Raw genomic sequence first — 72,089 nt, forward strand, 5'->3', positions numbered from 1 at the left:
TTAAAGGACGGAGGATTTCATAGTTCTCCATAAGTCATCCTTTTATATCCGTTGATTTTATGTTAACCATAAAGATTGACGGCTGAGATTTAAAAGAATTTCTCACAAATTTTGGTACAATTTTGTCCGTCCGGCACTGCGGCAAACAATTTGGTTTTCATACACAGTCCTACTCAGCTATGTCCCACGCCGCTCCTCTCCTATATATTCACGTTAAAAAATCAAGAGAAAAACAGTCCTCAAAACAAGGATATCTAACAAAGCCACACGGCATAACAGACAACTTACCCGCAAAAAGCTCCGAGCAGCTTACATGGAATCCATGAGCGGCATGAGACCTACTCGGCATCGATCAGATCATCCATGGCACCTATGAATACACACAACCGGAAAAATAAGGCCATCACGAGATGTGCGACATATTATCGAGCAATACGCATACATGCATACATGGAGACGGCATCGTTGCTGTCGTACCTTGCTGTTGACAATGGCTACGCCGACTGTACCATGAAGTTTTATAGCGTCTTGGACATTGCACACCACCCCTGCGAGAAGATGGGGGAGAAGTTGCGCGTAAGCAGGAACCCGGCAACGCTTGCTGCCATGTGGAAACCACGGACCACCGCCTCCAATGGCAATAAGGTCGAGCTATCGGCGGTGCCATGATCGAGTTTTGTTGACGCCGCCAGCGAGCTTGAGGAGGGTGACGTTTCTTCTGAAGACCAATGAGAGATGCAAGGAGCACCAATGGATGCCACCTAAGCCTGGTGGTGGCTCCTCATGCTGTCTGTGGCGCTGTTCATCCGCATTAGGTATATGCACGACGTACAACCATGACGGGAAGAAGAATTAGAACCCATTCATCCATATTTGTTTACTTTAACTACCAAAGATGAGCCAGACGAGCGCATCCTCGAAGTGTCTGTGCCCGTTACCAGTAACGGCATCCTCAATCTTGTGCATGAACTGCTCCTGCTAAGCCACCCTGATGTTGTTCATGTCCACATCGATCGGACCGCGTCACCACCACCCGACCTGCAGTTGTCGGATATGTGCTGAAGAACCCGAGAGACGCGATCGTGAAGGGGGTAAGGTTCTAGTCACATGAGCTCTAGGTGTCCAGGTTTGATGCGCGGGGTGAGGTGGTGGGGCAGGCAATGGGGTATGATTTCGGGATAGAGTCATGGCAGTCGGGAGGAAGGTTGTGCGGGTGTGACATTCGATTGAGGATGGAAATCCCTGGGATTTTGTGGCCCTACCCATCCTTCAATCCTAACCACGTGGATAATGCCACATAGCTTGAATGACCCATGAAGCTCTGGATCACGAGAGCGATCACGACGGGCTAGCTTTAAGATGGTGTCACACCGTGTGGCTGCGGCGATATCGGACGTGAGGAAGGAAAGGGTAACGCCGCTTGTGGAGAGCGGCCATCGGAGAAATCAGGAATTTCGGAGAAAAGAGCAGCAACAAGATAGAGGAAGAAGAAGATGTACAGTAGGTTCAGGTTTTGTGTTTGTTGGATGCCCTCAATGACTGCTACTACTTCTCAACTTTGTAGATGAGGATCAATGCTACCAACCCATGTGAGACTTGGCCCACGGCCCATGACCCCTCTTCCCAATATGTTGTTGTGTGCGGGTGTGACAGATGATTTTATTCTTCTAAAAAAAGACAGCTGATTTTATTTCTTATATACGCATTCCAAATTCTTATGGTTGGTCGAGGAGTTTGATTGCTTGCAAGTTTCGCATTACAGTTTGGGAATTGCCATTTTTTGCCAAATATCTGAATGGTTACAGTTTGGGAATTGCATTGACTGGAGAATATCTAAATGCATGGCATCTGTTGAAGCCTTCCTCTTCAAGTAGTGCATCTAAGCATTCTCTGTTCATACGTGGATTCAGATTGATGTGAGGTGTTTGTTGGTTGACATGTTTTGCAACACAGTTTGGTCTAGAGCCTGACATTGGACTTCTCCGATGTATAACCATCTGGTATAATAACTCATGTTGATATATAAAAGCCTGGGTCGGTGTGCACGTCCGTTTTCCTTCTGTTAGATCTTCTAGCAGTTCAAAACGGGGATGTGATCTTCGTATGAATCAGCCAATGAGCTAATAGTTGGGTTGAGAAGAAACGAGATATGCTTCACACGGAGATTGATTTACTTGCTCCAGTCCATCGTTAAAAAATATGACCAAATTGCAAGAAGAATGAAGGCCATCGCCACCCCGCTCCAGGGCCTCCTTGTGGTGGTGGTCTGCAGTCTACACCCTCCCCACACATATGGCCAAATTCCAAGGCAAACGAAGGGGTGGTGTAACGCCCCGAGACCGATGTGCCGGGTGTCTTCCTGTTATTCGCTGTTGTTGCCATGTCATTTGCTTGCGTGTTGCATCTTGCCATGTCATCATCCGCATTGCATCATCATGTTTTCAAAACTTGCATCTGTCCCGATCTCCCAGTTCCTTCTGTTGCCCGTTCTGAGCCCAGACACACTTGCACGCGCCCGTGGCATGTCCGAAATAGTATTTTATAAGTGGCCTGAAAATGTTCTCAGAATGGGATGAAAGTTGGCGTGTGGTCTTATTATAGTGTAGATAGACCGCCTGTCAAGTTTCATCGCATTCGGAGTTCGTTAGACACCCCAACGATTAACTATAGCGATAATATAGTCGGCCAAACGTCGGACGTTTTCGGTCTCCGGAAACCGCTGCCGGGTCTCTCTCTCTTCTCTTCTCTCAGCTCGAGATCATCTTTTCAGTTTACCTACCGCCACGCCTACCTAACCTCTCTCGCCAGTCCGCGGACCTCCTCACGTGCGCGTCCGAAAGCTGTCCCGGACCCGACCCGGGCAGTCATCACCGTTGGATCCGGATCATCCCCTAACGTCTACAAAACATCACCGTTTTCCTGTTTGGCCTCCCTAGCCTATTTTTCCTGACCGTCCGATTTTGATCGGAGGGACGAGATAGCCCCTAACCTTACCTACTCGCTATATATATTAGTCTAACCTAAGACCAAATCCCTAGTTTCTAGGGATCCCCTAGCTGCCGCCGCCACTCATCTTGTCTCTTCCTCCTCGGGTTCATCCCCGATCCAAAAAATCCCCTCCTCGCTTTCACCACCACACCAACCCGAGCCCCCCTGCTCCCTGCCTCCTCCTCGTCGCAATTGAGCCCGAGCGCGCCACCAATGAACTGCAAGCCTCCCCTCTCCACAGTTCTGTGCCATGGCCCATGGTGAGAGCAGATCCAACCCGAGCTCCCCTGCACTGTTGGGATGCCTAAGTTTTGGCCCGTGTGTGTTTTTTTCAGCGTCTGCGAATTTGTTCTTTTATCTAGTTAAACAGTTTTGCAGAAAAATCCTCATACTTCATGCATTTAATAACTTCTCAACCGTGCATCGTATTAAAACAATTTATATATGAAATATGCTTAGTTTTTCATCTAGTTTCGTAATATGTGTTTTCCATCCATGTTTGAAATGCTTAAAATGCTGTTTGTGTAATTTTTGTCCATATTGCCATGCCATGCATATTTAAACCGGACATGCATCATACTTGGTTGTGCATCATGCCATGTGTATGTGGTGGTTGTTTACTATGTTGTTTGCTCCTTTCCAGTGTTGCTTCTTCGGCTTGGTTCCGTTAACGTCGTGTGTGTGAGGATCCATTCGACTACGTCTTTTTGTCTTCTTCATGGACTCGTTCTTCTTCCTTGCGGGATTTCAGGCAAGATGACCATACCCTCGAAATCACTTCTATCTTTGCTTGCTAGTTGCTCGCTCTATTGCTATGCCTATGCTGTGATACCTACCACTTGCTATATCATGCCTCCCATATTGCCATGAGCCTCTAACCCACCTTGTCCTACCAAACCGTTGTTTGGCTATGTTACCGCTTTGCTCAGCCCCTCTTATAGCGTTGTTAGTTGCAGGTGAAGATGAAGTTTGTTCCATGTTTGGAACATGGATTTTGTTGGGATATCTCAATATCTTTTATGTTAATTAATGCATATATATACTTGGTAAAGGGTGGAAGGCTCGGCCTTATGCCTGGTGTTTTGTTCCACTCTTGCCGCCTTAGTTTCCGTCATATCGGTGTTATGTTCCCGGATTTTGCGTTCCTTACACGGTTGGGTTATTATGGGAACCCCTTGACAGTTCGCCTTGAATAAAACTCCTCCAGCAAGGCCCAACATTGGTTTTATCATTTGCCACATATCCTTTTCCCTTGGGAGTCGCACATCCCGAGGGTTATCTTTATTTTAAACCCCCGGGCCAGTGCTTGTCTAAGTGTTGGTCCAATCTAGAGCCCCTTGCAGCGCCACCTCGGGGAAACTCGAGGGCTGGTTTTAGTTGTATGGATTGCTTATCCATTGTTGCCCTGAGAATGAGATATGTGCAGCTCCTATCGGGATGTCGGCGCATCGGGCGGTCTTGCTGGACTTGTTTTACCATCGTCGAGGATGTCTTGTAACCAGGATGCCGAGTCTGATCGGATTGTCTTGGGAGAAGGAATATCCTTCGTTGATCGTGAGAGCTTGTGATGGGCTAAGTTGGGACACCCCTGCAGGGATTTGAACTTTCGAAAGCCGTGCCCGTGGTTATGGGCAGATGCGAATTTGTTAATGTCCGGTTGTAGAAAACCTGAAGTTGATCTTAATTAAAATACATCAACCGCGTGTGTAGCCGTGATGGTCTCTTCTCGGCGGAGTCCGGGAAGTGAACACGGCGTTGGAGTTATGTTTGGCGTAGGTTGTTCTAGGATCACTTCTTGATCATAGTTTCTCGACCGTGCTTTGCCTTCTCTTCTCGCTCTCATTTGCGTATGTTAGCCACCATATATGCTAGTCGCTTGCTGCAGCTCCACCTCATACCTTTTACCCTTCCTATAAGCTTAAATAGTCTTGATCGTGAGGGTGTGAGATTGCTGAGTCCCCGTGACTCACAGATACTTCCAAAACCAGTTTGCAGGTGCCGATGTTACCAAGCAGGTGACACAACCGAGCTCAAGGAGGAGCTCAATGAAGATCTTGTCCTTTGTGTTGTTTCGTTCTAGTTGATCAGTAGTGGAGCCCAGTTGGGGTCGATCGGGGATCTGTGTAGCTTTTGGGGTAGTCTTCTTTTATTTTGGTTCCGTAGTCGGACCTTGATTGTATCTGGATGATGTAATGCTTTATTCATGTAATTGTGTGAAGTGGCGATTGTAAGCCAACTATGTATCTCTTTCCCTTATGTATTACATGGGTTGTGTGAAGATTACCTCACTTGCGACATTGCTTTCAATGCGGTTATGCCTCTAAGTCGTGCCTCGACACGTGGGAGATATAGCCGCATCGAGGGCGTTACAGGTGGTAAGAAACACATGATGATATAATTCATCATGTATGTTTCTACATATCTGGTATGTCTTAGCATGACTAGGAGCTATAGCTAGCATGGGAAGGGATGTCAATGACACCGATCTCTTTAAACACAAACATAATTAGTACATGCATTAATGCAGGATCAGCTAAGTTAAATAATTAACACATGCAAATTGATTAATAAATTTTCAAAACTTTGTATAGTGGACTAAAATTTAGCAACTTGATTCTATATTTTGATAGTAAATAATAATAATATGAGTAACAAAAATATTACCATATAGTGCTTTGATTATTTATTGAGGAAAAACGTTAATGACATATAGATAACTTAGGTATCACAATTTCTTAAGGACTTTCAATCAAACACATATCTGAACACCAAAATTAGGATTTTTTTTATAATGACCTCAAAGTGATTGTGTTAGCTACCTAGAACGAATTCATAAAAAGGTTACAAAATTAGATGGTATATACTACTCATCATTACAAGATTTCTACATCATAAAATGAAAATATTGTACGATGGCATCCTGCGCGATGTGCACAGACTCTTCACTACATATAATTAATGGTAGAAAGTTCTGTGTATAAACAAGAGCTACTCATTTCTGGGAGCGTTTGCTTTGCTCTATAGTGAAACACAAACAATGAGCAGATAATGCGTTTTGCATATGCAATTCCCACTAAATTCGAATGCATGATGTTTTTCTTTCCTGTTGCAACGCACGGGCATGTGTGCTAGTAATGTTTTAATGCATAATAATTCTTTTTGGAGTAATTCTAATGCCTTTTGTCTCATAATATGCAAGGTACACACAAAGAGGGAGAATTCCGGCAGCTGGAAATCTGGACCCGGAAAAGCTACGTCAGGCCACCTATTTTAAACAACTCCAAATGGGTTGAAACTTCACGGGGATTTATTAAGGAATAAATAAGAAATACTAGAGCAAATAACCACCGGAGGGGGGCCACCTGGTGAGCACAAGACACCAGGGCGCGCCTGGCCCCCAGGCGCGCCCTGGTGTGTTGTGCTCAGCCCAGCCCACCTCCGGTGCCCATCTTCTGGTATATAAGTCATTTTGACCTAGAAAAAATAAGAAGAGGACTTTCGGGATGGAGCGCCTCCATCTCGAGGCGGAACTTGGGCGGGAGCACTTTTGCCCTCCAGCGGATCGATTTCGCTAGGGGAACTTCCCTCCCGGAGGGGGAAATCATCGTCATCATCATCACCAACAACTCTCCCATCTTGGGGAGGGCAATCTCCATCAACATCTTCAACAACACCATCTCCTCTCAAACCCTAGTTCATCTCTTGTGTTCAATCTTTGTACCGGAACTATAGATTGGTGCTTGTGGGTGACTAGTAATGTTGATTACATCATGTAGTTGATTACTATATGGTTTATTTAATGGAAGATTATATGTTCAGATCCATTATGCTTTTTAATACCCCTATAATCTTGAGCATGCATGTTTATCACTTGTGAGTAGTTACTTTTGTTCTTGAGGTCACGGGAGAAATCTTGTTGCAAGTAATCATGTGAACTTGATATGTGTTCGATATTTTGATAGTATGTATGTTGTGATTCCCTTAGTGCTGTCGTGAGAACATCGACTACATGACAATTAACCGTATTTGGGCCTAATTGAATGCATTGCGTAGTAGTTATTAGATGATGGGTTGTGAGAGTGATAGAAGCTTAAACCCTAGTTTATGCGCTATTCCGTAAGGGACCGATTGGATCCAAAAGTTTAATGTTATGGTTAGAATTTATTCTTAATACTTTTGTCATAGTTGCGGATGCTTGTGAGGGGGTTAATCATAAGTAGGAGGTTTGTTCAAGTAAGAACAAGACCTAAGCGCTGGTCCACCCACATATCAAATTATCAAAGTAGCGAACATGAATCGAATCAACATGATGAAAGTGACCAGATGAAATTCCCATGTACCCTCAAGAACTCTTTGCTTATTATAAGAGACCGTTTTGGCCTGTCCTTTGCCTCAAAAGGATTAGGATACCTTGCTGCACTTTTGTTACTACTATCGTTACTTGCTCGTTACAAATTTTCTTGCTACCAAACTACTCTGTTACTTATAATTTCAGCACTTGCAGACATTACCTTCCTGAAAACCACTTGTCATTTTCTTCTGCTCCTAGTTGGGTTTGACACTCTTATTTATCGAAAAGTCTACAATTGATCCCATATACTTGTGGGTCATTAGATACCCTACCTGGCTTGTATATAAGCCAAAGGGTTTAGCCCGTAGAGGGGACAGCAATGCAATATCATTCGCCTAGCCCTAGAATTAGACCACATCTAACGATCTCGAGGTAGATCAACTCCGTACTTGATATATCCATATCAATATAAACAAGAGCAGGATGTAGGGTTTTACCTCCATCAAGAGGACCCGAACCTAGGTAAACATCGTCTCCTTGTTCCTGTTACCATTGATTATCCACAAGTATAGGGGACCGCAACAGTTTTTGAGGGTAGAGTATTCAACCCAAATTTATAGATTCGACACAAGGGGAGCTAAAGAATATTTGTATGTATTAGCAGCTGAGTTGTCAATTCAACCACACCTGGAGATTAGTTATCTGCAGCAAAGTGATCAATAGCAAAGTAGTATCATAGTTTGATAGTAGTAGCAGTAGCAATAGCAACGGTAACAGTGATAGCAGTAGTTTTATAGCAAGTGCAATAGTAACAATGGCAGTAGTAACTTAGCAAGATCAATATAAAAGAAATTCGTAGGCATTGGATCGGTGATTTGTTGGATGATATTCATCATGTGACAGTCATAACCTAGGGCGATTCAGCACTAGCTCCAGTTCGTAAATATAATGTAGGCATGTATTACGTAAATAGTCATATGTGCTTATGGAAAGAACTTGCATGACATCTTTTGTCCTACCCTCCCATGGCAGCGGGGTCCAATTGGAAACTAAGGGATATTAAGGCCTCCTTTTAATAGAGAACCGGAACAAAGCATTAACACAAGCAGAATACATGAACTCCTCAAACTACGGTCATCACCGGGAGTGGTCCCGACTATTGTCACTCCGGGGTTGCCGGATCATAACACGTAGTAGGTGACTATAACTTACAAGATCGGATCTAGAACATGGATATAATAATGATAACATAAACGGCTCAGATCTGAAATCATGGCACCCGGGCCCAAAGTGACAAGTATTAAGCATGGCAAAGTCATAGCAACATCAATCTCAGAACATAGTGGATACTAGGAGTCAAGCCCTAACAAAACTAACTAGATTACATGATGAATCTCATCCAACTCCTCACGGACTAGCGAGGCTATGAAGGAACTCACTCCCAGTGGGGACCATCATGGAATTGGCGATGAAGAAGGGTTTGTGATGATGAAGATCGAAGATCCCCCTCTCCGTAGCCCCAAACGGACTCTAGATCTGGCCTCCCGATGAAGAACAAGAGGTGACGGCGGCTCCGTCTCGTGGAACACGATAATTCTTTCTCCCTAATTTTTTTTTGGAAAAATAGGATTTTATAGCATCGGTTTCAGGGTCTGCGGGGCCACCAGGTGGGGACAACCCACCTGGGCACGCCTGGAGGGGGGCGCCCTGGTGGGTCGTGCCTGTTGGGGAACATAGTAATTCAAAAAAATTCATAGATCACACAAGATCTAACTAGGAGATGCATAGCAACGAGACGGGGAGAGTGTGTCCATGTACCCTCGTAGACTGAAAGCGGAAGCGTTTAGTAACGCGGTTGATGTAGTCGAACGTCTTCACGATCCAACCGATCGAAGTATCGAACGTACGGCACCTCCGTGTTCTGCACACATTCAACAAGATGACATCCCTCGAGCTCTTGATCTAGTTGAGGACGAGGGAGAGTTCCCTCAGCATGACGGCATGGCAACGGTGATGATGAAGTTACCAACGCAGGGCTTCACCTAAGCATATGGTGATATGATCGAGGTGTTGAGCTGTGGAGGGGGGCACCGCACATGGCTAAGAGATTGTGTGTCGTCCTTTGGAGTGCCCCCCCCCGCCTCCATATATAAAGGGGGAGGAGGAGGTTGCCAGGCGAAGGGGGCACGCCATAGGGGGAGTCCTACTTGGACTCCTAGTCCAAGTAGGATTCGCCCCCCCTCCTTCCTTCCATCGGAGAGGGAAAAGGGGAAGGGAGAGAGAGGGAGAAGGAAAGAGGGGGGCGCCCCCCTTCCCTAGTCCAATTCGGTTTGGTCAAGGGGGGGTGCCCCTCCTCACATGGACTTTCTCCTCTCCTCCAATATGGCCCAATAGGCCCAATACTTCCCCCGTGGGGTTCTGGTAACCCCTCGGTACTCCAGTAAAATATCTGAATCACTCGGAACCATTCCGATGTCCGAATATAACCTTCCAATATATGAATCTTTACCTCTCAACCATTTCAAGACTCCTCGTCGGGTCTGTGATCTCATCCGGGACTCCGAACAAACTTTGGTCACCAAAACACATAACTCATAATACAAATCGTCATCGAACGTTAAGCGTGTGGATCCTACGGGTTCGAGAACTATGTAGACATGACCGAGCCACATCTCCGGTCAATAACTAATAGCGGAACCTGGATGCTGTTGGGGAACGTAGTATTTCAAAAAAATTCTCACGATCATGCAAGATCTATCTAGGAGATGCATAGCAACGAGAAGGGGAGAGTATGTATACGTACCCTCGTAGACCGAAAGCGGAAGCGTTATAAAACGCGGTTGATGTAGTCGAACGTCTTCATGATCCAACCAATCAAGTACCGAACGCACAGCACCTCCACGATCTGCACACGTTCAGCTCGGTGACGTCCCTCGTACTCTTGATCCAGTTGAGGCCGAGGGAAAGTTTCGTCAGCACGATGGTGTGATGACGGTGATGATGAAGTTACTGATGCAGGGCTTCGCCTAAGCACTACAATGATATGACCGAGGTGGAATTCTGTGGAGGGGGGCACCGCACACGGCTAAACAATCAACTTGTGTGTCTATGGGGTGCCCCCCTCCCCCGTATATAAAGGGGTGGGGGAGGGGGGCGGCCGGCCACTTTGGGCGCGCCCCCAAGGGGGGAATCCTACTCCTACTAGGAGTAGGTTCCCGCTTTCCTAGTCCTACTTGGAGGGGAAAGGAAGGGAGAGAGGAGAGGAAGGAAAGGGGGGCCGGCCCCCCTCCCAATTCGGATTAGGCTTGGGGTGGGGCGCGCCCCTCCTCTTGGGCTTCTCCTCTCTCTTCCACTAAAGCCCATGTAGGCCCATTAAGCCCCGGGTGGTTCCGGTAACCCCTCGGTACTCCGGTAAATGCCCGAACTCATCTGGAACCATTCTGGTGTCCAAACATAGCCTCCCAATATATCGATCTTTATGTCTCGATCATTTCGAGACTCCCCGTCATGTCCGTGATCACATCCGGGACTCCAAACGACCTTCGGTACATCAAAACACATAAACTCATAATATCGATCGCCATCGAACGTTAAGCGTGCGGACCCTATGGGTTCGAGAACTATGTAGACATGACCGAGACTCACTTCCGGTCAATAACCAATAGCGGAACCTGGATGCTCATATTGGTTCCTACATATTCTACGAAGATCTTTATCGGTCAAACCGCATAACAACATACGTTGTTCCTTTTGTCATCGGTATGTTACTTGCCCGAGATTCGATCGTCGATATCTCAATACCTAGTTCAATCTCGTTACCAGCAAGTCTCTTCACTCGTTCTGTAATGCATCATCCTGCAAATAACTCATTAGTCACATTTCTTGCAAGGCTTATAGTGATGTGCATTACCGAGAGGGCCCAGAGAACCTCTCCGATACACTGAGTGACAAATCCTAATCTCGATCTATGCCAATTCAACAAACACCATCGGAGACACCTGTAGAGCATCTTTATAGTCACCCAGTTACGTTATGATGTTTGATAGCACGCTAAGAGTTCCTCCGGTATTCAGGAGTTGCATAATCTCATAGTCATAGGAACATGTATAAGTCATGGAGAAGCAATAGCAATAAACTAAACGATTATAGTGCTAAGCTAACGGATGGGTCAAGTCAATCACATCATTCTCTAATGATGTGATCCCTTCCATCAAATGAAAATTCATGTCTATGGTAAGGAAACTTAACCATCTTTGATTAACGAGCTAGTCAAGTAGAGGCATACTAGTGGCACTCTGTTTGTCTATGTATTCACACATGTACTAAGTTTATGGTTAATACAATTCTAGCATGAATAATAAACATTTATCACGATATAAGGAAATATAAATAACAACTTTATTATTGCCTCTAGGGCATATTTCCTTCAGTCTCCCACTTACACTAGAGTCAATAATCTAGATTACATTGTAATGATTCTAACACCCATGGAGTCTTGGTGCTGATCAAGTTTTGCTCGTGAGAGAGGCTTAGTCAACGCGTCTGCAACATTTAGATCCATATGTATCTTGCAAAACTCTATGTCTCCCTCCTTGACTTGATCGCGGATGTAATTGAAGCGTCTCTTGATGTGCTTGGTTCTCTTGTGAAATCTGGATTCCTTTGCCAAGGCAATTGCACCAGCATTGTCACAAAAGATTTTCATTGGACCCGATGCACTAGGTATGACACCTAGATCGGATATGAACTCCTTCATCCAGACTCCTTCATTTGCTGCTTCCGAAGCAACTATGTACTCCACTTCACACATAGATCCCGCCACAACGCTTTGTTTGGAACTGTACCAACTGATAGCTCCACCATTCAATAAAAATACGTATCTGGTTTGTGACTTAGAGTCATCCGGATCAGTGTCAAAGCTGGCATCGACGTAACCGTTTACAACGAGCTCTTTGTCACCTCCATAAATGAGAACCATATCCTTAGTCCTTTTCAGGTATTTCAGGATGTTCTTGACCGCTATCAAGTGGTCCCTACTAAACTAATAGCAAGGCACACATCAGGTCTGGTACACAGCATTGCATACATGATAGAACCTATGGCTGAAGCATAGGGAATGACTTTCATTTTCTCTCTATCTTCTGTAGTGGTCAGGCATTGAGTCTGACTCAACTTCACACCTTGTAACACAGGCAAGATCCCTTTCTTTGCTTGATCCATTTTGAACTTCTTCAAAACTTTATCAAGGTATGTGCTTTGTGAAAGGCCAATTAAGTGTCTTGATCTATCTCTATAGATCTTGATGCCCAATATATAAGCAGCTTCACCGAGGTCTTTCATTGAAAAATTCTTATTCAAGTATCCTTTTATGCTATTCAGAAATTCAGTATCATTTCCGATCAGCAATATGTCATCCACATATAATATCAGAAATGCTACAGAGCTCCCACTCACTTTCTTGTAAATATAGGCTTCTCCAAAAGTCTGTATAAAACCATATGCTTTGATTACACTAACAAAGCGTATATTCCAACTCTGAGAGGCTTGCACCAGTCTATAAATGGATTGCTGGAGCTTGCACACATTTTGGATCGACAAAACCTTCCGGATGCATCATATACAACTCTTCTTTAAGATATCCATTAAGGAATGCAGTTTTGACATCCATTTGCCAAATTTCATAATCATAAAATGCGGCAATTGCTAACATTATTCGGACGGACTCAAGCATCGCTACGGGTGAGAAGATCTCATCATAGTCAACTCCTTGAACTTGTCGAAAACCTTTCGCAACAAGTCTAGCTTTGTAGATAGTAACATTACCGTCAGCGTCAGTCTTCTTCTTGAAGATACATTTATTCTCTATGGCTTGTCGATCAACGGGCAAGTCAACCAAAGTCCACACTTTGTTCTCATACATGGATCCCATCTCATATTTCATGGCCTCAAGCCATTTGGTGAAATCTGGGCTCATCATCGCTTCCTCCTAGTTCGTAGGTTCGTCATAGTCAAGTAACATGACCTCCAGAACAGGATTAACGTACCACTCTGGTGCGGATCTTACTCTGGTTGACCTACGAGGTTTGGTAGTAACTTGATCAGAAGTTTCATGATCATCATCGTTAGCTTCCTCACTAATTGGTGTAGGAATCACTGGAACTGATTTCTGTGATGAACTACTTTCCAATAAGGGAGCAGGTACAATTACCTCATCAAGTTCTACTTTCCTCCCACTCACTTCTTTCGAGAGAAACTCCTTCTCTAGAAAGGATCCATTCTTAGCAACGAATATCTTGCCTTCGGATCTGTGATAGAAGGTATACCCAACAGTCTCCTTTGGGTATCCTATGAAGACACATTTCTCCGATTTGGGTTCGAGCTTATTCGGTTGAAGTTTTTTCACATAAGCATCGCAGCCCCAAACTTTAAGAAACGACACTTGGGTTTCTTGCCAAACCACAGTTCATAAGGTGTCGTCTCAACGGATTTCAATGGTGCCCTATTTAATGTGAATGCAGCCGTCTCTAAAGCATAACCCCAAAACGATAGCGGCAAATCAGTAAGATACATCATAAATCGCACCTTCTATACCTACTAATAAAAGGGCTATCACTTCTTACCACCGTAATTTCATCCATTTTTGGTCCATCCACTTCGCCCATACTTTTACCTGGTTTGGTCCGTCAATTTCGTCCATCTCGCTATGCATAATCCTCGATACAACTTCACGTACAGGCTAAATCGCCTTACTGGGCCTTGGCTCGAAATCGGCCCAACCAAAAAATATAACGTTGAACCGACCCAGACTAAAAATATGATTTCTTATGCTAAAGTAACAATTCATTCACAATTTCAAGTATGAATCAGAAACTTCATTGAAAACTAACAAACTATAATCTCAGTCATTGAAGCAATTGCAATTTATTATAACATCAGAAAGAGTCAATACAAGATCTTTTCAGCAAGTCCACATACTCAACTATCATTTAGTCTTTCACAATTGCTAACACTCACGCAATACTTATGGGTATGAAGTTTTAATTAGACATAGAGAAAGATAGGGGCTTACAGTTTTGCCTTCCAACCTTTTACCTCAAGGGTAATGTCAACAATAATAGTTCGTGAAACTCACATCCAATTAGCTATATATATCAGGATCTTTCCAACACATAGTGCTTGCCAAAGGATAAAATATAAAAAGGAAGGGTGAAGATCACCATGACTCTTGTATGAAGTATAAGACAAGAATAAAGGTAGGCCCTTCGCAGAGGGAAGCAGAGGTTTTCATGTGTTTTTATGGTTGGATGCACGAATTCTTAATGCAAAAGAATGTCACTTTATATTGCCACTTGTGATATGGACCTTTATTATGCATTCCGTTGCTTTTATTTCTTCCACATCACAAGATCGTATAAAGCTTATTTTATCCACTCTAATAAATCATACATATTTAGGGAGCAATTTTTATTGCTTGCAACAATGACAACTTACTTGAAGGATCTTACTCAATCCATAGGTAGATATGGTGGACTCTCATGGCAAAACTGGGTTTAAGGATATTTGTAAGCATAAGTAGTATCTCTACTTGGTGCAAAGAATTTGGCTAGCACGAGGGGGAAAGGCAAGCTCAACATGTTGGATGATCCATGACAATATAATTTATTTCAGATGTAAGAAAACATAACCCATTACGTTGTCTTCCTTGTCCGACGTCGACTTTTTAGCATGTCATATTTTAATGAGTGCTCACAATCATAAAAGATGTCCAAGATAGTATATTTATATGTTAAAACCTCTCTTTCTTTATTACATCCTATTAATTGCAACGATGACCAAAACTATGTTTGTCAACTCTCAACAACTTTTATTCATCATACTCTTCATATGTGAAGTAATTACTCTACATAAGATCCATATGATCTCTTTATTTGTTTTTATTCTTTCTCTCCCCTTCTTTTTTCTCAAGATCATAGCAAGATGGCAAAGCCCTTGACTCAACACTAATCTTTATTATATATAGCTCATGGACTCGATTACATAGAAGGATCATAAAGCAAAACTCAAAACTAAATCATACTAAAACTTTATTCTACTAGATCAAGATATTACCAAAAGGATCGAACTTGAAAAATGGTAAATATAAAAAGGTGTGATGGTGATACGATACCGGGGCACTCCCCCAAGCTTGGCAGTTGCCAAGGGGAGTGCCCATACCTGATACTCAGTTCTCCTTTGGTGGTAGTGATGATGGAGTTGTTGATGATGTAGGCTTGCCGTCCATCTTCCAAGGCATAGGCTCACCATCATAGAAGGATGATCGAGTCTTCGGGATCCTCGAATCTATAGCCAAACTCATCCTCTTGAATCTATATTCATACTCACAGTTTTGGTTTTGCGGGTCATAGATCTGGGCTTGGAGGTGCTTGATTTTCTCGTGAAGCTTGAAGATGGTCTCCCCAATGTCCTTGGCATCCAACTCGTGATTGTTGGTGAACTCCACGGTCATCATGTGGTTGGCGTCGAGTCCATGTTCCACCATCCCCTGGCACTTGAAAACTTGTTGCTCCATTGCTTCGAGTCTTGTCTCCACGCTTCCGGTCCTCCTTGGTCCCTCAACATCGCGGATGTGCAGCACCCCCTCACGCAACTTAATGGTTTGAGGGTGTTGTAGCACCTCCGTGAGGTAGGGGTTGATGACCCTCTCGAAAGACTTGTCCTTGGGGGCGCTTGAAGACGTCATGGTGATCTAGACCTGTTAGAAAAACAGCTTGAAACAAAGACATGAGATATTTGCATGGTATGGTGGTCAAAACCTTCGGGGAGTTATATAATGAATTTTTACCGACCAAAAGAAGTATCGTGCAAGAAAACGGAGTCCGGAGGACACACGAGGTACCCATGAGGCAGGGGGCGCGCCCTCCACCCTCGTGGATGCCTCGTGTCCTTTCCGGACTGCTTCTTATTTTCCTATTTTCTTAAATATTCCAAAACGGAGAAAAATTGCTATTAGAACTGTTTTGGAGTCGGTTTACTTACCGTACCACATACCTCTTCCTTTTTGGAAGCTGAAACATTCTGGAAGGTGTCCCTTATATACTCCTCCGGGGTTACGGTTTCAATAACATTAGTTTCAACATTTATAGGATTACCTGAGATATAATGTTTGATTCTTTGACTGTTCACCACCCTCGGATTTGTGCCTTCGAAGTTGTTGATTTTTATGGCACCGGAGCGATAGACCTCCTCGATAATGTAAGGACCTTCCCATTTAGAGAGGAGTTTTCCTGCAAAAAATCTTAAACGAGAGTTGTATAACAATACATAATCACCTACATTAAACTCACGTTTTTGTATCCTTTTGTCATGCCATCTTTTAACCTTTTCTTTAAATAGCTTGGCATTCTCATAGGCATGGGTTCTCCATTCATCAAGTGAGCTAATGTCAAATAGTCTCTTCTCACCGGCAAGTTTGAAGTCATAGTTGAGCTCTTTAATGGCCCAATATGACTTATGTTCTAGTTCGAGAGGTAAGTGACATGCTTTTCCATAAACCATTTTATACGGAGACATACCCATAGGATTTTTATAAGCAGTTCTATAAGCCCATAATGCATCATCAAGTTTCTTTGACCAATTCTTTCTAGATCTATTAACAGTCTTTTGCAAAATTAATTTAAGCTCTCTATTACTCAATTCTACTTGACCACAAGACTGTGGATGATATGGAGATGCAATTCTATGATTAACATCATACTTAGCAAGCATTTTACGAAGAGCACCATGAATAAAATGTGAACCACCATCAGTCATTAAATATCTAGGGACTCCAAACCTCGGAAATATAACTTCTTTAAGCATCTTAATAGAGGTGTTATGATCAGCACTACTAGTTGGAATAGCTTCTACCCACTTAATAACGTGATCAACAGCAACTAAAATATGTGTATACCCATTAGAGGAAGGAAACGGTCCCATATAATCAAAGCCCCAAACATCAAATGGTTCAATAACAAGTGAATAATTCATATGCATTTCTTGACGTCTACTAATATTACCAATTCTTTGACATTCATCACAAGACAAGACAAACTTATGGGCATATTTGAAGATAGTAGGCCAATAAAAACCGGATTGCAATACCTTATGTGCAGTTCTATCTCTAGCATGGTGTCCTCCATAAGCCTCGGAGTGACACTTGCGTAGGATCTGTTCCTGTTCATGCTCGGGTACACAACGTCTAATAACCCCATCTACTCCTTCTTTATAAAGGTGTGGGTCATCCCAGAAGTAATGTCTTAAATCATAGGAACACTTTTTCTTTTGCTGGTATGTGCAACTAGGTGGTATAAATTTAGCAATAATGTAATTAGCATAATCAGCATACCATGGAGCAGTACAAGAAGCATTTATGACAGCTAATTGTTCATCAGGAAAGCTATCATCAATAGGTAGTGGGTCATCAAGAACATTGTCCAACCTAGACAAGTTGTCTGCAATGGGGTTCTCAGCTCCCTTTCTATCAATAATATGCAAATCAAATTCTTGTAGTAGGAGAACCCAACTAATAAGTCTAGGTTTAGCATCTTTATTTTCCATAAGGTATTTAATAGCAGCATGATCAGTGTGAACAGTTACTTTAGAATCAACAATATAAGGTCTGAACTTATCAGAAGCAAATACAACTGCTAAAAATTCTTTTTTAGTAGTAGCATAATTTCTTTGGCACTGTCTAGAGTTTTACTAGCATATTGGATAACATTTAATTTCTTATCAACTCTTTGTCCTAGAACAACACCTACAGCATAATCACTAGCATCACACATAATTTCAAAGGGTAAATTCCAAATAGGTGGCTGAACAATGGGTGCAGAAATCAAAGCTTTCTTAAGTATTTCAAATGCTTCTACACAATCATCATCAAAGACAAAAGGAACATCTTTTTGTAAGAGATTAGTCAGAAGGCTGGAAATTTTTGAGAAGTCTTTAATGAACCTCCTATAAAACCCGGCATGACCAAGGAAACTTCTTATACCTTTAATGTCCTTTGGACATGGCATCTTTTCAATCGCATCAACTTTAGCTTTATCAACTTCAATACCTCTTTCAGAAATTTTATGCCCCAAGACAATACCTTCATTAACCATAAAGTGGCACTTCTCCCAATGCAAGACAAGATTAGTTTCTTCACATCTCTGCAAAACTCGATCAAGGTTGCTTAATCAATCATCAAAAGAAGTTCCATATACGGAAAAATCATCCATGAAAACCTCAACAATCTTTTCACAAAAGTTAGAGAATATAGCAGTCATACATTTTTGAAAGGTAGCAGGTGCATTACATAAACCAAAAGGCATACGTCTATAAGCAAAGGTACCAAAAGGGCAAGTAAAGGTGGTATTTTCTTGATCCTCTTTTGACACAGGTATTTGAGAGAAACCATAATAACCATCTAGAAAGCAAAAATGTGTATGTTTAGATAATCTTTCTAGCATTTGATCAATAAAAGGTAAAGGGTAATGATCCTTTTTAGTAGCTTTATTTAGTTTGCGGAAATCAATTACCATTCTATAAACTGTAACAATTCTTTGTGGGATCAATTCATCTTTATCATTAGGAACAACAGTAATACATCCCTTCTTAGGGACACAATGGACAGGACTTACCCACTGACTATCAGCAATGGGATAAATTATACCTGCCTCCAGAAGCTTTAGTATTTCTTTTCTTACCACTTCTTTCATCTTGGGATTTAACCATCGTTGGTGATCAACAACCGGTTTAGCGTCTTTCTCCAATTTTATTTTGTGCTAGCATAGAGTGTGACTAATGCCCTTAAGATCATCAAGAGTATATCCAATAGCAGCACGGTGCTTCTTCAGAGTTTTCAATAATTTCTCTTCTTCTTGCTCTGAAAGGTTAGCAGTAATAATCTCTTTTCATCAAGCTAAGCATATTTAAGAGTATCAGGCAATGGTTTAAGCTCAAACACGGGATCACCCTTGGGTGGAGGAGGATCCCCTAGAATTTTGACAGGCAAGTTGTGTTTCAAAATAGGTCCATGTTTAAAGAATACTTCATCTATTTCCCTTCTTTCATTAATAAACATATCATTTTCATGGTCTAGCAAATATTGTTCTAAAGGATCATTAGGAGGCACGGCAATATTTCATCTTTACTAGGCAATTCTTTATCATGGGGTTGTCTACGAAATTTAGCAAAATTAAAATCATGAAACATATCCCCTAAACCAACAGAAACAATATCCTTTTGCAGTCTATCTTAGCATTAACAGTATTCAAGAAGGGTCTACCAAATATAATGGGACAAAAGTCATATTGTGGGGAACCAAGAAGAATAAAATCAGTAAGATATTTAACTTTCCCACACAAGACTTCAACATCTCTAACAATCCCAATCGGTGAAATAGTATCTCTATTGGCAAGCTTAATTGTAACATCAATACCTTCTAACTCAGCAGGTGCAATATCATGCATAATTTCTTCATATAAAGAATGAGGTATTTCACTTGCACTAGCACCCATATCACATAGGCCATGATAGCAATGATATCCTATTTTAACAGAAATAACAGGCATGCCTACAATAGGTCTATGTTTATTTTTAGTATCGGGTCTAGCAATTCTAGCAGCTTCATCACAGAAATAAATAACATGCCCATCAATATTATCAACCAAGAGATCTTTAACCATAGCAATACTAGGTTCAACTTTAATTTTCTCAGAGGGTGTAGGTGTTCTAGTATTACTCCTACGAACCACAGTTGAAGCTTTAGCATGATCCTTTATTCTAGTAGGTAAAGGTGGTTTCTCAATATAAGCGGTAGGAACAATAGGATCAACATTATAAGTGATAGTCTTTTCTTCAACTTTAACAGGTTCAACTACTTTTACTTCAATGGGAGGATGATATTTAATCCACTTCTCCTTAGGGAGATCAACATGAGTAGCAAATGATTCGCAAAAAGAAGCTACTATCTCAGAGTCAAGTCCATATTTAGTGCTAAATTCACGAAAAGCATCGGTATCCATAAAAGATTTAACACAAACAAACTTAGGTGTTATACCTGAATCCTTACCTTCATCGAGTTCCCAATCTTAAGAGTTGCGTTTAATTATTTCCAATAAACCCATCTGAATTCAATAGTCTTCATCATAAAAGAACCAGTACAAGAAGTATCGAGCATGGAGCGATTATTGAGAGAAAGCCGAGCATAAAAAATTTGAATAATAATTCCTCTTGAGAGCTCATGATCGGGGCATGAATATAACATTGACTTAAGCCTCCCCCAATCTTGAACGATGCTTTCTCCTTCGCGACACCAGAATTTATATATGTAATTACGATCACGATGAACCAGATGCATAGGATAAAATTTCTGATGAAATTCCAATTTCAATCGGTTGTAGTTCCATGATCCCATATCATCACATAGCCTAAACCATGTCAATGCCTTTCCCTTCAAAGATAAAGGGAATACCTTCTTCTTGATAACATCCTTGGGCATACCTGCAAGCTTAAATAATCCACAAACTTCATCCACATAGATTAAGTGCAAATCGGGATGCAATGTTCCATCTCCTGTAGAAGGATTAGCCAACAGTTTCTCTATTATACCCGAAGGAATTTCAAAGTAAACATTTTCATTAGGTTCAGTAGGTTGAGGAGCAACTCTTTGCTCTATTGGTCGGGGCAAAGATACCCCGAACAAGCCCCTCAAAGGATTATGTTCCATAGTAACAAGTGACAGTAAATTTCAGCACACTATATAAATTTTTCCTTACCAAATTCCACCTACCAAAGGCGCTTCACTCCCCGGCAACGGCGCCAGAAAAGAGTCTTGATGACCCACAAGTATAGGGGATCTATCGTAGTCCTTTCGATAAGTAAGAGTGTCGAACCCAACATGGAGCAGAAGGAAATGATAAGCAGTTTTCAGTAAGATGTTCTCTGCAAGCACTGAAATTATCGGTAACAGATAGTTTTGTGATAAGGTAATTTGTAACGGGTAACAAGTAATAAAAGTAAATAAGGTGAAGCAATATGGCCCAATCCTTTTTGTAGCAAAGGACTAGCCTGGACAAACTCTTATATAAAGGAAAGCGCTCCCGAGGACACATGGGAATTATCGTCAAGCTACTTTTCATACGGTTCATATAATTCGCATTCGGTACTTTGATAATTTGATATGTGGGTGGACCGGTGCTTGGGTACTGCCCTTCCTTGGACAAGCATCCCACTTATGATTAACCCCTCTTGCAAGCATCCGCAACTACAAAAGAAGTATTAAGGTAAACCTAACCATAGCATGAAACATATGGATCCAAATCAGCCCCTTACGAAGAAACGCATAAACTATGGTTTAAGCTTTTGTCACTCTAGCAACCCATCATCTACTTATTACTTCCCAATGCCTTCCCTTGGGCCCAAACAATGGTGAAGTGTCATGTAGTCGACGTTCACATGACACCACTAGAGGAAAGACAACATACATCTCATCAAAATATCGAACGAATACCAAATTCACATGACTAATTATAGCAAGACTTCTCCCATGTCCTCAGGAACAAACGTAACTACTCACAAATCATATTCATGTTCATAATCATAGGGGTATTCATAAGCATAAAGGATCTGAACATATGATCTTCCACCAAATAAACCAACTAGCATCAACTACAGGGAGTAATCAACACTACTAGCAACCCACAGGTACCAATCTGAGGTTTTGGGACAAAGATTGGATACAAGAGATGAACTAGGGTTTGAGATGAGATGGTGTTGGTGAAGATGTTGATGGAGATTGACCCCCTCCTGATGAGAGGATCGATGGTGATGATTTCCCCCTCCCGGAGGGATGTTTCCCCGGCAGAACAACTCCGCCGGAGCCCTAGATTGGTTCCACCAAGGTTCCGCCTCGTGGCGGCGGAGTTTCGTCCCAAGGGCTTTCTTATGACTTTTTCTAGGGCGAAAGACTTCATATAGCCAAAGATGGGCACCGGAGGCCTGCTGGGGGGCCCACGAGGCAGGGGGCGCGCCCAGGGGGTAGGGCGCGCCCCCACCCTCGTCGATGGTGGGTGGCCCCCCTCTGGTGCTTTCTTAGCCCAATATTTTATATATATTCCAAAACTGACTTCCTAAAGTTTTAGGACTTTTGGAGTTATGCAGAATAGGTCTCTAATATTTGCTCCTTTTCCAGCCCAGAATTCCAGCTGCCGGCATTCTCCCTCTTCATGTAAAGCTTGTAAAATAAGAGATAATAGGCATAAGTATTGTGACATATGTAATAACAGCCCAAAATGCAATAAATATCGATATAAAAGCATGATGCAAAATGGACGTATCAGTATACATAAATAAGGAAGGGGAGTTTGACAAGAAAGAAAGGTGTAAACTTTGTAGCTTTTTTAATGCTCCAATAATTGGAAAAGGAGTTCCTCACGTGCGAGTTTTGCAATGCTCCAATAATGACTGCTGCAACGCATCTGGGGACCAAGCCCCGTAAATCTCTCCTTGCCCTAATTAATTTCTCACCCCCTCGAATTCGTGCAAATTAGCCATGCCGGTACAACTGATATGAATTTTTACTAAAACCTCGGTGTGTGCCTTTCCACCGTCACCGGGGGCATCATTCGGATGTTGTTGGGTCATGATGCTGGATATATCGGTGGATACATCATTATCGATCTCTCCCATTGCAACGCACGGGCATATGTGCTAGTATCTAATAAAGTGCGGTTAGGACGTTCGGACACACCATTATGCTATGGTGTTCCAGGTGGCGTGAGTTGCGAAACTATTCCGCATTGTTCCAAATGAAGACCAAACTCGTAACTCAAATATTCTCATCCACGATCAGATCGCAGAAACTTTATTTTCTTGTTACGATGATTTTCCACTTCACTCTGAAATTCTTTGAACTTTTCAAATGTTTCATACTTATGTTTCATCAAGTAGATATACCCATATCTGCTCAAATCATCTGTGAAGGTAAGAAAATAACAATACCTGCCGCAAGCATCAACACTCATCGGACTGTATACATTAGTATGTATTATTTCCAATAAGTCTATTGCTCGCTCCATTGTTCTGGAGAACGGAGTCTTAGTCATCTTACCCATGAGGCATGGTTCGCAAGCATCAAGTGATTCATAATCAAGTGATTCCAAAAGCCCATCAGAATGGAGTTTCTTCATGCGCTTTACACCAATATGACCTAAACGGCAGTGCCACAAATAAGTTGCACTATCATTATTAAACTTATATCTTTTGGCTTCAATACTATGAACATGTGTATCACTACTATCAAGATTTAGTAAAAATAGACCACTCATCAAGGGTGCATGACCATAAAAGATATTATTCATATAAATAGAACAACCATTATTCTCTGATTTAAATGAATAACCGTCTCGCATCAAACAAGATCTAGATATAATGTTCATGCTCAATGTTGGCACCAAATAACAATTATTCAGGTCTAAAACTAATCTCATAGGTAGATGTAGGGGTAACATGCCGATGGCGATCACATCGACTTTGGAACCATTTCCCACGTGCATCGTCACTTCGTCCTTTGCCAATATTCACTTAATCCGTAGCCCCTATTTCGATTTGCAAATATTAGCAACAGAGCCAGTATTGTCGTGGAAACGTCACGGTAGATGTCCTAGTGTGAGGACTTAGTCGTGAGGCCAATGCATCTATGTGGTAGCTTGAAGGGGTTGATCGGAATCAAGAAACGCAACACACAAGACAAAGATTTAGACAGCTTCGGGCCCCGGGAAACATCATCCGGTAACAACCCTACATGGTGTTTGTGGCTAGGTCTCATTATCGTCATGAGGGAGTCGTTGTAACTCCGGCTCTCCTAGTCGTGTCTAGACTTGATGATTATTCAACCTCCCCATCTTGGGGTGCCCTTCCCCTCCTTATATATGTTGAAGGGGCGGGTTACATGTAGAGTCCAACTCGGACGTAAGACTTAACTATTCTGTTTTTCTCTCCATGGGTTTTCTCTCCATGGGCTTTCTTTAACGTTTCGAGCTTCTTAACTGTTAACCTACAATCTGACTTACCATCTGGCTTAACTGTCCGGCTTAACTGTCTGGCTTAACTGTCTGACTTAACTATCTGCTTAACTATCTAGCTCATATGACTGTGTCTGCCGGGTTACATAACTGTGTCTGCCGGGTTACATGACTGTGTCTACCGGGTTACATGACTGTGTCTGCCGGGTTACCAATGAAAACATCAACTCCTAGCCGGGTCATATCTTCAGTCGGGTCATACCGCGGGGTATATCCCCGACATTAGCCCCCAGTTTAATTTGGATTCATCCATGTTAAACTAATCCTGTAAAACAAACACAAGAACAATTTTGACAGACTATACTCCGGGTTAAATATCTTTGTAAGCCGCCACTTGATCATCCTTAACTCCTTGTTATTTCCTTCTTTGAAAATCTGGGTCAATAAGTCAATTTCATAATCAATTTGCTGACATTGGTTTCTCACAGAGAAAGACTGCGAAGAATAATTCATTTGACTCAGCTCCCAATGCTTAAAAATATTAGTCTTTGAAATACTCATGTGACCTTCAACCGGCTTAAAGATGAAAAACTTCTCGGGTTATAAATAGATAATGCCGAGTTATAATTGTTGCAGACACCCAGTTAATCTGGTTTACTCAAAACTGAGAATTTGAAGATTTTTCTCCCTTATATCCATATTACCTGTAGCCCCCAAGTCTTGAGCAGAAACAAAGTGGTGACTTAAGACTTGCTTCAACATAAATATTGCCACTTTGAAGAAATCCATGTTGTTCATCTCAGTCAATAGTAAGGACTGAATACTCCATATACGTAGCCCCCAAGTGCCGGGTTGTCATGCTTGCAGCAACCTGGGACTTGTAATTGCCTTATACTCATAAAAACTTCAACCAGTGTAGCCCCCAAGGGCCAGGTCATTATGCAATAATGAGCAGGCACTTTATAAATATGATCATATAGACTTGAACAACAATGTGTAGCCCCCAAGGGCCGGCTCAGTAAGATAATATTGAGCTGGGACTTTGTATATAATTCATTGATAATAACATCATATGATGTAATCTCCACCATGGGGCTTGAACCCACGTCCATAAGATTAAGAGCCTTGTACTCTACCAACTGAATAGTGGATCTTTCAATATAATGGAGTGAGGCTTGTGTACCTTGAATTTTGGACAGGAGCAATTGGTAGCCTCCAAGGGCCGGATCATTACAATGGGATGAGTCGGGTCTTCAATAAGTTGATCAAAAAATGACTTTACATTAGCCCCCAAGTGCCATGGTGCATGCTGGAAGTGACATGGGACTTGCATATTCGATGTAATCTCAATTTGAATAATGTAGCCCCCAACTGTCGGGTCATAAGCCTGCAGCGACTCGGGACTAATCCTTCCATTGTAGAATAAATTATATCCATTGATAAAATAATATCCATTGTGCTGAAGCGACTTTGAAAACCTCAATCGTAATATTGGTTATTGATAACCATAATAAAAATCCAGTAATGTTGGCTATTAAAGATTTGAATAATATAACCCGGTTTGAAAAACCGGTTCCTGTAATATTGAATATATTGCCGGTTTAGGATACCTGTGCAGTAAGGGTGATAACCCAATCTTTAGAAGCCAAAAACTTCCAAATGTTTATGATTGTCATATATGGCGACTTATCATCCAAAGTCAAGCCGGGTTAATCGAAATCATATATATGCTTCAGATATGAACAAAAAGTCTCAAGACAAACCCAAAAGACTGTTTTGAAAAAAACTTAAGCAAAAAAGAAAGAAAAATTTGAGGCTTCTGATTCGAATACGATCAGTAAACTGGACCAAAGGGGTTAAATTAGGATTCGAATATGATCATGTAGCCCCCAGTGGCTTTGGCATTGCGCCGATCAAGAGGGTACCGACAGCTATGTTCTCTTTGGTTCAATACGACCTATGTTTGAACAGGAAGCCCCCAAATGACCTTGAGAGGTTTTTAACGACCCTGATTCAAATACGATCCAAGTCGGACCCAAAAGGGGTTAAGCTATGATTCAAATACGATCAAGAAGCCCCCTAGTGAGTTTGGCATTGTGCCGATCAAGAGGGTACCGACAGCTATGTTCTCTTTGGTTCGAATACGACCTAAGTTTGAACAGGAAGCCCCCAAGTGACCATATAAACTTTGGCATCGCACCGATCAAGAGGGTACCGACAGCTATGCTCGATGAGAAGGAAGCCCCCAAGTGACTATAATAAGATAAGCCGTAAGGCAGGATACCCATGTTTGAACTGCGCATCATGGCGGCAAGTTCTCTTTGGCAACCTTTAATTTTTCTAAGAGCTCGAATCTTGCGAGAGATTAATTCTTTTTGAATCGTAACTTTAAACCGGATTTGAAAGCTTCAAAACTTTGTGGGATACAGATTATCCTCAAGCTGAATGTTTGAACTACATTTGAGAGATTAAAAGCTTTGTAAGAGACAAATTTACCTTGAGCCGGATGTTTGAACCGGATATGAGAGCTTCAAAGCTTTGTGGGAGAGAGATGTCTCTTGAACCGGATTTTAAACCGGAATCTTAATTTTGAACCGAGAATTTTGAGCCGATCGTCCGGAGGTGAATACGACTGGCGAGGGTAGTCCGCAGCGGCCCGCAGACGATCGGCTCAAGGTAGAAAAACGCCGGCGGCTTGTAGCGGTGTGGCTTGTGGCGATTCACAGGTCGTGACGTTCGGGGCGGCTCACAGCAGCGTGGCGAAGGTGGTTCTGCGGCAGGGGCAAATGGATTGACTTGCAACAGAGGCGAGAAAAACACACTGCAGCAGAGGAGCTTTGGCGGCTCAGAAGCGCAGCGGCATTTTAACGAGGCCGCCGGTGGGTCATGGCCTCGGCGACTCTCCCGCTGCTGAGGCAGTATGGGGTCGCGGTGAGGGCAGCTCATCCCGGCGCAGGCGACGGCTTGTCAAGTTTGTAAGAGGCAGGAGCTTCGAAGCCGCACCAGCGATGTCAACGGCGGTTCTGCGCCGGGCGTGTTGATGATGGTTCAGGGCCAGGTTGCATCCACGACAGAGGCAGTGGACCGCTACGGGGTGATGAGGCATCAGCGAATTGAAGCAAAGCTGGTGACGAGGTCACGGCTCAACGGAGCCGAGCAGCTGTGACCGTCAGGGTGAAGGATTCGGGTCCGGCTTAGCTATATAAAAACGGAGTGCGGCCATGGCGGCTCAGACGAGGAAGAGGCAGAGTTGTCCTTCGGAGGCAGCCGCGGCAGAGAAAAACGCCGAGCGGAGCCACATGGGTCCATGGCGGCTCTGGAGGTGCCCGTGGCTCGAGGCCATCTCGCAGCAGAAGGATGAGGCAGAGGCAGAAACCAGCGCAGAGGTAAGAGGCCAGTACGGCGGATTGCGGCAAGGCCTCGCAATCAGTAATGATGGAGTCTGGCGGGTCGTGGCAATGGCGGCTCAACGCGTGTCGGTGGAGGCGGGTTGAGGCAGCAGGTGGTCAGAGCTATGGGCATTGCGCGATTGAAGACCAGGCGGAGGAGTGGCCTCGGCAGGAGACGGCGACTCGGAGCAGTACCGCAAAGTGAGATCGTGTCAATCGACTTGAGGCGCGACCACCGCGGCTTTAAAGTAGTCCCAGAGATGGGTTGGAGGCAGAGGCGGAACCAGGCCAGCCATGAGTTGTTGTTGTCTTGGTTGATCCACCACCACTAGGTCGTGGCCAGCTTTCCAGGTCGTGGGATTTGCAGGCGAGTTTGCCATAATTTGTATGTACGCCCTGACCACTTGACTTGAAACTTGCTATTGAGGTGATGTGTTGACGTATACATATTGATTGCTGCTGCGTGATAACTAGGCATCATGTATGTTAGGAAACAGGCAACAGAGGCATCCCATAATGGCGGCTTGGAGTCTGGCTTAGCGCAGACTGGTTTAGTAGAGGCGTCTTAACAGCTCGGCGGAGAGATACTTGCGAGGAAAACAACAGCAGAGACTCGCCAGCCACGGAGACCCGCGGCCGAAACCGAGGTGGAGAACAGCGGAATCGGAGGCGTCCGGGTCATAGTCTCTACTATTAAAGGAGGATCGAACGTCGTGATGGTTCGACCTCCTTATTCCCACCTACGACAACCATCTTCCCCCTCGCACGATCCCTCGCGTGAAAAAAATCTAGAGGGAAAAACCCAGCGACCGTAAAACTCTCACGTCGCGCGCGCGAGGGCCACGATCGCACCACACCAAAAAAAGGCAGCTCAGCCCACGTACAAGATTCATCCAACAGCCGACCCACTCGCGCACGTCCCACACCCCTATCTCCCCCAACCCCCAACCCCCTCTCGATCTCTCTCTCCCCAAAATTTTTTGGCAACGCCGGCCTCCTCTTTCATCTCCCATGACGACCATAGGAAAGGGTAGGTAGATCCATCTCGCCCACTTCTTCCTGCCGTCACCATCATCCTCCAGTCATCCATGCTAGCTTCCGCGGCCCGTCGTACTCATCGCAGGTGGCGGCGGCCATTGGCAAGGGCTCGTTTGGAAGAGCAGGTGGCGTACAAGGTCGCGTTGAGGTCCAACGACCGGAATATTGGCTCCGTAGAGAACGCCGTCACAGGTGCGTCGATCTCAATCTTCTCCTCCATTGCCGTTGTCTTCATTACCTGTGCGTGTAGCAGGTGTGCTCTCACACTCACGAATTTTCAGTACGTGATGGGTTCTTTCTAATTCAGATCTTGCTTGCCTTATCGTGATATCTTCTTTGCCATGGTAAGCACACTAGCACAGCATGGTTCGTTCGCCCTCATAACTTTTGTTATGACATTATTAATGTTGTTCAGAAAGCAGTTTTAGTGAAGATTGAATGGTTTTTAGATTAAGTAGAAAATAAAGGAGTACTCTTCTGTAGTGTATTGTTGTTCAACTGAGACATATGCAGTGTGTTTGATGGCCGCAGGATAATTAAAGCCAAGGTAAAGACTATACATTCACAATTCCTATAGTTATAAACAAGAAAAAAAGATATAGGCAAGTACTATTGTTTTAGATGCCGGTAAAATGGACTAGAATTTCATGAGCTGTTTAGTCAGCATGCTACCGCTCATCAGTGCGGAGGACCAAATTTTTTCGAGGTAGGGCAGCCGATACTACAGCACGTGAGACTTCCTCACTGCTGGCCTCTAGCGCCACGGCGTGCGCCTCGACCGTCCAGTTTGGCATCCGGTACCAGCACTCCCGCTGCCTGCTACTAGCCGCTAGCCCGCCGGGGTTCGTGCGTGGCATGCGCCTGAGCTCGTGGTTTGTGTTCTGTTGTTCCTGTTCGTACCTTCGTGATGACTGGTCCGGTACGTCGTGTGTGTGTGTGTGTCGTATGTGCAGCTATCAGGCAAGGGCATGACCCAAGTCACAGCCCAACATCAAAGAGAACTCTTCCTTTCAGTTACTTATTGCACCTGTCATCTGTCGATCGAGCGTGTTTGCCGGAAATAAAGGTTCCGCCGGTGCTACCACTAATATCCTTGTACTGTAGTAGCTTCAGTATTTCTCCCACTTTTTCTGCTACATGTGTAAATGTAGTTACAATTGAGAAAGCGAGAAATATTTGTTTTGTGAAAAAAATTGACATATCTTTGTTATCTAGATATCAAATTTATTGCAAATTATTGCTGAATGCATCTTCATTTGAGAAAATGTGGACGGCCACAGGAGAAACATAAACTTTGTCATATAAAGTTGGAAGTGTTTAACTGCTCAAACTTTCTACTTTGCAAACAAATAAAGTGATGCAAGGTATTCAGATGTCTACGGTTGATGAGAATTTACACTGAGTTCAGCATTAAAGTATTTAATTGTTGCTTTTGTGATTGCTACTGTTTCATGGTTTCAGAAACATGTCTATTGTGGACTGTTTCATAGCTTATCTTTTCCAATCTTTTATCTACATATATCTACCTCATGTTAATGCACTATCAAAATTGTCTCATTAATTCTTGTCACTTTCTCAAATAAAAATTATCCTTTGCCTGGCTTGCCCCTAATTATATAAACCCTGTCAAAATTCTAAATCTTATTTCATATGCAGAACTCGAAGAATTTCAAGAAAGATCATTGCTTCAAGGTTGGCAGCGGCCACAACATAATTGACATCAAAACTAGATCTGGGTCCTACATATCCGGTCTTGCTCGGTTATATTACTTTTTTCCATTCCGTTATATACCTATGTATATGATTGGTTTGCTACATGAGGTAGCAACGAAATCACCTGATACAAGGTCAAACTAAGTTTCTATTCCTACAATACTAGCTACTAGCCAACAATATGTGTTTATGACTCTCATCACAGAGTGATTAATCATAGTAAACTATGTGCCAGCTTATGTGAGTCCAATCGATCTATCTTTTACTGGCATTACCCATTGTGTAGATTGGGATTATCTGCACCAACCTTCATAGACTCCCAAAACTATCCTAGGATTATCAGTTTCTCAAACAATTGAAGTTGCAGCCTATGTGAAATCTTTATTGCCTGATATGGTAGCACTAACTATTTTTCTTTATTTTATGAATCACAGTCTAAGGGCTCAAAAGCAGTTGACCATTACCTGTCACAGTATACAAAACACCTATCTAATATTGGGGGAAATGTATGTATTTTCTCAAGCAGCTATGTGGATATAGGTCTTGCTGAAAATTTGTAACTGAGCTTGTAATCTTAATAATTGTTGTGGAACAGTCAGCTGATATGTTCATATGTGAATCATCCACCCAATTAGCTACAATGCTTTCCAAGGCCAGTACCATACCAACATTGGAGCCAAAAGAGCATGTGGTAACATCAAATGGTATCACCTTTCACATGACATTTTTTTTCATTCGAGTATGATTATCTGTGGATCTATATTGGTTAAGTATGTTCTTGGTAGATTGGTCATTATTGAAACTACATAACATTGTTTTGTGCCTTTGCATTGCCCTTACTCTTGGAATGGCCTGACTTGATATTACCATTCTACTACTTTGCTTGTATTGTTGTCTTGTGTGCTCGTATTCTATAACATGGTCTTAAGAAGAGGAAGAGATTATGTTGCCAGAAAAAATCAATTTTCTTAATATGTAAAACCACATACAAAGCCAGAAATTGTTTCAAGAACTTCCCTATATTTGTAAGATGCTTCCAATAGTCACTATTGATGATATAACCGCAAACTGCTACGGAATCTGGTATCATACTGAGGTTGGATGATATTTAAATGACCATTTTTTTCCTTCTATACTGTTGATGATCTCCTAATGCACAATATCAGAATTTTGTTTTTCGCCATCTTCACCTATTTCCTATTGTTTCTATTCAATGTACGTTAATGCAAATTAATTCGAAGTAAATTATTCTTTGTAGCCAAATTGGAGACAGACATAGGGTATGAAAATTTACGCAGAAGAGAAGGGCCCATCACTCCAGAGTCTAGGAAAGTTGGGTAAATGTAATCTTTTTATGGTACGTGATTTGATCTGGATCAAGTCTTACAGTATTAAACGTGGAATTTTGATTCAGTTTTAGAACTTTTTTGTGTTTGAAAATAATTAAACAGGAATTGAAAATAAGCATCAGTTTGCTTAGGCACTTAATAATATTATTTTGCTAGCAAGGTATTCATTTCCATCTTTATATATTCTGTTGTCATGTTTTTTTCCTATTTCTGCTGAACTGGACAACAGAATATATAAAGATGGAAAATATTGTGCTTCCCTATAGTTTTGTGTAGCAACGCAGTATGCGCGTGTTGGACTGTCCTATGGTGCCAATGGAGTCCCGCCGATGTTGTTCTTTACTTGGTGCACTTATAAAATGTTCTCCGAGCCTGACTTGAACAGTCCTGATATCATAATGGTGTTCCTTTGGTCTTTACAATTGGCTAATATTGTCTGCAAAGATTGAATGTAAATGAAGTTCTGATGTTGTGGTTTTGTTTGTAAGGATTATGCATAAAACAAGGGGCAAAGAAAACAAAATATATGCTCTGTAAAATTATTAATTGTTATCCATTTAAGTCTATAGTCTATCTGATAGCTTGGTTAAAAAGCATAAAAATGAGCAGTTGGTATTTTCACAACCATGGTTATGCTTGTTTGTATGCATTGAGCTGACCCAGAGTGCTCATACTATCATGGATGTTCTTGTGGAGCACTGGAAACTTGAAAAGTTCCAAACTTATGTTTCACCCTTAAAAGATGAAGGATATTCATCTATCCAAGTTTGACATGCTACTGTAAAAAATGCCAAAACAATCAGTCTACCATATTTAGCTCATACTTCTTCGTACTTATTTCAGGAAAAATGCAAAACCAGTCAGCCATCAACCCTAACAGAGGGTCTAGCGCTCTTTATCTCTAATGTATAATCCTTTTATTTGGCGTTATTGCCATGCCGCTATAGCTGGTCTTTTGCTGTTCTCCTTTTCTTGTAACCAGTTGTACTTGGTTTTCTCTATCCTCATATCAATGAAAATGCAGCGTTGATTATGTTTCATCAAGAAAATGTACTCCCTCCGTTCTGAGCGCTTCAAGTAGATCTTAGTTAATACTCCCTCCGATCTATAATAAGGTTTGAACTAAAAGCACAACACTTATTATGGATCATAGGGAGTACAAGATAATCAGATAGATACCTGTCCTATGCGTATGCCATGTCCAACTATATTATTCTATGAGTACATTTGAAGCGAAATCAAATTTATTGTTTTTGGAATATTACATGTCTATATTTCCTATATTTGTGTGATCTTTGACATGCCTTATGTCTGCACTATATGAGATGACGAAAAGCATAAGGAGCCGTGGCAACGCACGGGCAGTCAACTAGTTTGATTAGGAGGCGAATCCGAAAAACTCTTGGACCCACAAAAAATTGCCTTTGTCAATCTTGACCATGGCCTACAAAAACAACTTGCGAAGATAAAGGCTGCTAACGTTACATCAGCTGTCCGGCGATGAATTTTCCCTGGGTTAACTCGGAGCCGAGGTAGCGTGACGAAAGAAAAAGAAAATCTCAAGAGCCAATCCGGGTTATGACAGCGGCTTGACTTGCAACCAACTAGTCTTCATCCGGAAAATTGTAAACTTCTTAATCCTTGAGAGAGAGATCCCTCCAAGAACTCAACACCACCGTGCGTGGGCCCCACGATGGGCGCCAACTGTCGTGGAAATGTCACGGCAGATGTCCTAGTGTGAGGACTTAGTCGTGAGGCCAACGCATCTATGCGGTAGCTTGAAGGGGTTGATCGGAATCGAGAAACGCAACACGCAAGACGAAGATTTAGATAGCTTCGGGCCCCAAGAAACATCATCCGGTAACAACCCTACATGTTGTTTGTGGCTAGGTCTCATTATCGTCATGAGGGAGTCACCGTAACTCCGGCTCTCCTAGTCGTGTCTAGACTTAATGATTATTCAACCTCCCCCTCTTGGGGTGCCCTGTCCCTCCTTATATATGTTGAAGGGGCGGGTTACATGTAGAGTCCAACTCGGACTTAAGACTTAACTATTCTGTTTTTCTCTCCATGGGCTTTCTTTAATGTTTCGAGCTTCTTAAGTGTTAACCTACAATCTGACTTACCATCTGGCTTAACTGTCCGGCTTAACTGTCTAACTTAACTGTCTGACTTAATTATCTGCTTAACTATCTGGCTCATATGACTGTGTCTGCCGGGTTACATGACTGTGTCTGCCGAGTTACATGACTGTGTCTGCCGGGTTACATGATTGTGTCTCCCGGGTTACATGCCTGTGTCTGTCGGGTTACCAATGGAAACATCAACTCCTAGTCGGGTCATATCTTCAGTCGGGTCATACCGCAGGGTATATCCCCGACAAGTATCTAACACGCAGGCGCTACTGCGAGCATTAGTAAGGTACACATCAATAACATGTATATCAAATATACCTTTCACTTTGCCATCCTTCTTCTCTGCCAAATATTTAGGGCAGTTCTACTTCCAGTGACCAGTCCCTTTGCAGTAGAAGCACTCATTCTCAGGCTTAGGTCCAGACTTGGGCTTCTTCACTTGAGCAGCAACTTGTTTGTCGTTCTTCTTGAAGTTCCCCTTCTTCCCTTTACCATTTTTCTTGAAATTAGTGGTTTTGTTGACCATCAACACTTGATACTCCTTCTTGATTTCTACCTCCGCAGCCTTTAGCATTGCGAAGAGCTCGGGAATCGTCTTATCCATCCCTTGCATATTATAGTTCATCATGAAGCTCTTGTAGCTTGGTGGCAGAGATTGAAGAACTCTGTCAATGACACTATCAACTGGAAGATTAACTCCCAGCTGAGTCAAGTGATTGTGGTACCCAGACATTCTGAGTATATGCTCACTGACAGAACTATTCTCCTCCATTTTGCAGCTGTAGAACTTATTGGAGACTTCATATCACTCAATCCGGGCATATGCTTGAAATATTAACTTCAACTCCTGGAACATCTCATATGCTCCATGACGTTCAAAATGTCGTTGAAGTCCCGGTTCTAAGCCGTAAAGCATGGCACACTGAACTATCGAGTAGTCGTCAGCTTTGCTCTGCCAGGTGTTCATAACATCCGGTGTTGCTCCAGCAGCGGGTTTGGCACCTAGCGGTGCTTCCAGGACTTAAGTCTTCTATGCAGGAATGAGGATAATCCTCAACTTACAGACCCAGTACGTGTAATTGCTACCATCATCTTTCAACTTAGCTTCTCTAGGAACGCATTAAAATTCAATGGAACAACAGCACGGGCCATTTATCTACAACAACATAGACATGCAAAATACTATCAGGTACTAAGTTCATGATAAATTAAAGTTCAATTAATCATATTACTTAAGAACTCGCACTTAGATAGATATCCCTCTAATCATCTAAGTGATCACGTGATCCATATCAACTAAACCATGTCCGATCATCACGTGATATGGAGTAGTTTTCAATGGTTAACATCACTATGTTGATCATATCTACTATATGATTCACGCCCGACCTTTCAGTCTCAGTGTTCCGAGGCCCACTATAAAAAAAGACACATCCGTGACATTTTGGGCCGAATGAAAAAAAATTCTGTCATACTTATGACACTTCTATGACAATAATTGTGACAAAACCCGGTATCATCATAGATGTGGTGGGGTCCTACTTCTATGACAAAAATCATGATAGAAAGTGGGCTTTTCGTCCTGGGCAGGCCGGTGACGCAGCTGCATGACATTCTTTGGGTCATCCATGACAGAAAAAACCGTGGTAGAAGCGAGGGCGAGGAAAATATCGGGGTGTTCCCGGTTACGGTGGGTGGTCGAGGCCGAGCGATGCGCGTGTCTCTCGTACACGCATGCGCGTGGGTGCGAGGCGTTGGGCTCTATCTGAACACGAGCAAGGCGTTGGGCTCTAACTGAACCCGAGCGATTGCACTGCAGGCTACGTGGATGAACAGTAACTCGTGGAGGGGTGGTTGAATAGGAGCCCGTGGAGAGGGCTGGTTGAACAGTAGCCGGTGGAGTAGCGCGCGGTGGACGCTGGATGAACAGGAGCCCGTGGATGAACAGTCATAGGTGGAGGCTGGAGGAGGTCGACGGTGGATGAACAGTAGCCCGTGGAGGCTGGAGGGGGTCGACGGTGGAGATGAACAGTATCCCGTGGAGTCCCGTTTTGCGGTACGCCACACCCCTCCCGATGAATAGGACCCCTGTTTTGACCGTAGCGCTCCAACACAAGTTTGTTTCCTCCATTTTGCAGTACGCCACACCCCTCCTGATCAACAGGACCCCCGTTTCGACCGTAGGAGGACCGTTTCCTCTGTTTTGCGGTATGCCAGACCCCTCCCGATGAACAGGATCCCGTTTTGAACGTGGCCGGTCGAACACAAGGTCGTTTCCTCCGTTTTGCGGTACCCCAGGCCTCGTTTCCATCGGCTGTTCTATCCAAGCCCTCTCGATGAACACGATGACGCATTCCGTTCCGACCCAGCCGGTTGGCTCCCCATGAACATGACGACGATGCAGTTTCTCCGTTCCGACCCAGCCATGTACATGAGCCCTGGCCGTACGTATGCGTGAGTAGGCGTTCGAGACCCTGCCCGTATGTACGTATGTGGCTGTATTTTCTTTCTTGCACACTGGCCGTTCTACGTACGTGTACATGCTACCTACGCGCCTCTACTACGACACGTGCGCGCCTCTACATCGACTAGTATGTATGTACACATTCGCGACCAGAATGACAACGCTACGTATGCTTCAACCAGGTGGGTCCCGACTGTCAGGCACTTCCTTGTGTGCGAAGATGCAGCTGGTGGGTCCCAGCAGTCAGGGGGGCGAATCATTTATTTTTGCCCGGACGCACTTCCTTGTGTGTGAAGATGTAGCTGGTGGGTCCCAGCAGTCAGGGGGAAACGTTTTTTTTTTGCGAAATACGATGGCCCGTCCGATGGGTCCCCGCTGTTAGGTGGAGGAATAATTATTTTGCGCGTAATAAGGAGGCACTTCCTTGCTGCGGCTGTGGACCCAGCTGTCAGCCTCTCCACATACAGTCCATGTCCAATGGAAGCCGTTCCTTGACCATGTTGACCACGCCGCGCCAAGAGCACCAGGGCGGTGGACGACGGCGAGGCCTAGGAAGGGGACGACGCGGAGCTGGGGAAGACGCGGCAGTGGAAGCCCGCGCTGAGAGGAGTACGAGGGTTCACTGGTTCGGCTGCGGTGTAAGGCTGCCGTTGCCACAGGGCCTGGCCAGCGGTGGGAATAGTAGGGGGCGGTGAGGCCTCCACGGCAGCACAGCCGTCCACGGGAGGCAGGAGCATGCGGCACGGTCGGCGCTACTTTGGGCAGCTGGAGCAAGAAGACCGGAGGTTGAAGAAGCACTACGGCCGTTGGATGGACATCGTATGGTCACTAGAGCTAGAATCATTCATATTGACTAAGTTTACAAAGCACTCCATCCCCGCCAACTTAGTAGGCCCACAAGTCAGCCACCCACCAAGGTGGGTCCCAACTAGCAGGGGGGTATTCATTTTTTTTTGTGCGTAATAAGGAGGCACTTCCGGTGGGTCCGAGCTGACAGCGGGGGGAACGTTTTTTCGCGAAATACGGTGGCCCGTCCGGTGGGTCCCAGCAGTCAGGGGGGAAATGTTTTTTTCACCAAATATGGTGGCACGTCCGGTGGGTCCCTGCCATCAGGTGGAGGAATAATAATTTTTCGCGTGATAAGGAGGCACTTCCTTGCGGCTGCCGTGGACCCAGCTGTCAGCCTCTCCGCGTATAGTACTCTTCTGATGGAAGTCATTCCTTGACCATGTTGACCACGCCGCGCCAAGAGCACCAGGGCGGTGGACGATGGCGAGGCCTAGGAAGGGGACGACGCGGAGCCGGGGAAGACGCGGCAGTGGATGCCCACGCGTAGAGGAGTATGAGGGTTCACTGGTTCGCTGCGGTGTGAGTCTGCCGTCGCCGCAGAATAACAAGTGGTGTGGGTGAGTAGAGGGATGGCCTGGCCAGCGGTGAGAGTAGTAGGGGGAGGTGAGGCCTCCGCCGCATCGCAGCAGGCCACGGGAGGCAGGAGCACGAGGCATGACCGGCGCTAGTTTGGGAGGCTGGAGCAAGAAGACCAGAGGTTGAAGAAGCACTACGGCCGTTGGATGGACATCGTACGGTCACTGGAGCTAGAATCGTGCATATTGACTAAGTTGATAAAGCCCTCCGTCCCGTCAACTTAGTAGGCCCACAAGTCAGCCTGCCACTATACTGGGTCCCAGCTAGCAGGGGGAGTATTCATTTTTTTGTGCGTAATAAGGAGGCATTTCCTTGCGTGCGAAGATATAGCTGGTGGGTCCAAGCTGTCAGCAGCGGTAACGTTTTTTTCGCAAAATACAGAGGCCCTTTTGGTGGGTCCCAGATGTCAGGTGGAGGAATCATTATTTTGCGCGTAATAAGGAGGCATTTCCTCGCGTGCGGCCGTGGACCCAGCTGTCAGCCTCTCCACGTACAGTCCACTTCAGATGCATGTCGGTTGTTGACCATGTTGACCAGGCCGCGCCGAGAGCACCAGGGCAATGGACGAGGGCGAGGCCTAGGAAGGGAACAACACAGAGGTAGGGAAGACTCGGTAGTTGTTTCCCACGTGGAGGAGAGTACGATTGTACGAGGGTTTACTGGTTCGTCTGTCATCGCCGGAGAATAACAGCAGGTGTGGGTGAGTAGAGGGATGGCTAGGCCAGCGATGTGAGTATGGTGGGGCGGTGAGGCCTGCGCGACAGCACAACCGGCCACGGGGAGGAGAGAGCAGGCAGTCCCGCCGGCGCTTGTTTGAGCGGCTGGAGCAGGAAGAGTATAGATTGAAGAAGCACGCCGGCCGTTGGATGGACATCCAACAGTCACTGTTTGTGCTTCAACCTTTTTTTAGGAAAGCCTCAAATCTGTGGAAAACATCATACAACCCATCTGCCATTATGTCTAATAATCTACAGCCCATTTGCTAATTCTTAAGGTTTTTTTGGAGCCCATATTCTTTTTGTTAGCATTACAGCCCATATTGTGGCCACAGTTAAAAAATTATATGAAATTTTGCATATTTCGGTGCGGTCCGAACTGTTTTTAATCCCGAAATTTCGAGTCACATTCAAACTGATTTAAAAAATAAATATATATCAATATAAAATCCAACAAATTTTCCACGCATAAAAATCAATGCAATTTAAAATCTTGAAATGAAAAATAAATAAATTTGAAACTAATTGCCAGTTTGATGTGTTTTAAAAATGTACAACCCATTTCTCATTACTGATAGGCCATTTTCTCGGCCAGCCGACTGAAGCTCTCCTCATCTTGAAAGATTTGCAGCCCAACAGGCCTGACAAAGCGACTTACTTGGAAAATCACAAAAAAAACTGGGCCATGGCCATGGACCCAGCTGTCAGCCTCTCCACGTATAGTACTCTTCCGATGGAAGTCGGTCGTTGACCACATTGACCACGCCACGCCAAGAGCACCAAGGCGGTGGACGACGGCGAGGCCTAGGAAGGGGACGACGCGGAGCCGGGGAAGACATGGCAGTGGATGCCCACGTGGAGAGGAGTATGAGGGTTCACTTGTTCGGCTGCGGTGTGAGGCTGCCGTCGCTGCAGAATAACAGGGGGCGTGGGTGAGTAGAGGGATGCCCTGGCTAGCGGTGGGAGTAGTAGGGGGCGGTGAGGCCTCCATGGCATCACAGCCAGCTATGGGAAGCAGGAGCATGCGGCACGACCGGCGCTGGTTTGGGCGGCTGGAGCAAGAAGACCAGAGGTTGAAGAAGCACTACTGCCGTTGGACGAACATCGTATGGTAACTGGAGCTAGAATCGTTCATATTGCCTAAGTTGACAAAGCCCTCCATCCCCGTCAACTTGGTAGGCCCACAAGTCAGCCTCCCACGATGTTGGGTTCCAGCTGGCAGGGGGAGTATTCATTTTTTTGTGCGTAATAAGGAGGCACTTCCTTGCGTGCGAAGATATAGCTGGTAAAGAGACGTTGCTGAGTTTCAGAAACAAGAGAGACGTGCTCCTATAGCTGGTTCGAATCCAAACCTAGACTATGATTATATATGGTGCTATGCTACTCTGCAAGTAATGAAACTGACATATCCAACGTTCGCTTCTCCTCTTCTCTACTTACTCTGCCTAGCATCAGAAGCTCTGGCCGCAGCAACCATGTCCGTTGGCTGCTCGTCCACCTGCTCTTCAGCAGGCAACAACCAAATATGTGCCAAGTCGCCACCCGTACCATCGCATGTGGGTCTCAGCACACCCCCGCCGGCACACGCACCGCAGCCGGTTGCTCATCGCAACCCGATGCCGTTGGTGTGGTGCCACTGCTGCAAATCACGCAGAGTCATCCGTCACGTCTCAACCACAATCCTCAACCCTGGCCGAGTCTTCTACAAATGCTCGAATCATGGGGTAACAATATGTTTAAGTGTTGTTCTGCTGCTTTCAGTTGCTGATTTTTTTAATAATTTGGTTAATGATCTTCCAATTTGATTCGTGCAGAAAAGGAAAGATTCGTGTGATTTGTACTTCTAGGAAGTTGCTGATGTGGGGGAGTGCAACTATGCTGATTACTTGGTTAGCCGAGGAATCCCAATACCAGCAGGTTGGGGTGTTGGACAAGTAACTGAAGGAACGACAGAAGAGGAAGATGTAGAGCAGAAGGTTAAAGATGCAGTTCCTCTGATCATGGCCAAGCAACAGCTGATGAACGGCCTTGACAGCAATGAGGAGATGAAAGAGCTTGTGAAGATAATGGGCAAAATCGATGTGCTCTGTAGGATGATTGTCTCTTTATTTGCAGTGTATGTAGCACTCGTGATGTATTCAGTGGTTATGACATGAGCACTTTGCTGAAACTAGTAATGAATGAAAACTGTGTAGCAGGCTGGGCGTAGTGTTGTGAACATCTAATGATTTCTATTAACGGAAATCAGGGGTATCCCCTTTTGCTCATAAATAAATAAATAGCAGAGGCCCTTTTGGTAATAAATAAATAAATTAGCAGAGGCCTTGTCGGGTCAGCTTTATTCTCATTCGAAGACGTCGAGCAAATTGCAGTCCAACAGCAAACTATGTCATCAAATTCAAGTTTCACAGCCGAATATGAGTACAACTAAACAACAATGTCATCATGTTTTAGTCGTCATACAATCACCAAACACAAATCAGCATACATAACAAGTGATGTTCTGATAGGAAAATACTAAACAACATGTTCATCAGGTTTCAGTTGTCATAGCAAACACAATTTCACATAGTAGATAAAAAAACGTCTTCTGACAGGCAAATACGACAAAAGCAATGTAATCATCATCCGCAGCAGTAGCGTCAACATCTTCGCCATGTGTATCAGTCTGAATCATAATTCCCCATGGTGTCATCTTCTTCTTCGTCCTCAACGTCCTTGAACGTTGACTTCTTCTTGATCAACTTTTGTATGTCCACAGCACGACGGGCAATCTTTTCACTGGTGTCATTGACGTGATGGTTCTCAAAGATATTAGGAACATCTGTGTTATCTTGTACATCAGGAGCAGTGTAAGCATCATCTTGTTATGCAACTTCATTAAACGAATTCCTCTGCTCAAACCTTTGCAATACTCTCCAGTCATCGCTACATGCAAATGTGTCTTCCAAGAAAAAAATATGTGTTGCTTGATTTGCCAAAACAAAAGGCTCGTTGGTCTGGTATGCCACCTTGACATTGATGGATTTGAAATAACCATCAGCTCTGGGTTTTGCGATCCTGGAAAACAGGTTATACCAACGACAACACAACAGAACCACACACCGATGATCCTCGAAACTGGAGATATACTGCAAGTGAACAATGTCTGTTATGTTAGTATACATTTCAGTTGTCTCTTTGTCATACGTATTCGTGCTCATGATGGCACTGTTTTGTGTCTTCCTGCCTTCATCTCGTGCAAGGGTGTTGTAGCGCACATCTCCAACAAGGCAAGATTCATAATGTCTTACCCGAGTATCAGGACCCATTGCTAGTGAGTAAAGGGCATCATCAACTGCCTGCCCATCCTCCCGCATCTTCTTAACCTATGGTTAGAAAATAGACAAGCTGATCATCTTGTGTACTCAATATATTAAAAAAACTGACAGTGCAATTCAAAAGCTTACATGGCTCTTTAACCATTTCGCAAATCATGCCATAACCAGTTTGTCAATGTTTCTTAGATTTTGCGTTAGTAAATCCTTTTTGTAGATGCTGCACAACATAGTGATCGCGTCAAACATCTAAATGTATAAGAATGTGCTGCAAGTTTAGTAGATTACGATGTATAAGTTGCAGTACCTACTTGATATAAGGTAGTATCACAGGACAGTTATTCAACACATAGCAAACCATTTTGTCCAAATCTTTAGGTTTGTCCGCTTGTCGACTCTTCCCTGTAACTCGAACAGAATAGTCGAAAACATTGAGCCCGGGATTGTCTTCATCCACCTCTTTGCTAAGCTGATCAGCTGTTTCAATGTATTTTGAGCAGAATGTCAATGCTTCTGTAGCAATGTAGGCCTCTGCAATGGAACCCTCGGGTCTAGCTCTGTTCCTAACATAGCCCTTGAAAGTGCCTAGCCGCCTTTCAATAGGGTACATCCAGCCATACTGTACTGGACCTCTAAGTAGTGCCTCATCAGGTAGATGAACAACCAAATGCACCATCACATCAAAGAAGGCTGGAGGATATATCTTCTCGAGGTCGCATAGGATAGTTGGTATCTTGTCTCTAAGACGCTCCAAAGCATCTATCCTGATATTTCTACTGCAGAGTTCCCTGAAGAATTGTCCCAACTCTGCAACTGCTCTATATAAGTCAGGGTAGCCCAATCCTCTAAGAATAACAGGTAAAACCCTTTGAAGTAGGACGTGGCAGTCATGAGTTTTCAACCCTTGTACCTTGTTTCCCTCTGCACTAACTCTCCTTTCAGGGTTGGAAGCAAATCCATGTGGGAATCTCACACGTGACAGGACCTCGCAGAATTCTTTTCTTTTTACCTTGTCCAAGACGTACATAGCTGGTGCCATATCCCGTGGTTTACCTTCATCTTGCACCTGCAAATCATGTCTGATACCCAGGTGTGTCAAATCAATCCTAGATTTTAAGGTATCTTTCGTCTTGCCTTCAATATTAAGAAGTGTGCCGATAATGCTGTCACATATATTTTTCTCGATGTGCATCACATCAAGATTATGCCACAGATCCAAATCTTTCCAATACTCCTAGTCCCACAAAGTGGACCTGCGGGTAAACAATAATCTATCTTCTGCCCTGCCACGCTTCCTTTTCCCGCTACCATTATCAGGATGGTTTCCTGGTGTAATATGCCTGACCTTCTCTAATTCCACTTGCAACTCATCGGCGGTGAGCCTTTTTGGCGCATCACGGTTTTCATGTTTTCCATTGAACACATGTCTTCAGTATTTTCTAGGATGTGGCTTGTCCTTGGCAAGGAAACGGCGGTGTCCAATGTAACAGATCTTGCTAAGTATTGCGTATGACAGCGGATTCATGTCATAGCGAACACATGCATTGTAACCATGTGTCGTTCGCCCTGACATAGTGCCCAAAGCCAGATAATCATGGATGCACCAAGTTATAACAGCACGCGAAAAGAAATCAGCTGGTGGGATGCTATATAGGTCTCGAGTGAGAACACCCCTCCATAGATGTTGAAGTTCCTCCACAAGAGGATCCATGAACAAATCAAAATCCTTTCCAGGACTTTTTGGACCTGGGATGAGCAAGGCCATCATGTAGTTTGATTCTTTGGTGCAGACATTTGGAGGCATGTTGTAAGGGATAACAAGCACTGGCCACATGCTATATGTGGCGCTCTGGTGGCCAAATGGGTTAAATCCATCTGAAGCTAAGCCAAGTCTAATGTTTCTCGGGTCAGCAACAAACTTTTCATGCTTCTGATTGAAGCTTTTCCACTCACTACCATGTGATGGATGGCTCATTGCATTCTGATCTCTGTACTCCTGGTTCCTAGAATGCCACAGTACATCCTCTCTTGTTTCAGCATCATGAAACAACCTCTGCAATCTTGGTGTAATTGGAAAATGTCTCAGAACATTATGAGGAATCCTCTTCATAGCATCGCCATCTTTCCATCTTGATGATTTGCATTTCGGGCATTCACTTAAGTTGGCATAATCCTTCCGAAACAGAACACAATTATTCTTACAAACATGGATCATATCATATCCAATTCCAACTGCACGAAGGAAATTCTTCATTTTACTATAGGTGTGTGGCAGCTCAGACGCATCTCGGAAAGCTTTGCGAAAAGTAGCCAACATCACATCGAATGATTTGTTGGTCATCCGCTCAGATGTCTTCACCTGAAGAAAGGTGACCATAGCTGAGAATACTGACAGCTTATTTCCTGGGGTGACAGCGACGTTGCATTGTTCCAACATGCGGGCCCACCGTTTTTCTTCCGCAGGTGAAAGTTCACGGAATGCACGAGCATTTCGTAGCATTGTTTCAATGTTGGTCAAACTCACTGGCTCCGCCACCACCTCCTCCTCTTACTCTTCCACCTGAGCATCAGGCAGATCAAGATGGTGATATGCTGCTTCCACGTAGTCAATAACATTGACATTCACAGCTTCACCATGATGAACCCACCTAGTATATGTGACTAACATCCCATACAAGTGTAGATGATTTTGCACAGTTGACTGGGGTCTTGTAACTGAATTCATAGAACTGCTACATGGACAGAGCACATCTGATTTCGGACCACCGTACTCAACTCTGATAAAGTTCATGAAGTTTTCAACCCCCTCGACATATGCAGCAGAGAATCTTCGAGCAGAAGTTATCCAAGTCCTGTCCATCTGTTAGACATACAAATTAGTTCTTCTACTAGATATTACAGGAAAAACATATATGCTTTTTTATGAAGTATAGAAGAAAATACCTAGGTCGATGTCTAAAGCTATGGCAAGATATTTGGACGAGCAGATCTAAGTAATGAAATATATGTAAAGCTAATTCAGCAAACAGATTTGAGTCCTAAATTATGGCAGGCTGTTTCAGCAGTCAATGAGGTCGAGCACACAGCCATTGAACTATCGAAAGCCATCGCAGCAACAAAGATCGAGTATAAAACGGTGTAGAGCTATTTCACCCAACAGATTAGCTACTAGACCATGGCAATCTATGTCACAATAAATATGTGGCAGGATATTTTAGCAACTAATCAGCCTTGGCATGCCATCTCAGCTAAGCAGATTGAGTGCAGAACAGGGCAAGGAAGCTTCTTAAGCAGAGCATATTGATTGTAAACTACTTCGGCAAACAGTGAGATTAACAGCGTCTATCAGCTAACATTCAGCGCTACACCGACATGCACGGGGCCTCAGTCTAGAATGCGTGTACCATGGGAGAAGCTGACCACCGTGTGTCTCCACACAAACGTCGCTAGTGGTGGCGGCGCTGACCGTCGTGCGCCTCCACAAGAACGTCGCTAGCGGTGGCGGCACAGCTAGAGGACGGCAGTCTACGAGAGCGTACTGTGGGAGTGAGAGGATCCTCGTGCGTCCCCTCGATAAACCGTGGTGCCGACTTATCGGCGTGGCGGGGAGGGCGGCTTTGGCGGAGCTAATGGAGTGGAGGGGGACGGGGGGGGGGGGGGGGGGGGGTTGGGGAATATTACTGGCTACTTGACCGAAGGGCGATTGAATCTAGGATTTGGGGGGAATTTTTGGGTGGGGGGAGGATTTTCGCGCGGTGGGCGGGGGGAGTTTGGCGCATGATCGGTTTCTCCAAGTGCAGTCCCATGTGTCAGTGAAGAGGCAAGCTGAAGCGTGTTCTGTTTGCGTGAGCCGTGTGCAGGACCGAACGTGTGTGGGGTGCAATGCGACCGCGACAGGGGTGTTGTGAGTGTACCGCCTTTTTCCTTTTAAACTAGGTGCTTCGCCCCCTCAAAAAAAACTTGTTGCTTCACGCGATCCATCGATACTACTACTAGTAATCCGGTAATCCCGACTAAAACGGCGCGGCCGGGTCTTTTCCCGCGTGATATGCTGGGAGGTTGGCTTAGTTGGGTTTTTTAGGACGAGTAATGCTACACCTATGTAGTCCCAGTTACGTAATTAACATAATGTGAAACGTGTGAGCTGTTGATTATAGATTGGGGGAGGGAGGGGCCCACCAGCCACCACCATGAAAATCAGGGGAGGAGAGAGAGGCAATTTATGTTAACCCTTTCGTAGGTTCCCGTAGATGTAGAAAGATGTGAAATGCGTGAATGTGCATTTGCAGATAAGGCCTTCCCTCATTCATCCTTTTCTCCCACCAGATCTTGATCTTCCGTGCAATGCACGAGCATCTTGCTAGTACTTCTACAATATACTATATTATTGTGAAAGTTCATATACACCGGCCGAGATTAATGCAAACACGGCAGATTTTCATTACATTTCGAACTTTTATAGGACAGAAAAATAAAAGAAACCCGACCCTAAACATATTCTACGGCGGTGACCGACGTCCTCCATCTGCGATCTCCATGTACGGGGGCGGGGTTCAAGACCCGTGAAGTGAAGGTGCGGTCTCTGGCAAGGAAAAGTAGAACACAGGAGATGGACCGACCAGTTGGCACACCATGCCCTGCCGCCTCCCATACCCTACTCATCCTCAGAGGAGTCCCCGACCTCGGCGGTGCCGGATGTTGGACGGTGGCAAGTAGGACGCATGGCTGACGGTGCTCCCGTCGTCGGCCGCCAGTGTGGCCACCGCTTGTGCAGCGACTTGAGCGAGGGCGACGACCTCGAGTTCCATACCCGAATACAAGCTCTCCCGTAGAGCGTTCGCGCTTGCGGTCATGGCGGATGTGGTGCCAGGTAGGAGGACGATGCGCTATGGTGTGGAGGTTAGCTGGGCGTTGCCGCTTTAAGTAGCGCATTCCGGTGAGGCCAAGCATCCTGGTGCGTCATTAAGTCGCCGGAGTTGGTTCCTCGGGCACCGAGCCTCTTAACGACGGCATACGGACGGACGGCATGAATGCGGGCAGTTGGCGCCGGTTGGAAACGCACCGCGCGATGGTGCAAGGGACGAGTGTTTTTGGTGTGCCAGGGTAGTCAGCTGCGGTCGTGGCAACGTTGGAGATGCCCTTTGCTCACATGCGATCAATGCATGTCATTGAAAAAGCAAGACGACCTGGCATGGTCTCAGGTCCTAAGGATGCAGGCGCGCTACACCACTCCACGGACGCGTCCCGGTGCCCCGTGCATCCTCGACGAGTCAGGTGTTGGGGTGTGTTTGGATTGTGGCCAAAGTGCACCTTAGCAAAATTTTGGTCATGACCCAAAGATTGGTCTTTGTTTGGATGGTTGCCATTTTTTTGGCATGCCCATGAACTCTAGCCAACTCTAGTTCATTTTTCTTGCCGATGTCGTCCAAATCATGGGCAACCAAAACCTCAACCAAAATTTTGGCTACCCAATGCTTTGATGGGGCAACCTTGGGCACAAACCAAACATACTGTTGGTCGTGCCACAGCACTAATGCCACCCTCGGCACACTGAAACCGACCGTGTCTAGCGACGATGAGCGTGTCGCTCACCGCGGTCGCCATCTCCATAGGCGGTGCTGGAGCTGCACCACGTTGTTGGCCCCCATGACCCACATGAACGGTTGCCGGTGGCAAGGAGGTCGTGGGCTAGCTCCTCCATTGGACTAGTTTGCGCTACGTCGTCCCGACAGGTGTGCCCCCACATGTCGGTTTCCCTGTTTTCCCGGCCATATTCGAGCGTCAGTGCTCCGCGTTGCGCATTAGGCCTTTCACTATGTAGGACAAGCGAGACAATTTATTGTTTATTTGAGCCATTCAAGTATAATCATGTGGCGTTTGCTTATTTCTCATTCCTCTCCAACCCTCTTCTCCATCGATCATGTCGCCCTCCGGTCAAGTCCATCCTCCTGCATGCCTCATTTGAACATTCCGCCGAGTATCATTCGCATGTGAGCCTAGACCATGCTTGTATTTCCAATGTTTATTTGTAATTTGTCCGACATGCATACAAACAAACGGTTTGTTTGAAGTTTCACTTTGCCTCCACTACGTGTCGCTTCGCGTCTTAGTTTTGACATCCCATTTGGTTCATGCCCCGACACATGTTGACAAGATCGATTGATGTTCAGAGATCAATTGCGTGCAAGGAGATAAAGGTTTTGTCTGTTTCTATGATAGAAATGACCCGTGGGGGGGGGTCTATGAGGATCAGAGAGAGTATATTGTACGTTCATAAGCGAAATGAGCGTATTGTACCCACCCTAGTCCTCTTTCAATCGATCTCCGGACCCCGAGATGAAATCGAGAGAGAACGAGTGGGGGCGGGTGTGATACCTAAGGCGGATTCAAAATTTTGAACCGGTGATCATAGCATCCGCAAATCATATATAAAGGGTATTCAATGTTCGTTTCGTTTTTGAACGTACAATATACTCCCTCCTATCCTTTCTAGTTTACATATAAGTTTTATGTGTAGTCAAAGTATCTCTACTTTCATAAAAGAAGTATCAACATTCAACAACACCCAATCAATATTGTTAGATTCGTATGTACTCCTAGATTTGTACTCGAGATGGTTTCCAATTTGTTTTCAACCACGTGAATGTGCTTGTTCTCGCGCATGCTCTTCCTACTAGGATTTCGCCACATATAGCCAGTCCAATAGTAACTTTTTAAAGCTCCCTGTCCAATAGTACTAGTGGAGTACTGACAACATCTGTACTAGAGTATGCAGTGCTCATAGTTGTACTCGCTCCTTCCATTTATATAGGGCCTATGGAGGAGAGAGATGTGAAAAAGTAAGGGGAGTGAGCTATAATGCAAGAGCCTAGCTATATACGCATTCCTAGTTAAATACGTACAATAAATATGAAGAAAGAGATGGAGAGGAGATGGAAAAAAGTACTAATACAATAGCCAACCTTATAATTTTTTTGCGGGAAATAGCCAACCTTATAGCCCACACTACTGTATGAGTGCATATAATAGATGATGGCTATAGATGACATGGCAGTTCCTTATATCCATCGACTGGCTATATTATTAACCATCCTCTAATGCGTTTTTCAAAACCGCATTTGACTATTGACAAGATTAATAGTACATGAGATGTATAATGTGAAAATTATATCATTGGAAGCTCCTTTCACATACGTATCCCTGCCTTACCCTCCCTTTCGGTCACTTACTAGCGGACCCCATGCTTGCTAGGCCCGACATGTCAGTTACTCAATGGGTTCGGCCACATCAGGGGATCCTCATCCGTAGTATACTCCCTCTGTTTTTATTTACTCCGCATAAAATGACGCGGGCGGGGGAGGGGGAGGGACGTCGGTTTGTTCTCAACTGCGGTCCCACAAGCGAGTGAAAATGCAAGACGAAGCGCGTTCCATTCGGTGAGCGACGTGGAGGGTCCAGTATGTCGGGCTGCAACACGAACGCGGCAAGAGCGATGTACAGTCAAAACCGATTGACCGGTCGTCACCAGAACCACTATTCACACCAGAACCTTCGATGCTCGGCCTATGCCAGCCACTGCCCCAAAACCACACCTAATCTCCAGCCCCTTTCCCCCACCTTTCGATCCCCTAGCCCGCATCAAGCGTCCCCTAGTTCGCCGGAAAGCCATGGTGCACCGCAAGATCACGTACTACATGCAAGATGCTGACGCGAGAGCTCCGTGCAGAAATCGCGGCGGCGGTCGGTGCCAGAGACCTCCGGTCCCAAGCTTGCTTTGTGGCGGGCCAATCCCTGAGTTCTCTGGAGCCAAGCTACGAGGAGGAGGAAGCCGATCCAATGTTCATGGTAGAGGGCGCGACGCAGAAGGCCCCTGATGGGTATGAAACGATGGACGTCGACTTCGTGCCGACGTCCGAGTCCCCCATGGTGCAGGCGGACCAGCGGTTCAACCCGGCGATACTAAAGGAGGACCGGGAGGCAAAGGCTCAACTCGACACGGAGCGCGCACATGCCGCTACCATCGAGGCTCTCCTGCAGGCGGAACCGGATGTCGTGGATGTGAACCGGGTGGCGGAGGCTCAACTTGAGGCGGAGCACGCGGATGCCGCTGCCATCGAGGCCCTCCTGCAGGCGGAACCGGACGTCCTGGACTTGAACCGGGCAGCAGAGGCTCAACTCGACGCGGAGCATGCGGATGCCGCTCTCATCGAGGCCCTCCTGTAGGCGGAACCAGACGTCCTGGACTTGAACCGGGCGGTGGAGGCTCGACTCGATGCGGAGCGCGTGGATGCCGTTGCCATCGAGGCCCTCCTGCAGGCGGAACCGGACGTCCTCGACTTGAACCGGGCGGTGCTCTCGTCCGTGCAGAGCGCCCGCATGCTCTGCGTGAACTAGTAGCTGGAAGCTGAGGACAACCACAATGCGGAGACACACGTCGGCAGCTACGGCTGGTTCCCGCCGGCAGCCAAAGACGATGAGGCCGTCTCGTTCCATGAGCAGTGATAATTTTTCTTTATGTTGTTGTTTTTATGGATCTTTTGCTGTGTAAAAACATATATTGTTATGCAAGTCGCCTGACTTGGGCCAGTCTACCATTTTAGGCGGTTGGATGAATATCCTACGTCTCCTAACCCTTCTTCCTCACCTCTTCTTCTTCCCCAACAGACCACCGCACGGGCCGTACGGATACTCCCCAACATGCGGTTGGATAAACATACTCTATAACGAAAATTATGTGTCAGCGGTAGGATGGCTGAGTTTGGTTTGTTCACATGCGACAGCACGTGTCAGTGAGGGTGTGTTCCCTTGGTTGGGTTTGCAGCGTGCAGGAGCGACTGTGCATGTGAGGGTGCGGTGCGACCGCGACGTGCAGGAGCGACCGTGTGAGGGTGTGGTGCGACCGCGACAGTCGTGCGCAAGTGTACCTCCTTTTCATTTTGAAAACCTTAGGCAAGCTTGGCAAAAATGTGTGGAGAAGTATGGTAATGCAAGGCCTAGACCCAAACAGGATAAGTACGTAGTACTACGTACTAAGAGTACTATTGTTAAAAAAGAAAGGCGGGGTTTTCCTTCGCGGGATTAATCGATACAAATCCTTGTTTCACGTGTCAACTAATGCGTATTTTTTTTCTCCAAAGCCCAAAGAGCTAACCATATCACTCCTCATCGCTTGATTAATGCAGCGCCATGCAAACCAACCTTCCCACTTCCGCATGCATGCAGGGGATATTAATGTCCTTGGTTGCTAGTACGAGGCAAACCCCATCAATTTTGCCTCGATTAATGTTAGTGGCCTTTTGCAAATTGTAATTTTGATATAATGTCCTTGTGTACAAAAAAATGGAGGTAGTGACTATATTTGACTTCCTTCCCCATTGCGGTGACGTCGACGATATCTCGAACATTGTGGTTTGGCAAAGTGCGTTCGACAGAGAACACCATTGAGGGAGGCCACGGTAAGTCGTTCGCAAGTGCCGCCTGCAAGCCGAGACAACCGCCTTATTTGCATCCAGGAAGTCTGTTGAACCAAAGGACGCGTAAATGTACTAGTACTACCCGTACACAGTAGCGTTGTCCGTCCAGCTTAGTGCGGGTTTCTCGAAGAAGACGATGGAGAAGCGGAGTCAGCGAAGAGTGAAATGGTGGTTGCTTCGTTTGTGCTTTGTGATTTGACGCCTCACTGCTTTGTGATTTGTGATAGAAGGGACAGGGGAGTAGCCTCCGTCCTCTATATTGTACATGCGTCCAAACGCGGGAGAAAGAGGAGATACGTTGCATTTTTCTATTCCTTCAATCAATCAATCAGGGAGCTTCGGTTCCATCCTTTTTGCTTTGGCAACACCGTCCACAATGGTTCCCACGATGCCAAAAGCTATTTTCACATTTGGCCACACATTGTGGATGCCCTTAACCGTACCACTTGATTTTGCTCCTGTGTGCTATCTATACAAATCTCAATTATATTGATCTAAAAAATTATAGAATCAAGATTAGTAAAAAGGAGGTGATTTTGCCGCGTGGATGGTGGGGGAGGTTTCTTATTTTTAGAGGACGTTGTCCTAGCAGTTTGCTAATATGCGGTCCCACGTGTCAGTGCTTTACCAAGCCGGTCCGCTTCCCACATGAGGCAGAACAACGACAGAAGCAACACGTGGTTAACTTGAAGAAGGTAAGGGAGAAGCGGATTCAGCAACGAGTGAAATGATGGTTGCTTCGTCCCTCCAACTTCTTTTTTTAGCATTATTACTTTGTCCCTCCAACTTAACTGCGGAAAAGGTGCAACTTTGTGATTTGACGCCTCATTGCTCATTACTACGTCGGCGCCATGACTGGGTGCTTCACCCCGGCTGCTCTGCAATGTATTCTGGTATGGCACGTGGACCCGGTAGCTTGATGCCCCACATGTCGGCGAAAGGGACTAGAAGATTTATGAAAGCGAACACTCCACTCTTACAACGGAGGAGTACACGACATGACGGCCCAGTGAACTGTCACTTGTACTGTATATAGTACTATAGTTTTGTTGTTTTGCACGATCCATCAATACAAACCTGATTAAACAGGAAAGGGTGGGATTTTTCCCTTGCGGTATATGATACTGGCCATACATTTCAAAGGCAATTTTAATGTATCCAAACTAAATAATTAAGTAACTATATGATATCTAGTAAAACTAAAAACACATACTATGATTTATTATGTTAGAGTGTAGTAGTAGTGATGTATTGCATAGTTGTTAGATGTATCATGCGAGAACGTGTAGAGATGTAGTTTTGGAGGGCCTACAGAGAGAAAAGCGTAATACGTTCACCGAACTTTAGAATAAGCTGATTACGGTCACTATATACGTTTTGCGGTGATTATACGGTCACTTGCTCACGGTTCAGCATCGGATTGCACTCTGTTGACCGGCCAAATAGTCTGCGTGGCACCATGTTGACTACTTAAATTGACCACGTTCCTTGTGGGTCCCACATGTCAGTTCGCATAGGGAAAAGGTCAGATAAACACAAATTTACGCAGGCGCGACACGACTCCATCTCGTGCGCGGGAATCACCTGCTTGTGTATGTGTTTGCCAGGGCCTGATGTGTGTGCATGCACGTGTAGGTTGAGCACTTAAGAGCGTGAGAGTCTGTGTTGGTCGTGTGGTGTATTGGTGTGTGCATGCATGCGTGCGTGTGTGCGTGTGAGTGTTGAGTGCGTGTGTGGCTACGTGTGTACGTGTGAGTGTTGTGTGCATGTGTGGGTGCATGTGTTCGTGTGAGTGTTGCGTGCATGCAGTTCGTGTGCATGCATGTGTGTGTGTATAATCACCACACTAGCTCCTATGTGTTAAAACAAACGGCTCAACATACCAATACAAGGCCACCTTGTCCTCTGTGCCCGCGGTCATGACTTCGAACCACCGTCCAATATTTTTCTGTCGTTTGTTTTCATTCTTACTAGCAAGATGCCCATGCGTTGCACGTAACATCAAGATGCATTTGTATGACTAGTTTATCTTGTGAGAGAAAAGGATGAACGAGGGAAGGCCTTATTTGCAAATGTGGAGAGGTGTGTGGGTACCTTTTTGCAAATTTATCATAGTTTCTTTCCTATCCGTCAGATATAAATCAGACGGCCTATATTGCAGGAAGGCAGACACACCATCATCACCAACTCTGTTTTTATAAGAGTGTATTTTATCCCTACTCTTATAAAAAGTATAGTCGGTGATGATCGTGGGCCTGCCATCCTGCAATATAGGCTGTCCGATCTATATCTGACAGATAGGAAGGAAACTATGGCAATTTTGCAAAAAGATACCCACACCCCTCTCCACACTTGCAAATAAGGCCTTCCCTTGTTCATCATTTTCTCCCACAAGATAAACTACTCATACAAATGCATCTTGATGTTCCGTGCAACGCATGGGCATCTTGCTAGTATTTTATAAGAGTGTAGATGTAGAGTAGATACAAGCCAACAGGTGGGCCCGATGGTAGTGAGATAATGTGAGGCAACACTAGAGGTGCCACGTGGAGCGTTTAACTGGTCAACTAGTCGTGTCTTGAGCAAATACATAGTTGTACAGTGAGCCCGTGACTGTATAATAACTACAAAACGTAAATGGTGACCGTAATGAGTGGATTCTGAAGTCCAATGTACGTATCGTGCTTTCGCTTCAAATACAATGATTGTCACTGTATATATCACGAGAGAAAGATGAAACATGCGTGAATGTGTTGGGGGCTTACTTTTAGAAGACCTGGAGATAGTTTGTGTGCGGGCGTGAAAGGGGCGTAGAGGGGGGTATGCGATGGAGAGAGAGATGCTCTTCGTCTCTCTTTATTATGACTAACTTTATATATAGTATAAAAATATACAAATTCACAGTGCGGAATAAATATCATTGTGGGCACCATGCAATGCAAGCGTTCATACTCCTCCATATAACTTTGTAATGTTGTATATATGTAGAAACTCTAAAATATTTTTTTGGCCACACTTTATTCAAAAGGAATGTTGTATGCGAAATAAACGTGAAGAGAGGGCTTTTTAGATCAATGGGGTACGTGATGTAACATGTGTGAATGTGTAGTTGATGCATTTGGCTGGGCCTAGAGAGGTATGTGTGTGTATTACGTATTCCAGAGAGGCATGGATAGAGGGGCCGACAGGGGGCGTGGGAAAGATAGCACGAGAAATGAGAGTGGTCTAGAGAGAGAGAGAGATGAATATGACGTCATGGCGAGAGATTCCCTTGAGTGTGTATATGCAAGGGGGAGTGGATAGAGGCACCAGGAGAATATTTTTGTGTGTGTGGTGTCTGTGTTGGTATGTGTGGGTGTGAAAAGATAACGAGACGTGGGGGCAGAGGGTGTGTCACCGCGTGAGTCCGGTTGGTCGAGGTGAGGCCCTTCGTTCGGTTTCGTCCTGCGTCACATTGGTCAGCCCGTGATGCATTTAGGGAGACCCATGAATGACTAGTCGTACAAGACAAAGATAGCATAATTGTGAAGGACTCTATGTCCACTGACAAAGCCGGCTAGGATTTGTAACCCTAGGTTCTCGGACTAAGGTAACCCCTTTATCTCTGATATTACTATTCATCCAACCTAACTTTAAGGGGCATCCTACAGAATGCTCTGCTAGAATCATACTCGTCGATTAGAAAGAGAGGTGTGAGACAATGCGCGAGCGACAGGCCTAAAGATAATGTGCGTACAGGAGACACGTAGGAAGGTCTATGTATATAGAAAGGGTCGATGGGGATTGTGCGTGTATATGCTTGCGAGAGGAAGGGTGCTTGTGATAAAGGTTAGTGAAAACTGTCGTAAATGGTTACGAGAGGGAGGGAGGGTTATATCGAAAGCATGTGCGAGAAAGACACCTCGAGAGAGAATGTGTGAGCATGTGTGAGAGACCACCGATGGAGAGTGAAACCACACGTACAAGACTGCTGTACACATTGATTAAAGATATAAATTGTATCCAAATATTAGGATGCGATCATAATATTTGCAATTCGCGTAAGGAACGGTCATTGATCCATCAGACATCTAGATTCTATCGAATTTGAGCATGTCTATGTTATTATTCGACACAATTGATGCACATAGTTAGTATTTTGAACTCCAGACAATGCATCGTTTTAGCAATCGAATATAAACGTGAGTATATTCATGTTGTGTGTGTAAAGCACATTATACATATGAAAGTTACACAATGAACATTATAAATAGCTACCTATGAACTAGCATACATTTGAATTCAACTTAAAATGATTTAAAAAAAATTGAATTCAACATGAAGTCCATTCAATTATTTGAATTTGATATCATGGCATTTGTAAATCATAGCTAAATTATGGGGCACCAATCTTTGCTCTGATTTTGTACATAATAGCATATGTAGTCGTGTACAAAATAGATTCCAATTTAGCTCCTCCATTCCAAAATAATCATAGTTATAGGATTTTCAAGTGTCAAATTTTCAAAAAGAAGCAGATAATTTAATGAGGTTTTCAAACATACAAGGTCAAATTTAACGTTGTCTATTTAGGCCAATCCTCAAAGTTCAAGAGTACTCTAAACGTGAATGCTTGTGTTTCAAAATTTCGAACGAAGCGCCAAAAGAGCCTCTACTCGCCCGAAACCGCGTGAGACCAATGTTTGGTAGTACAAGGAAATTACTTTTCTAATAACTCCGACCCGTGAAACCTACCAGCCCGATGTCCAAAGGTCTAAACCGGGGTAGGTGTGTAGCTTCATCTAGACGCCACGCAACCGCCTCCGGAAAAACATTCATACACAATGACCGCCTAAGCACACATGCGTGCGGCCGAAATTTCTCCCGCCCACTTTTTGGGACACCTGGGATTACCATCCTACCCCAACCCGCAGTAGGTCCGAAATTTAAGAGGGGAGCAAAGTTTGTACTTTCCCCAAATTTCAAACAAGTGCGTTCCATCTTCTTTTCAAAAAACACAAAAATAAGCGCGTCCCAGACCGAAACATGGTTCTCCCCCTCCCCCCGCCCACCCATCCGATTCCCCATTCGTACTCCGTGGGCGCAAAAACTACCTCTCCACCAGCGGCGAAACCCCGGCGTCCTCCGTCCTCCACCCCATTCAACCCATCAACCGTCGCCCTCCTCCATCACGCCGGAGCCGATACCCCGACGTCATCGTCCACCGCAACCTCAACCGCAACACCCTCCATGGCTAGTAGTTGAAGCCGAGGCTGAGCCGTCCGTACCCAAGCCAGTTCAACCACGCTGTCATGCGCCTCACCGCTGCCGCTCCAACTTCGCCACCCTCCACCGCACCGGAGTTGTTCCTTCTACGCCGTCCTTCGCCGCCTCGGATCTGCTTTCCCTCCGCCGACATACGGCCATGGCAACACAATCAACAATTTGTCCATGGGTTCGTCCAAGCCTGCACCCTCCTCCAGAACATCGGTTTCCCCGGCAAAAAGAAGAAGATCGGTGCGACATGTGGAGGCGACCACACCGGCAACCGAAAATGGTACTCCTCTTCTCTTATTCATGCAAATCTTACATGTCTGCTTGCATGGTATTCATCTCACAGAAGACACTAGTTGACCGCTTCTTCTTGATATTAGATGTTCCTAGTAACTCGTGATGCACAAGGTTTCTCCTCATATGCTATTTCACCTTAGCTAGAGGTCCGTCGCCCCCCTGAATTTCAATTCCTGGTCAGTTGATTCCCAATTAACGGAAGCATTCCCTGGCATAACAGGCGCTAGTCTGCCTATTATGCCAGGGAAGCAGTGCCTCGGTGTTTATCTTAGGGGCGTGTGGGGCCTAGAGCTACTGGCGCCCGATCTGGAGGTCGGCCGGGATTAAAGGGATGGCCTGGGGGCGCTGCCAAGCACGGAGGTGGTGTGAGGTCGAGGGGAGGGCGGGGCGACGGAGGCAGGGGTCTGGGCCGGTGGTCGCTGGCGATTCAAGAAAGATCGTCAACAGTGACTGGCAGGAGGTAGACGATGGCCATCTGCCCGTTCCTTATAGATCGGACGGTTCATTAAAAAATCGACTAACCTATTTATTTTCAGTCGACTGTTATCTTGATGCAATGGGGAAGAAGACCCCCTTTTATAGGCCTCCCCAAATCCAACAGTTATGCACTCTGCCCATGCTCAAGCGGTACTACCGCTCAGGGGGGCGGTACTACCGCTTAAGCGGTAGTTCTAGGGTCAGTACACGATAGTTCACAAAACAGAGGCCGGTAGTGTCACCGGAGCGGTACTACCGCCCTACAACCGCTCTACTACCGCTTAGGCAAACATGGCAACCAGAAACCAGCACAAAGGTATTTCCTAAGCGGTACTAGGCGCGGTGGTAGAGTATGGAAGTACCGCTTAAGCGGTACTAGCGGGCTACTACCGCTAAAAGAAAAAGGCAACATGGACTTGCACATAAAGGATTTCCCAAGCGGTAGTGGCAACGGTAGTCCATAGCGGAAGTACTGCCTGAGCGGTACTACCGTGGTACCGAGCGGTACTACCGCCTCAACATAGAAAAAATGTCCTAAGACTAAAACTGCCATAACTTATGCAAATGAGCTCCGAATTGAGAAAACTCAAGCTTGTTGGATAGATTACGACAAATACTATCCAACAGGGGGAGTATGCCTATGATATAGAGGAGTGAAACCTCCATAAGTGAAGAACTAGCATAAACCCCCACATCGAAAACATCATAGAAGAAGCACATGAACTCCATTTTCAATGAACTCGAGCTTTCCATGAAGATGACCATAAGCTCTAAAACTCACAAACAGAAACAACAAACAAGAACCAAGAAAGATGATGCAAGGATGCAATGGTTTGAGCTCTCTATGAACGATATGATCAAGCTACTCACTCAAGAGCCCCCTTGATAGTATGGCAATCGATCCTATAACTCGGTCTCTAAACTACCACCATGGGACTGGTAAAATAGAAAACATAGGTAAAACCTTTGCATTGCGCCCTTGCGCATAGTCCACTTGATCTAGATGATGACGATCTTGACCTCCTCAAGTTAGACCACCTTTCTTGATTGTGCTGGCTCAATGAAGACTAGTAGATTTCTCCCCCATACTCCACTATGGGCGAGCCACTCTTTGGCACATCTTCACAATTCCATTGTCACCATAATGGATGGCAAGCTTCAAGCATGATCTCTTTGTGATGCTCCACTTGAACTTGCACACCGCAACCTAACCCCACAAAGAACTCTCACGTAGACCATGGGTTAGTGCACAAAGCATAATGGACAATGCTTACCATACCATGGGATCACTTGACCCCTCTCGGTACATCTTCTATGCTTTGTGTGTTGATCTACTTGATTTATACTTTTTTTGAAACGTCCAGCAATGCTGGCTTTTTATTGATTTAGCAGGGAGAGAGATGACAAAATGTTGATCAAGCGATCAGGTGAGTGAAAAGGGAAAAGGAAAATTACAACCATGCATCCCAGAGAAGCGAGGCTCCAGGCTAAGTATTTCCTAAATGAATTCCTCACGTTACATCCCCGAAGGGCTGCTCTATGCATCGTGCACCTGCCATCCTCCACTGCTCCATGTCATGCCTGCAAGCTTCGGTAATGTGCATCGGGTTGGCATGTTTTCCTCTGAAAATGCAGGAGTTGCGCTCCAACCAGATGTGCCAGGAGGTGAGCACGATCATAGTTTTTGTGCCTTTCGTGTGGCCTGGAGTTGCAGCGGTTGTGATCTTCTGAATTCTGTCCTTCGTCGTCATGCCCGTGCTCCATACTCCTTCGTTCAAAGCTTTGCAACTAGTCCACGCAGGCACGATTCACACTTTGACTTAGTCTTGATCAACGTTGTATCATGTCTTCTCTATGATCAATCTTTGGATAATTCCTTGAATAACACCTTGGTCATCACATAAACTCCTTGCAACCAACACATGGACTCCAAGAAATGCCTATGGACAAATCCTTCAAATATAACCCAAGACAACCATTAGTCCATAGAGAATGTCATCAATTGCCAAAACCACACACGGGGGCACCATGCTCTTTCACCGACGTTGGAGTTCGACTTCAATCCTGCGATGGATCTCGGCTGCAAAAGGACACCGCCGCATGGGAAAAACTTTGAACATGATGTGTGGCATAAAAAACTGCACGTTGATGAACACAATTTAAATCCAATGGACATTTTTTTTAATTTAATAAACAAAATTTGAATTTGAGAACATTTTTTGAACTTGATGAACATTTTTTGAATATCACGAATATTTGTTTTAAAATTCATGAACATTTTTAGATATGATGAACATTTTTTGAGTTCATTGATTTTTTTTAATTTGATGAACAAATGTGAATATGAAAATATTTTTTGAATTTGATGAACAATTCTGAATATGTTGAACATATTTTAAAAGTTTCATGAACACTTTTAAAATATGATGAACAATTCTGAATTTGATGAGCAAAAATTGAATGTTACACAATGTTCATCAATTTGAAAAAATGTCCGCACATTTGAAAAAAAATGTTCCGGATTTCAGATAAATGCTTGCGAACTTGGGCAAACATAAAAATGAAAAACTTAAAGAAAAATAAAAAAGGAAACAAAGGAAACAAAGAAAAATAAAAATGAAAAAATAAAACCAAAAAACAAATTTGTGAGAGAAAGAAAAAAAAGAAGAAACAAAAGAAAAACAAACCTTCCCAAGACCGGAAAGGAGCAAATCTGGGCTGGCGTACTTGTTCGCACGGGAGAGCACGACGCTTTATGCGCCAGTTCATGGGCGCCCCTATGTCTCGCATTAAGCGAGACCTATCGAACCCTTGCTGATGGGGAAGAGCAATATGGGCCGGCCCATACGCGCGGAATGCCACAACCTCATTGTTTTGTTTTTTTACGTTTTCTGTTTTCGTTTTTGCATTTTTTACTTTTGTTTACACTTTAAAATATTCGAAATATCTCTATTATTAAAGGAGAATCGAACGTCGTGATGGTTCGACCTCAAACCATCTCGCGATGCCCTCGTTCCCTCCATCCCGCGATTGCCTCGTTCCCTCCACCCCGTCCTCCTCATAATCCTGCTCTACCCACGCACAATAAAAGAAAAGAAAAAAAAAGCCACGATCAGGAACCCACGTCCCACGCCCAATGCCCAACCCCCTCGCTCCTCCCAATCCCATATCTCTCCCACGCCCAATGCCCAACCCCTCGCTCCTCCCAATCCCATATCTCTCCAGAGCTCGATCTCGGTCCTCCTCCACCACGCGCCCGCCTCCTCCCATGACTGTGGCCCGACTTCTCCTCCTCCTCCCTCACAATCGATGTCCCCGCCGCGCCGGCATAGGCGCTGACGCCGGCGACTCCGGCGCCCACGCTCCTAGCACTCGAGCACCGCCCATGCATAGACGATGCCGTCAGCCGCGTCACCGAGGTCGAGTCCATCGAATCAACCCTTTCCCTCGCTTGCGTCAGTGGCTCCGCCCATCTCGATGCGATCTGTTACTCCATCTCGAACATCGGACTCATCTCTAGCGAGTACGGCCTCGGTGCGGACGCTGCGGCAGACAACAATAGTGCTGGCTAATCGCTAGCTTGTTCGAGTTATTGGTCGACGTCATCCTGCCGCCTCTCTTTGTGCCGGCGCCCACGCCGCACTCCGCATGTTCTTCGAAAAAGGCAAGGATAAACACTGATTTTCACCCCCTCCAGCAGCAAGGTTGTCATCCCCTCTATCTCTCATCTTTTTTTACATCCTTGTCATAATGCTGCTCTGTGTTGCTGTTGTTGCATGAATGAAGTGACATGATGTTGTTGTATGAATAAAAGTGAGGTGCTGATTTTTGAATAAAATCGACTTGTTTGCAGATTCTTGTATGGGCAGAAGAAAGATAGAATTAACCTTTTGCACTAACGGTTGTATGGATGTCGATGGCCGTCACCGATCAAAGGAGGGTGACGCCATACATTGTGGAGATGCCGCACTCGACCGACAGCGAGCTCCAAGTCAAGACAGTGTGGCAACCGACGAGCAGAGTCTCCTTGTTGAGGAGGTCCTGTACATTCCTGCCCTCGCAAGAACCTACACTGGTTTGATTTGGTCCAATTCCATTTGATTAGTTGTGGTCGTGCTGAATTCTCAGATTCAACATTTGTTTGGCAGGTCTTTACTCCAGTGGAGTCACTGAGATAGAAGTAGGACAGGAAGAAAAAGAACGTCATTATATTCAGGCCGAGTGGTAAATGCTTACATATGTTCTTGATCCCCAGATATAACTTGCTTCTATACGTACTTTTCTTGTTGGTGAACATAACTAGAGAAAATATTTTGTGTGGTTTTAACATGTTCTAATTGTGAAAATCCATAATTTGATACCCATCTTTTATTTGTGTTTCGATGCTCATATTGCATGGTTCAGAGACTTCTTCAACATTACAGAAAGGTGGAGCAAATACTTTTGTTACAGAATTCTAGGCATTAGTTAAAACAGTAATGAAGTCAAGAAGAACTGAGAGCAGCTTTTGATGTTTGTTCGGTCTTCTTCAATTTTTGTAAGGGCATTTGCTGCCATCTAACACAGGAGCGGGAGTGGTAGGACCGCATGAGGCGGGAAGTGCCCGGCCATTGGGGATCCGGAGGAGGTCGCCAACAAGATCACCTCGTCCTCGACTGTAGATTATCCACCTCTGAACCTCCCGCCGTTCCAGTTGCTTCAGTTCAGTCCCCATCTTTCTTGTGGATATCTATTACATAATTGACAATGACAGCCAGAAGCTCACTCTTGGGCATCATCTCAGATACCCGCGCCATCCATACCAACTACATAGGATCAGGGCTCCTCTGCTCGAACACTTCACCTCCCTTTCCTTCCCGTTCCTTCAACGAGGCAACTATAAGTACTCTATGAGTATCATTTCCAGTTTGCCGATGATTGTTGTCTTTCTTGAGATTTAGCGGCTTGTTCCTTGTAGGATATCTTACTCTCAGATGTCGCTAGCCATTGCCTTGCTTCTGCAACACTTCAACCAATTGTTGATTATTGTCAACATTGGGAGGATCACTTAGTTGTACAGTTTGTTGCACAATTTTATGGTAAAGATGTAAAACAATTCTAATGTTACCATCGAGTAATCAGTTTTATCTTGATTGTGGAGGTCGCCCATTTTGTAGAAGATTCTCTATTGTATTCACCTTTTGCGCATAAAAATAGATTATGGCTTTTATGATTGACATTCCAAACTCTTATCTTCAGTGCATTTGGACTTTGGAGTCTTGTGGCATATCAGCATTTAGCAGTGTTCAACTCACTTGTGTTCTTAAAACTCCTATTATCGACAGATATATATGAAGTTATTGTCATGTGTGCACATACATCCCTAACTGAAATTATCCTAATACGGTAGTTATCTTTCCTTCCAAGTTAGTTCTGGAGTTTTCTGTCTGCACTGAAATATCTTAGGTCTACAATTGGTTTTTGTTTTGTTTTTCCGAGAACGCCTACCATTATTTTAGTTATTGCGTGCATCAATTCTAACTAAATGTTGCAGGAATCAAAACTATCTTCGGTGGTCACATCCTTGCTGGGACCTACGGTGAGAAACTAATTGTTGGGGTCTATGATAGCACCAACATGGTCGTGCAGGAGTTGCCTTCTAGGGCCTTGCTAATATACCAGAGCTCTGTTGTTAGCTTAGTCTTTCATTGGCTCACCAAAATCTGTCATGAATTTCTTCATTGATAATAACTAGGCCCCAATGGCACTTACATGGATGATTCCTTTGTTGGCTGCACTGGAGATGGATGAGGTTGTAAAATGAGGGGCTCCTGATGATGATATGCTTGCTGGCCGAATGATCGTGTACCATGTCAGTTTGTTCCTACAGATTTCATGTGCCTTTTCTAAGCTTCTTTGTTTTGGTGTGCAAGTATCTTGAAATATAAAGCAACTGGTTGGCCAGGGTTGTCTGCCACTAATAAGAATTTTTATGGACATGCATGTAAAAGAAAAGTAGTGATTATGAATATAAAATAAATTATAGTACCTTCGTTGTAAATTATAAGATGTTTTGGATATTTTAATATGGACTACATACACAGAGGACTGAATGAACAAGCACACTAAAATGCGTCGACATACATCCGAATCAGAAAAACACTAGAACATCTTATAATTTGAAACAAGGGAATATTAAGCAAATGTTCTCTATTCCTGAGTATTGTTTGTTTGTTGTGGACCTTGCATGGCCTATTGATGTGGTGAAAATTCTCTAATATACCTTCTCGCCGTTTACTATATATGCCTGTTTGTTGATTCTGTAATAATCTATGTTAAAGGTGCACGGTACTACTAATATTTCTTTTTTCTTTTTATCTTGTGCCCATGATGATATGCAGGCATACATAGGGTAAGGTGTCACCTTAAATGGAAGCTAAGCACAAGGTCATATTTGTTGTAATATAAAAAATAAGCCAATACAAACTATTCAAATAAATAAATAAAACCAGGACACTTGCTTTGTGGATTACAAGATGATTATACAACTATCTCTGTGTCGTAAAAATATCTTTATGCCTAAACTTATTGTTATGAGGCAGTGTACAAGCATTGTTTCTGGACGCCAATATCTCTCAAGCCATACGAGATTTGAGCAAGAGCATGTCAGGCCAATATCTCTCATGGATTGGGCTCTTTCAGTGATGGGTTGTTAGGGCTATGGAAGAGCAATTCTATGACCATATGGTCAAACAACGAAGGAGTACAAGGGGGTGATCACGTGTCCGCGATGGCGGCGAGACAACTCGCGAGGTTGGATCTGTGTAGGCGTGCAGTAAGGATGGTGAGCAACAAGTAAAATTGATGGTCCGTGGCAACACACGGGTATTTAGCTAGTATGTATAAATTACAAGAAACACTCTAAAATAAGCAGTTGAAAAATGTTAACCAAGCATTCGAAAAATGTGAAATGCGTATAGAGAAACTATTATCACGTATGAAAAATGTATGGAAGAAAAGAATGTGTATGAAAAAACGGATCATGTATTTAAAACATTGTAATCAATCGTACCAAAAAATGTTAAACAAGTATTTAAAAAAAATCAAGCATTTGAAAAAAATATTAAATATTTATAGTAAAAATGGTTACCATGTAGAAAAATAGGATAAATTATTTGATCATGTATATAAAAATATTAATTAAGCATATGAAAAATGTTGAAAAAGTATTTCAAAATTGTTAATAAAGAATTTGTTAAATGTTGACCATGTTTGAAAAATACGTTAAATTTGTATCATAAAAATTGTAAACATGTATACATATACGAAAAATATAGAATGAAAACTGAAAGAAAAACAAAAGGAAAACATAGGAAATGTATAAAACGAGAAAAATGAAAGACTGGTGAAAAAAGAAAGATAAAAGAAATGCAAAAAAACCCGGGAAAACAATGCAAAACAGGCTCTATTACGCTCAACTAGGTCGTGCCCTAGAAATTTACACGAAGCTGAATCCGGCCTATTTTTTTGAGCAAAACCTATTATTTTTGTTCTTCTTTCTTTTAAACGTTTGCTAATAGGCCGGCCCAATAGGTACAGCGCAGAGGCATTTGCTTCAGCGAGACGGAAGTAGCACTGAGAGCACCTAATCGGCGAGTTAAGCGCCCGAACAGTTCCCGGGCGCATGAAGGAGACCTCTAGTGGGCCAGCCGAGCAAACCTTCGCTCGATCGCCTCTCAGGGTCTCAGCGAACGAGTCGATCACCCATTCCGTTAGAAACTAAAAAAAGACATGCAGGGAGCGGGATTTCAACTCAGGATCTCTCACTTCACATAGCGGTGCATGAACCACTACGCCATCCAACGACCTGCGCTAACAACATTCGTTTGCTTTCTTTTACTATTTCTACAACTCTCTAAGCCCCCAATATGGGACGCTTTCCAAACCATTTTTTTTTCTTTTTCTCTCTTTTTCTGTAACGGTTTTTTTCGCCTTTCTTATTTCCTTTTTTGCCGAATACGTGCTCTTTACTAAAAAAAATAAAGTAAAACATTTTTAAGAAAAAGGAATGAATGTTCATTGGTTTTTTTTAAGTTCATCAAAATTGAAGAAAGTTCATCGAATCTGAAGACAAGTTCATCGATTATAAGAAAAGTTCATTGAATTCGAGAAAAGTTCATCATAATTAGAAAAAGTTCACCGAATCTAAAAAAAAGTTCGTCGCTTTTCAAAAAATTCAGCGGATTTGTAAAAAAATCATCGTTTTTTTAAAAAGCTCATCAAATTTGAAAACAGTTCATCGAATTTGGAAAAGGTTCATTGAATTTGAAAAACTTTCATCAAAATTGAAAAAAAGGTTCATTGAATTTGAAAAAAAGTTCATCGCACTTAAAAAAGTTCATCGAATTTGAAAAAAGTTCATCAAATTTGAAAAAAAGTTCATCGCGTTTGAAAAAAGTTCATCGCATTTGAAAAAGGTCATCAAACTAAAAAAAGTTCATCAAATTTGAGAAAAAGTTCATTGCGTTTGAAAAAAGTTCATTGAATTTGAAAAAAGTTCATCAATTTTAAAAAAACCCACCGATTTGAAACGAGTTCACGCATTAAAGAAAAATAAAAAAGAAACAGGAAAACAAACAAAGAAAGAGGAGAAAAACAAAACGTAAAAAGGACAGAAGGCGAATATACATAGAAAGAAAAGAACGGAAGTACATTTGAACCAGCTAGCAGGTGGCCTAGTTGCAGCATCCACGTAGCGATGAGATCGCAGGTTCGAAACCCCGCTCCACGCATCTGCACCTTTTTATCCTTCGAAAAGGGGGGATGGGCCGGCCCGTTTGTCGCAAATGAAGGGAGGGGAATGTGCGCCCAATTGTAGAAACACCTATATCGGGCGCTATTTCTCCAAAAAAAAAACCTAAATCGGGCGCGCTTAGCGCCGAATAGGATCTGGCAGTAGCACTCACGTAAGGCGAGATATAGTCACCATGCTCTTTCTTTCTTTTAAACGTTCGCTAATAGGCCGGCCCAGTAGGTACAGCGCAAAGGCATTTGCTTCAGTGAGACAGAAGTAGCATTCACGTAATGTGAGATATCAAAATCACTAGTTGAAGAGTACTCGTTGCAAAGATCACTTCAACTTTTCAAGTTGTAAATAAGTGCGCACACTGCGTGTTACTTGTCGCAATCTGAGAGTTTTTCCTTTTTTCCGTAGATCCGTTTATTCAAAACGTTTTATCTCTCAAACCGTGCGTCCAAATCTCAAACCGCTTTCACCGTTGGATTCCTTGCGTCGAAATCTTCCAAACTAGATCTCATGTTGATAAGTTTTGATGAACTTTTTTTTACAAAAAACTGGTCAAAAAACGGGATGAAAAAACCAAACCGAGAGCACGTGTTTTTTTCTTTTTCGAAAGAGGCATGCCCGTGCCTCTCATGAAATCACAACCATGCCTCTCGCGGAAGCAAAACTGTAACTCTCGCGAAAGGAAAAAAAAGAAGAGAAAAGCGTTATTTTATTCGTTTCCGAGGAGACACAGCCGTGACTCTCGCGAAAGCACACCCATGCCTCTCGCGGAAGCAAAACCGAAACTATCGCGAAAGGAAAAAAAACAGAAAACACGTTTTTTTTCGTTTCCGAGAAGCACGGCCGTGACTCGCGAAAGCACAACCGTGCCTCTCGCGGAAGCAAAACCGTGACTCTCGCGAAAGGGAAAAAAATAGAAAACATGTTTTTTTCTGTTTCCGAGAGGTACGGCCATGACTCTCCCGAAAGCAGAACCGTGCCTCTCGCGGAAGGAAAAAAAATAAAAAATGATTTCTTTTTTCCATTGTCGAGAGGCACGGCCGTGACTCTCGCGAAAGCAAAACCGTGCCTTTCGCGGAAGGAAAACCATGTCTCTCGCGAAAGGAAAAAAAATGTGGTTTTTACGCAAAAAAAATTGGTTGAAAAGTTAAGGAAGACTGGTGAAAAGCCAAAACATCGAAAAAAAAAGGGGAAAACCCCGTTTAAACAGCCGAAACCGCGTGCGGAAAAATAAAAAACAAAATTCAAAGGGAGTGCACAGATCACGACACGTGACGAATGGCTGAGAGCGCGTCAAATGACGCTGATTGTTGCGAAGCTCCCAAAAAAGCACTCGTTAACTAGTGGCTCCCACAAGATATAGTCGCCACGCTGGTTCAGGCAGCTGGCGCTCACTATCACACATGGTGTGCCGGCCCAGGACACGCAGCGCAGCATAATATTATTTATAGCACTAAAAACCGCCTAAAAATGTTGCTGCCGCGAGGAATCAACCTCAGCAGGTTTAGCTCGAGTGCATGTTGCCTAACCACTGGATCAACCAGACACTGGTGAATGTTACCAGCGCGAACTATTTAAGAATAAGTGTAGCAGCGCTATTTATTGCAACAAGATTTTAGAATTTTTTAAAAAACAAGTGAAGAAAAGGTGAAAGTTCACAGATTTTAAAAATCATGAATTAAAAAATGTTAAAGAATTCAAAGAATTTCATGAATTATAACTGTTTTTAATTGAATTTCGAAAAACCACACATTTGAAAAAAGTTCATCGATTTTGAAAAAATCATCAGATTTTTAAAATTACATCGTTTTTCATCAAAACTTCACAAATTTTAAAAAATGTTCATAGTTTTTAAAAAAATCGGGATTTTTAAAAAAATTGTCAATTTTTAAAAATAGTTCATCAATTTTGAGAAAAGTTCATCGATTTGAAGAAAAGTTCATCAATTTTGAAGGTTCACAAATTTTAATTTAAAAAAATCATTGATTTGAAGAAAGAGTTCATGGATTTTGAAAAGGTTTATGAAATTTAGAAAAATAAAAAGATAAGATAAAGAAGAAAGAAAATATTTTTTCATCTCTTGCTTTGTCAAGATTTTTTCATCTCTTGTTTCCGAAGGGGATCGTCTACAGAGCTCCGAGCGGTCGCAATGAAACTTCTATATTGAAACTGCCGTGGGATGAGGAAGCCTATGGCAGTTCGTGCGCTTTTGGGGATCCAAGGGCGCCTAAGACCGGATATACTTTTTATGTCTGAAGCACATCTCAGTAAAGCAAAGGCAGAACATCTCAAAAGGAGTTTGGGGTTCAAGGTAATGGCAGTGTTGGAAAGTGATTGCAGGAGTGATGGCTTAGTAATGTTTTGGTACACTAAACTGGATGTTACTTCTTTTGAAGTACATCCAAACTATTTATACTCGGATAAACAAAGGTAATAGCAGGGCTTGGCGCTTCACCAGTTTTTACAGTGAGCCTAGTGGAGAAAGAAAACATTTCTCGTGGGAGTATGTGAGACAACTACATGCAATGATGGACTTGCCAGGGCTGTTAGCACGAGACTTTAATGAAATTCTATATGCCCATGTGAAAGATGATGGTATTGCGCACCCGCAACGGTGCATGCAAGCTTTCGATGAAGCTCTTGCTGATTGTGGGCTTGATGATTTAGGATACACAAGTGACAAATTCTCGTGGCGGCGTGCACATATTCGTGAACGCCTAGACCGTGCTACTGGCAATATCACTTGGGCTGATATGTTTTCTTTGTTTGGTGTGTCGAACGAGGACTTCGACAAGTTTGATCATAGGCCGGTGCTGATTGACACTGATTTTCAGCTTGGTGTTCAACCGAGAGGACCAAGTGGGCCTCATAAATTTGAGGCGCACTGGTTGGCCGAAGAGGACGTTGAAACAATAGTGCAAGTGGCCTGGGACTGACGCAAGGCGATGGGGAGGACATCGTTTACAAAAACAATAGCGGACGTACATGTTGCGCCTCAATGCTGGGACAAGGAGGTCCTTAAGGGGCCAAGAACTAGACTGCGTGAGCTCTAGAAAGAACTTGATCTAGTCCTATCAGGACTACTGAATGATGAGGCAGTGGTAAAACAACATGAGATGCACTTGGAAATTGAGAAACTACTTGAGCAAGAAGAAATATACTATCTCCAACGAGGAAGTGCCGACTTGCTCACTCGTGGGGATCAAAATACGGAATTTTTTCATAGGGCCGCTAATGGTCGAAGGAAGAAGAATTTCATCAAGAGGTTACAGAAAGAGAATGATGAGTGGACAAAGGATCAAGAGTTGATAAAAGTACATCCAGCGGCCTACTTCTCTAGCCTCTTTACATCTGGTGTTCTGGAACCAGACGCTACTGGTATACAGAAGCTTAAACTGTGTGTAACTGACATAATGAATGAAGAACTGAATAAACCGTACACTCGGGAGGAGGTCAAAAAAAATCTGTTCAAGATTGGTGAATTTAAAGCGCCCGACCCGGATAGTTTACATGTTGTATTCTATAAAAGATGTTGGCATATTATAGGGGAGGACTTGACAGATGAAGTGTTATTGGCTGTAAACTCAAGGAAGATTCCAGAGGGATGGAACAACACCACTATTGTGCTCATCCCAAAGGTGCAGAACCCAGATGTCATAACACAATTTCGCCCAATTAGCTTATGTAATGTGTTGTACAAGGTGATTTCAAAACTTCTAGAAGGTCATCTTAAATATCTCCTCTGTGGTATTATCTCACCGAATCAGAGTGCATTTGTGCCAGGGCGTTTGATCACGGATAACTTTTTGGTGGCATTTGAATCTTCTCATGCTATTAAGATGAAAACTACTGGATTGTATGGTACTTGTGCGGTGAAGTTTGATATGCACGAGGCCTATGATAGAATTGAATGGTGTTTTTGGAGAAGATCTTGTTGCACCTAGGATTCACACCCAACTGGGTGGCACTGATTATGGAATGCGTCAGATCAATAAGGTACCAAGTTCGAGTTAATACTGTGTTATCTGACTACTTTGTCCCTTCTAGGGGGCTCAGGCAGGGAGACCCATTGTCACCATGCTTGTTCCTGCTCTGTGTTGAGGGCCTGTGTAGCGTAATCTCACATGAAGAGGAAGCGAGTAATTTACTTGGAGTCAGGGTGTGTCGAGATGCACCCTCAGTATCACACCTACTTTTCGTTGACGATTCTCTAATCCTGATGAGGGTTGACTCTTTAAACACTGCAAGTCTTCGAAGGGTCCTTGATGACTACTGTGAGGCGTCAGGGCAGTTGGTGAGTGAGGCCAAATTGAGAATACTTTTCAGCCCATGTACTCCTGTTGATACTAGGGTGGAGGTGTGTACAACTTTAAATATTATGGAAGAAGCGATCACGAATAAATATTTGGGGTTGCCCCCCATTGTGGGAGTTGATAGGTCTGATTGCTTCCAGCACCTTGTTGACAAAGTGTTGAGCAGAATTAGAGGGCGGAAGGACCAAAATGTTATCTGTTGGTGGTAGGGAAGTGTTACAGAAAGGAGTCATTCAACCAATTCCTTCCTATGCTATGTCAGTGTTCAAGTTGCCTAAACAGATTTGCAGCAGCATTACGACAACCATGTCTAAGTACTGGGTGGGATTTGATGAGATTAAAAAACACATGCACTAGTTTGCGTGGTGAAAGATGTGTGTTCCAAAAATAGAGGGGACATGGGATTCCGAGATTTGCACTGTTTCAATATGACACTGTTAGCAAAGCAGTGTTGGAGGTTACTATGTGAACCAGAATCACTATGTGCTAGAGTTCTAAGGGCAAAGTATTTCCCTAATGGCGACCTCTTAATTGCAGTCTTAAGAAAGGAAGCTCATACACATGGCAAAGTTTGTGGAGTGGAATTCAAACTTCCAAAAGGGGGAACATATGGAGAGTAGGGGATGGCTCTCAGGTAAACATCTAGGATGACCCATTGACCCCAAGTAGCCCAACACGACGAATAATGACCCCGAGGGGTAATAGAGTAATTACCAAAGTCTCTGTACTCATTGATACAGATAATAGAACGTGGGATGAGTAGTTGCTCAATGAATTGTTTTGGCCTATTGATGTACGACAAATCATGAATATCCCGTTGGCTCTTGGGATGATGGAGGACTTTATCTCATGGCATTTCAATAGGAACGGTATTTTTCTGTAAGGTCGACCTACTATGAAGAATGAGAACACCAACATGGACGAAAGTTGAGAATGAAAAACTCGGTTCAAAGCTCAAGTACTAGTCCAATCTGGAAAACCATTTGGAAATTATGTGTGCTAACCAGGATTAAAATCAATGTATGGAGAGCTTTATTGGGAGCCATCCCTTGTCATTGTGTCCTAGCAAACAGACACATGATTACCAGCTATCAATTTGTAACACCCACAATGCGACTATATCTCCCACGTGTCGGAGCTTAGAGGCATAACCGCATAGTAGGCATGCCGCAAGAGGGGTAATCTTTACACATCCCATGTACTGAATATGAAAGGCATAAAGAGTTGACTTACAATCGCCACTTCACATAATACATGAATATAGCATTACATCAACCAGAATACAATCAAGGTCCGAATATGGAACCAAAATAAAAGAAGACAACCCCTAATGCTAGATCCCCGATCGTCCCAACTGGGCTCCACTACTGATCAAAAGGAAACGAAACACAACATCGAAAATGTCTTCATCGAGCTCCCGCTTGAGCTCGGTTGCGTCACCTGCATTGGTATCATCGGCACCTGTAAACTGTTTGGAAGTAATCTTTGAGTCATGGGGACTCAACAATCTCACACCCTCGCGATCAAGACTATTTAAGCTTATGGGTAGGAAAAGGTAGTGAGGTGGAGCTGCAGCAAGCACTAGCATATATGGTGGCTAACTTACGCAAATGAGAGC

The 72,089-nt window shown here is 44.1% G+C and overlaps 1 protein-coding gene across 10 annotated transcripts; it reads left to right on the top strand.

Annotated features, from left to right (window-relative positions):
- Positions 1-28,598: 28,598 nt before the first annotated feature.
- On the top strand, positions 28,599-33,299 carry LOC125544432 (uncharacterized). 10 transcript variants are annotated; one of them, XM_087547381.1, is made up of 8 exons: positions 28,599-28,746; positions 28,840-28,946; positions 29,062-29,098; positions 30,411-30,446; positions 30,902-30,973; positions 31,063-31,171; positions 31,726-31,824; positions 32,660-33,287. In XM_087547381.1, exons 3-7 carry the CDS (start codon positions 29,096-29,098, stop codon positions 31,806-31,808), a joined length of 303 nt encoding a protein of 100 aa, XP_087403507.1. In that variant the 5' UTR covers positions 28,599-28,746; positions 28,840-28,946; positions 29,062-29,095; the 3' UTR covers positions 31,809-31,824; positions 32,660-33,287. The 10 variants fall into 10 exon arrangements, 2 of the variants coding, with proteins under 2 accessions (XP_087403507.1, XP_087403506.1); XR_015619104.1 differs by having other exon boundaries at positions 28,600-28,946; positions 30,411-30,514; positions 32,660-33,299; XR_015619105.1 differs by having other exon boundaries at positions 28,600-28,946; positions 30,411-30,504; positions 32,660-33,299.
- Positions 33,300-72,089: the final 38,790 nt, after the last annotated feature.

Source organism: Triticum urartu, chromosome 3A (assembly GCF_056163025.1).
Source record: "Triticum urartu cultivar PI428250 chromosome 3A, HENAU_Tu73, whole genome shotgun sequence".
Lineage (NCBI taxonomy): Eukaryota > Viridiplantae > Streptophyta > Magnoliopsida > Poales > Poaceae > Triticum > Triticum urartu.

Bases quoted from the DNA above. Each gene is read 5' to 3' on its own strand.
- LOC125544432 (XM_087547381.1), top strand. The intron at 30,974-31,062 runs GTATGTATTTTC...GTTGTGGAACAG, and splicing joins TATCTAATATTGGGGGAAAT to TCAGCTGATATGTTCATATG. The intron at 31,172-31,725 runs GTATCACCTTTC...TATTCTTTGTAG, and splicing joins GCATGTGGTAACATCAAATG to CCAAATTGGAGACAGACATA.